At 43.4% G+C, this 72,089-nt stretch overlaps 1 protein-coding gene and 2 long non-coding RNA genes across 5 annotated transcripts; 1 reads left to right on the forward strand and 2 right to left on the reverse strand.

The window, feature by feature from the left end:
• Window positions 1-2,847: 2,847 nt before the first annotated feature.
• HS3ST1 (heparan sulfate-glucosamine 3-sulfotransferase 1) lies at window positions 2,848-31,302 on the reverse strand. 2 transcript variants are annotated; one of them, XM_004770560.3, is made up of 2 exons: window positions 31,090-31,302; window positions 2,848-4,675 (listed from the first exon to the last, which is right to left on the reverse strand). In XM_004770560.3, exon 2 carries the CDS (start codon window positions 4,576-4,578, stop codon window positions 3,631-3,633), a length of 948 nt encoding a protein of 315 aa, XP_004770617.2. In that variant the 5' UTR covers window positions 4,579-4,675; window positions 31,090-31,302; the 3' UTR covers window positions 2,848-3,630. The 2 variants fall into 2 exon arrangements, with proteins under 2 accessions (XP_004770617.2, XP_004770618.2); XM_004770561.3 differs by having other exon boundaries at window positions 30,975-31,103.
• A 4,131-nt stretch (window positions 31,303-35,433) lies between these two features.
• LOC123390811 lies at window positions 35,434-39,145 on the forward strand. The gene is made up of 3 exons (XR_006605424.1): window positions 35,434-35,877; window positions 36,315-36,364; window positions 37,765-39,145. It is a non-coding gene; the product is annotated as an uncharacterized LOC123390811 (long non-coding RNA).
• A 16,762-nt stretch (window positions 39,146-55,907) lies between these two features.
• On the reverse strand, window positions 55,908-67,669 carry LOC101671012. 2 transcript variants are annotated; one of them, XR_001176166.2, is made up of 7 exons: window positions 67,312-67,669; window positions 66,853-67,213; window positions 65,989-66,024; window positions 65,211-65,513; window positions 64,044-64,151; window positions 61,014-61,131; window positions 55,908-57,019 (listed from the first exon to the last, which is right to left on the reverse strand). It is a non-coding gene; the product is annotated as an uncharacterized LOC101671012 (long non-coding RNA). The 2 variants fall into 2 exon arrangements; XR_001176164.2 differs by lacking the exon at window positions 66,853-67,213 and having other exon boundaries at window positions 67,312-67,662.
• Window positions 67,670-72,089: the final 4,420 nt, after the last annotated feature.

Consider the following 72,089-nt stretch of genomic DNA (forward strand, 5'->3'; position numbering starts at 1 on the left):
TAAGTGATCATGCCCTTTGGGAAGATCCTTCTTCTCTTCCTACTTCTGAGTAGTGGCATTTTGAGAGACACCTCTTACCATCTCTCACCTTCTGTTTATGACCTTCAGTACCGCACTCCCCACTTCAGGGACAACTATCACTCTGGGCTGAGTGATATTCCTCTTTCTTCTTGAACAATGAGGGCAGGTCCATTTCTTCCATCTCCATTTCTTTCTCTCCATAGTGGGGCTAGCGGACTCCTCCCAAGGATGTTCCGAAATGACATGAGAAAGTACAGAACATATTGCTGGCCAGTCCAAACACAGTTAAGCACCATCCCCTTGCCTTCCTGGCCCCTCCATGCTTTTTGTTTAAACTCAGAAGAGTTAGTGACTATTAACTCCTATTATATTTTCTTTTATACTCCTGAGGGCTTAACACCATGCTAAACACATAGTAGGGCTCAAAGGAAGAATAGAATTACAGTGAACACCTGAACTCTAGGTGGGTGGTGATCTCAGATTCCACCTCTTTAAGTAGCAGTCACCCTGCGCATTGGGACTCTTCTGCCCTACATATCCCTTTAGCTAAATAGCAGTCTCCCAGGATTGAAAGAGCAAGCCACCCTTTCTTCAGAGATGCATCATCATTGGTGCTAAACTAGCACATTTTAGACTATGAGCTGGTAAGTAAATATTGTCTGTTGGATTGTTGGATTTCAGCACTACCTGATTCCTGGAGGAAGGGAGGGGGCAGGGGCTGTCCAGATGCAGAAGCATCAAGTGCAGGGAATATTCTGAACACAATGGCTGAGGCTCCGCTCTCAACTGCTCCTAGCTGCCTCTCTGGGCCACCCCACCTGGAGGCTCCCAGGCAGCTGCTGGCCCTGGGCTGGTCAGAGAGGAACTTTACTCCCTCTAGTTGGCATCTCTCTCTAATAGAACTGATATGGTGTTTGGAGAAGGATCAGGTGCCCATCTGGCTCCAAGTCCCTGCATTTGTGCCCCTGGGAAGGCAGGTCCGGGTCCCCTGCAGGGCCTTCTCTGAATCTGGGAGTGCTCAGATGAGATTGAAATGCCTGGGCTACTGGAGTACAAGTACTCCTTGTATTTCCTAAGGCCTGGCTGGACTTTCGCCATAAATGGAATAATAGAGAACCACTAGGACCCCGACCCCTTTGCCCATGTAGACTTCCATGAACACATCCTCAGTCAAGGCCCCGTACTCCAAATCAACAATTACTGAATTTACACCAACTTGTCATTTTACTCTGGACCACTCCTATGGGGAACCGTGTTAGCTCCAGGCACCAGGTCATGTCCCCAATGCTCAGTCCTTCCTTCCTCCATTCCTGCCCACCACCTCTGATGCCAACACTGCATGCTTCAAGTGTGGCATCCCCGTTAGGGCACAGGAATCTGTGGGTATTTTACAAAAAAAAAAAAAAAAAAAAAAAAAAAAAAAAAAAGAAAAAGAAAAAGAAAAAGAAAAATCCTTTGGCAAAGTCAGAAGACTCAGTTTTGAGTCTCCACACCAAACTCCTGGGCAATCCTGGCAATTGATTGGACTCTCTTCAGGCCTCTCCTCTCTTCAGCTCTTAATGAGTGTGATGAAGCAAGATCTAACCTCCAACCCTGTGCTGTGGAGGGACGCTCTCTCCAGACTGCAAAGTGCCATGTCCACGGGGGAAGCTTGCTATAAATATTTTGGCCACACCCTCTAGGGAGTTGGTTATGTAATGACAACCTTAACATGTTCAGAGGTGAGAGGCGTTCTTCCTGCTGCCTTTGCAAGGCCAGGGGTGGGGCCTGGGCCATGCCAAGGTCAGGCCAGGCTGCAGCTGTGGCCTCTAACCAAGGTGACTCACTTCCCTGATAGCACCGCTGAGAGAAGCGCAGGTTCTTTCTTGCCCTTCTCCTTTGGCTCGAGCACACCTCTTGAGGTGGAAGACATTTGGCACCAGGGAAGGAATCTGTCAGGTTAAGTCAGAAGAACGGTCTCTGAGTATGGGCCTTTCCTTTTGAGTTCAGAAGGTGTAGGGCAGGATAAAACCAAAACACTGCAAATCTATGCTTTGGCTCTAAGTGAACTCCTAGCCTTGGCTTGGAGTCAGTGTGACCTTGGCAAGTTCCTTATCTCCTCCTTGCCTATTTCTTCCTCCTTGAACTCGCCATAATAATTCCTACTTCCTGAGGTTGTTTGGGGTCATTTTCAATGAGTTCTTATATATAATGTCCATTTCACTTAAATATAAACTGTCAGGAAATGGGTTTATTTTGCTTCTTTGTATTTCTTTTCTTTTTTCTTTTTTTTTTTTGTTTTACATAATGATTATGTTTTGCTTTCATAAAAAGAAAACCCATCCAGTGAATATAATTCTGTAAAAGGCTGACTGAATGGGAATGCCTGAGAAAATCAAGACTCAAGGGGCTTGCATGACCACCTCCAAGAAGCCAGCTGTTAGAGTAGAAATGAAACTGCAGTCAGGCCTCTGCCTCCAGGTGCAGGTGAAAGGGCTGCCTTAGGCTCTACCTCCACTTTGTGTTTTTCTCTTTGTAGTTTTGACCCGTGGGAGCTTAAATTTCCTTTCCATTTCAGGACTACACATTCAGAGTTGATTTTAAAACACACACATATTTATGTCTCAATGCATACAGAATATGTGTCTATAAATGCATATCGATCTTTCAGGAAATAGATAAACAGACTCCCAACCTAAGCAAAAGTCTGTCTACACCATGAGTCAGCTTTCCACAAAATGTACAAGATGGGAACACATACAATTCGCAACTTCTCTTTTCTAAGAGAAACGAGTTTCCAGAGACCCACTGCCACCTTGGGCAAAGCACACAGCCCCAAGACCATTCTGAAGGCCAATGGTTTCATCCCCTTTATTGTAGGTTTTACCCATTGCTGAGATCAGAAATGTATGCAAGCACTCTTCAAGGCAAAGACGTGCGACAAGGGAGCTTCTTGCTAGTATTCACTATTTCTCCAGTCTTAATATTGCTTTTTCCACTCAGGGTTAATAACAGGGGTTTAAAATCCACACTCAGGGACCAGCTGAAGTCAGGAGTAGGTGAACCTGCCACCTCCAGAATAATGGGGGATCTGAGTGAAGACAAATCTCACAATGCAAGTAAAAAATAAATCTGATGACCACAGAGAGACATTAAAAATTAAAATGAACAGTGAAGAAAGGAGAGGGCGAGAGAGAAGCATAATAGCCATGAAAAACATTTCTTTTTAAAGCAACAAAGGAATATAGATTCTGCAATGAGTACAACAAAGACAGCTATTCTGAGTTGGGGGCAAGTTAATTATATTCAAAAAAGACAGGGTCTCCAGGACTTCTTCTTTTTTTTTTTTTTTTTTTTTGGAAGTGAAATATTTTAGTTCCTTCATATAGAGACATATTACACAATGTTAACAACCATGAAAAACAATACAAAATGCCCTCAATTTACCAAGTAGAAAAATATAACTAGTATATATGGCAATTGTGAATCTAATACTGTACAGAAGTAATTTATGGATTTTACAAATAAATTATAGCTTAAATGCCCTTTTAAAATTCTTTTTTTTTTTCTTCCCCCAGATGTACACCAGAACTTACAATAGGAAAGGTTCTGAGCCTAGCTTATTGCAAATCAGTGCCAGTCAAATGTCCTGCCCACAAGCTCGAAGAATTTCTTATTTGGCTCGTGAAAATATTCGTGCAGTTTATTGAGGAGTCTAGGGTCGACTTGGGGGTGTGCCCGGCCTTTGGACTCGTGCAAGCAGCGGTCCCGGCCCCCGTCCCGCAGGCAGTAGAAACCCTTGGTTTTGTTAAAGTAAAAATTCGAGGCGTTGATCTGCGGTGACAGCTTCAGGAACCGCTCAACCTTCTGGATCTCCGGGAAAGGGTCCCTGATGAGGCGGTCGCCATCCACGATGTGAATGCGGCGCAGCGGGAAGAAGCGCAGCCAGTTCTGCAAGTGCACGTGGTAGAGGCTGCGGTTGAGCGCCTTGTAGCCCACGTTGAGCCGGCCATCACGCACCAGGAACTCTTCGATGGACGGGTAGGGCTTGTGCTTCTGCACGTGGTTGTAGAACACTTGGGTGTAGTCCGACAACACGCGCTCGGACGGGTCTCGCAGGATGAGCAGCAGCCGGATGCCCGGGTTCATGCTGTGGACGCGCTCAGGCACTTTGGGCGACGTGAAGTACGCGGGAGTCTTCTCCACTGTGAGCTGGTGCGGGGACGAGAAGGGCATCTGGCCCAGGTACCAGCCTAGGCCTTGGCTGTAGTGCTCCTCCCAGTCGAAGAAGTGGACTTCGTTCTCGGCAGCTGCCACGTCGGGGTGCAAGCTGAGCATCTCCAACAGTGCGCGCGTGCCGCCCTTGCGCACACCGATGATGATGGTCTGAGGCAGCTGCTGGGCCGAGCCGTTGGGGGCCGCACCTTCCTGGCCCTCGCCCTGGAGGGTGGCCCCTCTGCGTGCAAGCTCCAGCTGACCCGGCTCGGCCCCAGGCGTGGCGGGGCGGGAAGGCACTAGCTGGAGCTGGGCCACCAGCAGCACCGCGCCCAGGAGCAGTGCGGCCGTGCTGGTCACCATGGTGGCTTCACGGGACCCGGTGCCGCTGGGTCATGAAGCACTGCCGCGGGGAATGCCTTCTGATCAGTGACACATGGGTGTCGCAGGCTGCCAATTACTAGGAAACAAAGGGGAGGAGGGAGATAGATATTAACTCCAAATGCATACAGGGCTTACTGGAAGCTTGCAACTCTAGTCTTGGGTACCGCAGTCACCTCCCTGGGGCTCTCTCCATTTCTTTATCCTGTGGCGCAGGGGGTGGCAAACATTTCCCTTACGAGGCCAGATAGGAAAAGTTCTCAGCTTTGTGAGACACAGTCCCTATGGCAACTCCCAAGTGTGCTGTTTGCTCAAGTAGCCACAGACAGTGCACAGAGGAATGGGTGCAACTGCATTCCAATAAAAATTTACTTACTGGATACTGAAATTTGAATGTCATAAAATTTTCATGCATCATTAAATATGATTTCCTTTAGTTTTTTGTCAACAATTTATATGTTCAGCTCTCTATGCACAAAAACAGGGACAGATTTGGCCCTGTGGTCAGTTTGCCAACCTCAGCTGTTGGGAAGGGTGGGAAAGGTCTTCTGGACCTCAGCAAACATCACTGAAATATCTACCTGCCAGCCCCAGGCAGAGGGGCTGGGGATATAGAAGCAGACTTTTTTCATGTCCCTCACCACCCACCAGGGGCTCCTGATCTAAAAGGATGGGTGAACCCTTATGAAACACTGAATGCTTAGTGTTTTTACTTTACTCCTCCCTGCATCCAATTCTTATTGTGGCCTCACGGTGGAGTTAGTGTGCTTCCCAGCCATTTTATTCCAGTTTAGCCAATGGCCTGCGAGTGGAAATGACAAGATGGCAGTCCCTAGCCTCGGCGTTGAGCCTTGTGGGTTTGCACTTGCCCTCTTGTGCTTCTGCCGTGACCGTGAGCAGAATGGGCCCTGCCCAGCCCTGGGCTCCGGAGGGAGGTGAAAAATATGTACAGCAGAGCACCATGCAAGTCTACTGTGTCCAACACAGCCATACTGGCTCGTGAGGGAGAATGCACCATTGTGGCTTTGAATTTTGGGATAGTTGGTATTGCAGAATAAATGTGGCCAAGGTCAATTGATATCACCGGACTGTAGTCATCAGCGCTATATATGTTCTGATTATAGTTTAGACAGGGTAATATGAGGGGACACGTTCACTCATTTCACCTGGAACAAATTGGGATGGTAGAGAAAGTGTCTGAAGTTAGCCTAGAGGGAAAAACAGGGGAGGTGGCTAGAACGAGCAAAACTCCTTCCCGTGTGCAAAGCCATATAGCTCATGAAGTGGTTTTGCAGTCTGCTCAGTCCATTGGCACCGTGACCAAATAGAGCAAGGTAACAAGCGGGACAGTATAGATAGGAGTCTTGCCCAAGGACACGAGAATTTAATCCACTTCAAAATTTAGAGCCCAAATTCAGAACTCTGGATGCAGGGCTGTTTCCCTAAACTGCCTCCTTTATACCTACTCGTCTTTATAAAGTTCAGCTCTATATCTGAACTTCATATCACTTAGGAATTGGAGTCCCACAAGGACACAGTCACTGCTGGGCCAGATGGCAGTGGGGTTCCCAAGGACAGAGGAGCCACGTCCATGTTTCAGGGAACTGATAAACTACCATCATCAGGACATGTTTGACTGTCTCCCAGGAAGAGAGCATTGAAAGTTCTTGTAAGTCATCTCTGTCCCAACACAGGAAAGGGTGAGTGACAGGCCTTCCTTGGGGATTATGGGCTTTAGAGAGCCAGTAAAAATGTTCTCCATCAAGAGAACCTATCGTCTTCTATATGCCAGGTTTAAAATTCACTTTATTAGTTTAAAAGTTCTCTAGAATGTATAAATGAGGAATTTTATGGTCTTCCATTTTTTATAATCAAACCAATTGCACTACCTACCTCAGATAGCAACTGTATTAGCAGCTTTGAAAAATGCATAATAAAATGTCTTAACTGAGAAAAGCAATTAAAAACTGGACTTTTTTAGAGAATCACAGAACTAGAGAAGGGACCTGCAAGATAAGCTGACATAACTATTTAGGGAAAAAAAAAGAAAAAGGGAAGAAAACGTTTAAGGAGGTATGACTGATCAAGATATGGTCTTAAGTTTTCTACTGATTGAATGTGCTCAATTTAACGGAACTTTTCCTTACTTGATTGAATGCTTTGACATGTTTCAATCAAATTTCATTTCCTTCTCAGTGACGGTCTGCCCCGTATGTATTGACAAAATGGATCCACTGTGCTTGCCTTTTACGTGTTTGGGGTACACATGCATGTGCTTATGCATGCCTGTGTATGTCTGCGCCTGTGTGTACACTCTTGTATGTGTGTGCGCATTGTGGGGGTGGGCCGTGTGACGTGCAGGACAGAAAAACAACTCGACACTAGACTGCTCTATTCTTTTTTTTTTTTTTTTTTTTTTAACGTGGGGAGAGAGAGACTGAGGTGAGGGGGGCAGAGGGAGAGGGAGAGAGAGAAAGTTAAGCAGGCTCCACACTAGATGTGGGGCTTGATCTCATGACCCTGAGATCATGACTTGAGCTGAATTAAGAGTCAGGTGCTTAACTGACTGAGTCCCCCATGCATCCCTAGATCACTCTACTCTCAGTGATGAGTGTGGCTGATCCCATCTCTCAGCTCCATATTCAGACTCAGAAAGCAGCCACGGATCTCAATCCTTCAACACCTTAGGGAGAACCGGAGGCCAGATATGAAATTCATCTGGTCTAGCTATTCACACTTCTTCTACTCTATTATGAGGCATCCTGAATAATATAGTGCACATCCAATTTTCTTTTTTTTTCTTTTTCTTTCTTTCTTTCTTTTTTTTTTTTTATAAAGGGGAATTACCAACAGGCAGCAGAGAAGAAACTATATATATATATATATATATATATATATATATATATACACATATATGTATACACACACACACACTTTTTACTGAAACAAACAAAAAAGGGGCCATTAGTAATTTAAAGTCTCCTCATTTCTACTTTAATATTTCCTAAAAATGTATTAAATGTCTAAGGCCTTCTACATTTCAAAAATACTTGAAGTATATAGAAAAAAAAAAAAACAACTAAACTAAAGTCTCATACACACATACTACACATAGAGAAAGAAGTAGGGATATGTATGATATATATATATATATATATATACATATATATATATAAAATATATATATAAAATACATATCACACACAGAGTGGCCACTGTGGCCAACTTCCTCCTGTGGTAGTTGGCTAATTTGACCTCAGTGACATAGCCAGAATTTTGGGGCCTTTTAGTAAGACTCTCAGAAAAGAGATGACCCTCAAGCTCAGGTGAACCTGTGAGCCCAGGACCCCAACTGGAACTGGAACCTTCTGGAAGCTTAGAGACCTGAGCTGGCATGGGTTGGGCAAGAAGGCTCAACAGCACCTGGAACCCCGGCCACCTGCCCCACCAGAAGCAGTGGTGGCAGCTCCCATCCACACCATGGATAACAGAGCAGGCGCCGGGCTGGCAACCTTGCATATGGGGCCCCTGGGATGCTCACTGCAAGCCCTTAAGAGAACTGATCTTACTACAGGAAAGTGAAGCTCAGGGAAATTCAACAGTTTGTCCAAAAAGGTGGAGGTTGAACTAGTATCCAAAACTCAGTCTGAGCAGGCAAAGCCAGGGATGTCACGGCCACTTTGCCCCTTGACAATGCCTGGACTTAGGGTACAAGTAGTTCCTGGGACTGACGGGAGCTTCTCTGGTCCTGTTGGACATTCATATCTGGTAACCATCCTTCAAAGAGGGACAGGATTTCTTGGAAGGATAAGCAAAACAAACCCTCCCCTTTCCTTTGTAGATGGGTTAAGAGTTCCCAAAGAGAGATCTAGCTCCCTCTCAGTTCACTTCCCTTTATCAAAGATGCTGTTTTCTTGATCCTGCAGTGCTAAACCAAGCCCTGAGTTGCAAAAACTCAAAAGGCAAGAGACTTCCCCATCAGCGACACCAGGCTTCCTAGGGCCCCGCTGAAGGTGCTGACTGCATGCCAGACCTGGGTGACCCAGAGACATGCACAGCATTTTTTAGATGGAGGTTCCCTTGCACCTGAAATTAAATCCAAATTCCTTTCCAGACCCAGGGATCCCCCAGGATGAGAACTGCTTGTCCCTCTGGCGTCAATCTGCTCCTTCAAGCCAAGCTCCCACCTCGTTGACCTTTCTGTTTCTTTAAATGCCCTGAGCTCATGCCAGCTCTGGGCCCTGGCCTTTCCTGCTCTCTCTTTCCAGGATGCTGGGTCTGAGGCTTTTGGAGGCTGGCTCTTTCCTGTCATTCAGATTTTATTTCAAACACTGGCTTTCCCTACAACATGGGCCGACGCACTCTCTTTTAACCACATGCTTTCCCATCATCCCATTATACATTCCTCATGTACTATCCAAAACTATATACGCTTGTTTGTGGTCTGCCCCTCCACCCGACGTCAATTTCAGAGCCTCCCGACAGTGTCCTGACTCTCTCTCTGCTGCATCCCCCAGGGCCTGGCATGATTTCTGTGCACAGTAGGGACTAGAGATCCTACTTGCTGAATGAACATGTCGAATGTAGCGGAAGGTTAAGCAAATGGCCCAAGGTACCAAGGAAGGCTTTTAATTCAATAGAAAGACATCCTCAACACTTTGTCTATGAAAAAGACTGTATCAAACGGTAGTGAGTTCTTCATCCCAAGAGAATTGGGCAGAAACCAGATGTCAAGATTTCTAGTGGTGACTGGACAAGATCACCTGAGAGTCTAGAATATATTTTAGTTTAAAAAGGAGGGGAAAACATGAAATAAGCCCTCAAAATATTTTAATTTTCTCCTTAAATCTTCTTATTACATAATTCACATCATGACCTAGATTCAAATGTAATTAACTACAATATATTCCCTCAGTCCCACCACTGCAACATACTTGTGCATGAAGTGAAATAACTAGAACATTCCACGAGCGGTAAATTTAATGCATTGGAAATAGCACTGCCTATAATCCCTCTGTCTGCAGGACACCCTTCCAGCCCCTCAACAAAAACTAGTGGCACAGCTGGCACAGGTAGGAAGATCCTCTAGGATAACAGGGATGCTCAGAACACTCAGCCACAAGTCATTTAAGGGATTTAAAAAAAGGGGTGGAAAGGAGATTACCAACTGGGCACCCAATGCACCCAGGTGGTGAGCACGAATGCGTAAATTATCTCTTCTAATACCCACAACAAAACTAAGTGGTGGTTATTCTCATTTTATCTTCCTTTTTTGTAGCAATGAAAAGGAAACCTGTAGTAGTGGAAAAGCTAAGGCGCTTTTGCAACTGGGCAGATGCAGGCTAGTATCTCCTAGCTCTCTGAACTCAGATAAGTATCTTCCTTGTCTGGGACTCAACATATCATTCTTCAAAATGGGCAAAACCTACTTTCACATGGATGCCATCAACATTAAGTAATACTACCCTTGCCAAATATATAGCATAGGACTTGCCAAAAGCAGACAATCAACAAATGGGAATGGTGTGCCTTTCTTCCCATGACAGATATGCAAACATGGTATCATGTCCAATGACCTTCTCAAGGTCACAGACCTAAGAAATGAGAGAAGGAGCATCCCATGGGCCATCTCTAAAGCCCTGTGCTTCTTTTCCTTTGAATGGCGATGCCTTCCTGAGGGCAGTGGGGAGTGTACTCCAGGCAGAGGACAGAGCCTACCCAGAAAGATGAGAAGAGAAGAAAGAGGAGAGCTATTATAGTGCCAGACAAAAACAAGCATCCAAGGATGCTGAGTGATTTAATTTTCTGGAATGTACTGAAACCTCAGTAAGCACAACAGAACTATCATTTCCATATCCAACCAAATTTCTGAGTAACCAACAGTGTATAGCTTTTTCTGTTGTTGTTTTTGTTCATCTCCAGGAGTCAAAAACATCTTCACTTTCACCTTTAAGCAACTACTTAAGGGCACATTGCAGTGGTGTCAAATTTCCATCCTTGGCAAGTCATCTTGGAAACCAAGAAAGAGGAAACAGATTCAGCTTGTGCCTGTCAGTCTATGAAAGGACAGTGATATCTCAAGACTTCCATAAATATTTATTTTCTTGAAATTGCCTGCACATGACACTTTTCAACAAATGTTGACACACGCTTTTGTTTGGATTGACTTATGGTAATTGCTGTGAGGCCTACCTCACATGGCGTGGAAAGGGAACAGGGCAGAAAAGACCCAAGGTCAGCCCACATCATGTAAATAAGTTTCCCTGGGTCACATTTACTGTCTGGGGAAAGGAAGCGTAATTGGCCCCGTTTTCCCCTTGAGAAAGAAGAGGACTTTTAGAACACTGACTCCTCTAGCCTTTCTGCACTGCCTAGCATTCCACACCAGTGTGGGGCGTTTCCATATTTACAAAAGTCTACCTGGGTAATGGAGAGAACACCGCACACCAAAGGACTGAAGGAAGGAGGTACCTGGGCACGCCAGAGAAGGCAGCGTACCGTGGCAGGGGCTTCGGGCCAGAAGATTTATGAGCCTCTGAGAACTCCATGATCCCATGAGGATTATAAACGTAACCTGTCCCATAGGACGTCTGAAGCCAACCCACACAACATTCTCCAGATGAAATGAGAGGTTAGGGCCAAAGGATCTGGATGAGGAGCTGCAGGTGGCGGATGAGGTCAGCGCCCTTCCTAGGAGATCTGGATGCCACATTGCCATCGCCTAGCATGGTGCTTTCCAAACCACTCCCTGGGAAATCTAGTTCAAAACACAGATTCTAATCCAGGAGGTCTGGAGAGAGGTCCACATGTCTGCGTTTCTAACAAGCTCCCTGGGGAACTGGCCTGCCCACCCTCAGCCCTTAGAAGGGCAAGGGTTCCAAATCCCTGGCCCCATTCGGGTACAGACTCTGATCCCTTTGGCCTGCGGCCAAGGAAAGCCAGTGTCTTTGGTTTTTGTTCCTTCCTATTGTTGGGGCAGTTTGTTTTTAGTTCCAGGATTGGTAACCATTGTGGTAGACAAAGTAGAGAGGAATCGGCCCAGCCACAGAGGTGGAATTAGCTGCAGAGGGGGGTGGAGGGGATGTCCTGGAATGAACAGAGGATTTAGAGCCAAAAACGCCAGCTCAAATCTCAGCTCTATAATTTCACATCCACACAACGGCATTGAAACTTGGAGCCTGAGACAGAGCACACTGGCTCTATATACTAATTGCAAGGATTAGCTAAAACGATCTGTGTGGAAGCTGAGGACATTGCCATATTGCCTGGCCCATGGTAAGCCCTCAAATCCTGGTAGCTATTTTTGTCCCTAGAAGAAAAAAAAAAAAGAAAGGAAAAAAAAAAAAAAAAGCAGGCTGTGTGGTATATAAATGGGATCTGGGGATGATAATTAGTCAAACACATTTGTTCATGATCCAGAGTACTGCAGTGACTCAACCAGACAGGCTCGAGGAAGAAAGCACAGTGACTTGGAGAAAGGACTCAGGCTCTCTGTGGAGGGCCACACGGTGTGTCCCCCACAAGTGCCCTCTGCACGAATGAGCAGTGGCCAGGTGTGCAGCCCGGGCAAGGCCCCAGTGAGGGAGGAAGAGGAGGAGGAGGAGCTCCTTGACATGTTTAATCTGCATGGTGTGCACAGAAGGCAGCGGTGACCTAAATAAATCCTTCATTAGAAGCAGACACACTGGGCACAGCGGAGCTCTGTGACAGGAGGGCGGACGGGCCTCTCTTATTACTCGGTGCAGCTGGCTGGAAAGCGGACTGCGCTAGCCGAAAGAAGACCAGAGACCCATAGCCTTGGGGTACCTGGGGGTGTACAGCTTCGGTCCCTGCTTTGGGTGTGACCCAACCTCCCCTCGGGGGCTGCGTGACTGTGGGCACTTCCACAGCTGGGCAGACAGTCATCGTTATCCCGCAGGTGGCCAACAGCCATGAATCCCTAGCATTTCCCCAGAAGTAGCCAACCAAAAACACAGGCTATCAGAAGCTCAAGGGCCACGTGCCATAATCTTGTCCGGTCCTTATCCCTGCAGGAGGAGGGTGTGAGATAGCAGGAGCATGGGAAGCCCAAGGTGAAGCACACAGGGGCTAAAGTGAATTGGAAATCCAGGTCACCTGATTCCCACCCCCACTGGACGCAAGACAGATGGAAATCTGTGTTTCTCTCGTGTGAGGGTAGAGAACATTAGGATAATTTGTGGCTGGAAGTAAATATGAGCAAACCAAAGGAAATTCTTCCCCTAGACGAGCAAAGTGGAGGGAAGGTTTATCTCATTTCTTGAGCCTGCTTCTATGCACTGAGTATCAGTGTTCCTTCAAAATTCGTATGATAAAGCCTTAATCCACAATGGGGTGATATTTGGAGGTAGGGATACTGGGAGATAATTGGGGTTAGATGAGGTCATAAGGGAAGGACCCAGGACAGGATTAGTGATAAGAAGAGACCAGGGCTCTCTCTGCCATGTGAGGACACAGCCTGCAAGCCAGGAATAGAGCTCTTGGCAGGAGTTGAACCTGGGGGCTCCTTGATCTTTGACTTCCCAGACACCACCACTACTGTAGGAAAAAATGTGCTATTGATTCAGCCACATGGTCTGTGCTATTCATTACAGTTGCCCAGGCTAACGAATACACAGCCCTCACAGGTAAAAGCAAAGACAAAGGGTTTTCTTGGGGCTACTGTGTATTTCCTAGGGTAACAGGTGACATCTAGGGACAGAGCTGGCTGTTTGGGGTGGGGGGGGGGTGGGGACCACACCAAGCAGCCATGTATGGATTTGTCTTAAGGATGCAGCTGCTGTCACTCCCCAGATGTGGAGATGGGTGGTCCGATCTTTGAAGTTGTTAAGGTTCACCACTGGATATTTACATGAGAAATCCTGATTTTTACGAAGGTCTCAGGTATTAGTTGCCAAGTAAGGTGAAGGTGGGGGGTGGGGAAGACTGATGTGTAAGCCTGCAGACACTGGTGATGCCTGAGGTCTAGACTCTGCCCAGAGGTGATCGCTTCTGCAAGGCACCCACAGTGTGTCTATAATTGTTCTGAGTTACGGGGGATAGAAAAAGAATCCAGCGGCTGTCCTCAAAGCACCCTGTAAAGTAGAAGACACATTTGGAAGGAGAGTGGTCACCATGTTCAGTGTGAGCATAGATCTGGGCACAGCTCTGGATGACACTGAGCTGGAGGAAGAGAGGGGACTCCCCGTATGGTCCCCCTAGAAAAGGCCCCCAATGTCTGGGCACCCATCTGGAAGGAGACTTGGGGTCTGCTCCTGTGCTGGGTCTGGTGTGGAGGTGCCCTCTGCGGGACACGGTGGTAGAGGCAGGACTACACCAGCCAGCAGGTGTGGTGTCTGAGAGGCTTCGGGCTCAGGGATTTAGAAAGACAGGGAGGGGAAAGAGCAGCGGGGATGGAAGGAGGCATCAAGACCTAAGCCTGAATCCCAGCAACATCACTTACATGCTCCAAGCTGGGGCGAGTTAATGGAAAATCGTGGAAAGTACTATTCATGTTTGGCCCAGGATTTTGTCTTTCCTTTTGAATATGCCTGTTCTTGGTTTAACGGGATCATTTAAAAACAGACATTTAAGTGAGCACTTAGCGTCGACAGGGACCGGGAAATGCACCAGCTGATCAGTGAGCAAGCTGGCCTTGTCTGGGAGTTGCTGAGGGGGAAATGGGCCATGGGGACAATTAGAGCAGGCTGCCTTGGCTGGTTTTGATTTTATTTCTCCCATGTTTCATCCCGTCCTGAATTAAATCATTGCTCTTCATGTGATGGCATGGGATAAAGTGAGAACACATGTTTTTTTTTCTTTTCCCTCTACTGAACACACATACACACACATGACTATGATTTCTTTCTATCCCGCACTTAATAAACTTTAAATTAAAGTTTAAATTAAACACCAATCAAGCTGAATATTCCTTTATTCTGAAGCTCTGGGCTCTACGAAATGAGTCCATATCTCCTCTGACTCTGTTGCTTTACTTTCTCTATAAGGAGTTTACTTAAACAAGTAGGACCAGTCTAATTATCTCGCTCCTAAGGGGCCATGCAATCTACCCAGAAGAGCACCAATACCTCACACTGGACACAACCTTCTCTGTGATCTCTTGTTATCTTGTTCTAGTATCTTCAGATTCAATATCATACTAGGGTTAAGTCATCACCAGCCTGATCATTTATTCTTTCTGAATGTTGATGCAAAATGATTTATAGCTTATGCTTTTAAAATATTATTCATTTCTTATGACTAAAAGCATATAAAACAACCTGGCATTAGGTGAAGACGTTCAGGAATCATCATGATAAATTACAAGCGCTCAGATGGGGGAGGTTGGTGATTAAGAAGGTGGGTTTGAATTCTAGCTCATCCCTTATTCCCCCTGGGTGACCGAGAGAAAGTTATGTGATCCTGTGAGCCTCGTTTGGTCCCCTGAAATATAAGGTTGGGAACAGCAACAACTTTGTAGATTGTCATGGGGATTCAAGAAAATTTAGTACATGATGTGCTAAGAAGAACACCCCTACCAAATGCCAGTATTGTCACTGATCTCTAGCCTCCGTTGTTCTAGCTGAGAAGGGTCCTACTCAGGTAGTCAATACTGCTAACAGAAACTGTTCCTGGAACATAAAATGCATCTCCATAAAGTCTTCTTTGCTCAAAAGGGCCAATGATACACACATGTGAACAGGATGCTGAGCTGGGGCTTTGGAAGCTGAGGTCTAGCCCCACGTTCTACCCTGACTTCTGTGTGACCTTGGTGAGGATGCAGAAATACTTACATCGGGGAATAACAGGGTCATAAATCCAACGATCCTCTGCCCTATTGTATCTATCTGACCTGGGGAGGCTTTAGAGAAATCGAGAAACACAATTGTTTGTCATGGCAAGATACTATTATACAAAATTCCAAACAAAACGATTACTATGGAAAGTAAACCATATAATTTTGTGACTTGTGCCATCTTTGTGCCATGCGTCACTTCATGTTAGAAATGTTAGTTAAGCTAAAGGTGGTAACATATATTAAGTTTCTACACTGCTGAGGTCTTTTGGATAATGGAAAATAAGAGAGCTTCCAGTAGGAAGAGAATGTTTCCGTGGGTCAGATCTCCCTAACGGCACCTGCTGCCGTTGCTCCTGCTCAGATCATGTTCAGTGTCCCTTCAGTGAATATTAATTGAACTTAAGGTCTGACTAAAAGGTGGATCAGCTAGATTTGGGGATAATCTATAAGGAATGCTGAGCCATCACTGGAACAAAACACGATGAGGAAACGAGTATTATATGAAAAGTTTCTTAGGGACGATAAAATATACAATCAGAAGAAGCTCTTCATCCTGGGGTGGGCACAGAGGGGTTGCATGTAGTGAGCTAAGGTTTCCCTTTACCCGCCCCCAAAGGTCAGCTTAATGACCTTCCAGGTTGGATGGAGGCAGTTTACTCTAGGGCTTTTGCTTACTTAAGCGAGGTATGGAAGTTTGGGGGTAAACACAATTGCTTATGACAGCAGAGGATGGGCGAGACCTGCCACAGGGATCTGATTGCTGTTACCAACCTTCTATTTCAGGGGATCAAACAAGGCCCACGGGGTCACATAACTTGCTCTCTTACCACATATAACAAACAGCCTCTCTCTAAATAAATGAAGAAGTAACCTTCAAAGAATAGTGGTATGTAAGAAAACCAAAGCATCAGTCTGCCCAGAAAAGCCACAATTCAGACTTGCTATGTACCAGACACTGGAACGGCAGACAAAGCTGACATCCTGTCCCTTCCTTCAGACACCTCAGGTACATGTCAGAGTGCAGGGTTAGGACAGAAATCAAGGGGCAGGAGGCACCAAGAGTGTGGAGGAGGCACTGGGCTTAGGACTGGAAGGGAGCTTCCAGGCTGCTTGTTAGCAGGGCCGAATGAAGCACGGGCAACAGAATAATGTACATACATGCATCATACATGAAATCATGTGTCCACATTCATGTGTCATGAGATAAGAAATGTAACAGAATTACATTTAGAAATAGTTCATGTTTGTGCTTCAAGATTAATGAAAAATGATGTGGGAATGCACGACCATGTCCCACTGACTGTATTTTTCCCTCTAACTCTTGGTGAACGAAAAGGAAAAAGCAAAGGCGTTGGTGGGGGAGGAGTGCATGGAGCTATGTCATCTGGATTTGCAGGGACCCAAATAGGGTTCACTCATGTGGTACCCCAGGCAATTCCTCCCAAAAGGAATCCATTGCCCCAAATCTGTATGAGTGTCTGCAAGTGCCTGTGTGTTCATGTTTGCACACATGTGTGTAGGCACCTGTGTGAGGGCTCTGATGATGAACGTTTTTGAGGCTCCCTGCTACTCTAACACCCCTTCAAGGCCATTAACTGCATTAATGAAGCCAAAACACTCCTTGAGGCCCTGCAATCTGTCAACCCATGGGACGCTTCTATGGTCATGAGTTTCCAGAGGTGTCAAAAGAACAAAACTGACTGAAGCCACACTGTCCTTTTTGACTTTGACAACCACCATCACCTCCCACACCCACTGGTCTGAACACGCAGTGGGTCTTTTTGCTCCACGCTGGTACCAAACCTAAACCAGCAGGCTTACTAGTGCCTGACATGCCATGGAAAAGGAGTACGCTTGACAAGGGACAATGGTTCCAGTTAAATAAGGCTCTGAAGATCATGCTGAGATTTCTGGTTTTGGCTTTCTGTAATTTGTCTTCAAATGCTTAGAGTCCTAGAGACAAAGACATTGAATTATGTGAGTCATCAAACTGGATTCCAAGAGGGTTTCCTTTTACAGCTGCTAACCTCCTTCTTCCCTCAGATGCTACCCAGGATTGTAGGTCACCCGCTCAGGACACAGATACCAGGCCTCCTGTGTGCTAGCCCTCTCCCTGGCATTGTCCAGGGACAAAGGAAGAAGACAGCTCCCTTCTAACCCCCCAAGGGTACCCACTGTGTCGGGGGAAATGCAAGGAGACCAAGACTTCCAACCCCCTGAGACATGGACAGCTATGGGACAGACACTATTTTAACAACTTAAAAATCAGCCAACATGGGGCGCCTGGGTGGCTCAGTGGGTTAAGCCGCTGCCTTTGGCTCAGGTCATGATCTCAGGGTCCTGGGATTGAGTCCTGCATCGGGCTCTCTGCTCAGCAGGGAGCCTGCTTCCCTCTCTCTCTCTCTCTGCCTGCCTCTCCATCTACTTGTGATTTCTCTCTGTCAAATAAATAAATAAAATCTTAAAAAAAAAAAAATCAGCCAACAAGACGGTAGTTTGGGACATGCTTCATGGAAGAGACCCCTGAGAAGCATTCTGAGGTGAGGCAAAAACTAAGTTCAGTGCTTTTAACCAAAGTCTAGTTAAAGCATAGGAACAGGGACAGAAGGAAATGAATGAATCGTGAGGGAAGATCAAGGTAAAGGAGTTCAGATCTACTGGGATTTAGCCCCTGCCTTAGTCCTTTGCCCATGGAACAATTACTTTCCTCTCTGGGCCTCAGTTTTCCAAACAAAAGAAAGGGAATGGTTTTCCTACCATCTTGAGTGGCTATCAGAATTAAAAATCACAGAAAAAACAAGCAAGCAAACAAAAAATCTAGCCCACCCGACCCAGGACAGGTTGATCCTTAATGCATAGGCCTCAATAGTATTTGCTCAACCAACAGTAGTCAGCTGACGTTAGCTTGGAGAGAAGAACAGAAGGGCACTAACAGCAGCGATTTAGGTCTTAGAACAACTAGGCTGCTTAAATAGTTGTCCTAAGAAAGAACTGCAGCATTCCCCCAACTGGCAAATCAGAAAAAGAGTTCTTTGGTGAAAGCAGAAAATTCTGCCGTGCGGATAGCTATACAGAGAGATGCAGATGATAAGAAAAAGCCAGGATTCAAAGCACAAAGTGGCTCTTCGTGTAATGTTTTTAAAGGACAACTATTATGAGATAATTAGCCTTTGTGCCATCTTTAGCAGAGGGCCATAAAGCACGATTCAAGTGAGAAAAGGCAGCAGGTGAAGGCACTTGTGAACACACGGGCTAGCTGAAATCAGCAGGGCCTGCGGCCTGTGTAACCAGGATCCTAACAGGAGGATCCATGCCAACCCACAGCCCTTCTGCTGCTTCTGCTGGAATCTGGGCAAGAGAAGGAAAGATAGACGGGGATCACAAGCCAGCAATGTAGGCCCGACCTTCACGACTGAAGGTGTAAAGATGTCCCTGGGATGAGGGGTTCGGGGAGGCTAGGGGAGGCTATGGGGCCCACAGCCGTGGGGAGCATTCTACAGAGGATGGTGGATATTTTCTCTGCTCCAGAAACCATCCTCTGTCCTGCTCTCCGGGGAAGCCATTTCCTGACCTGGCACGTCATTGCACCAATGTCACCTGTGTGGGTGGCACACTCTGGGACAAATGAAAAGGCGGGGCCTTACTTGGGCCATGTAAGGCTAAGGGAGATAAATACCCCCTCCCCAAGCAGTGCCTCCTCCCCTGGCTGCCTTTCCCACGGGGGCTGGTGGCAGGACTCTGCTCACTGAAGTCTCTCTGAGACCTAGAAAGATAGAACACCTGCTGTCTCAAATAGTGCCCATCACCAAGCCAGAGGGAAGAGGAAATGGAGCCAGATGAGACACTCATCACTTGCCCTCACTTTCCCTGTGCACAGTAAGTCACACGGCCACGCTGACCTCCAGACGGAAAAAGTGCAACCCTCCCATCTGTCCACAGGGCAACCACAAACACAAGCTATTCATCAGGCAGTGGGGTGGGGGCCCTGGGTCGGGAGAGCATCCAAGACAAGCCTGAAAGAATGAGAGTCTGAATCTAGGGAGGAAGGCAGAAGGGAACAACGTCTCCTGCTCAGGGCGGAAAAGTCCACATTCCTGGCTTATCTGGGGGAACACTGGCTGGTAGTGCTGTGGTCTGAATGTGAGGTGTTGCATCAAACAGATAGCAGCAGGGGTGAGGCTTAGAAGATGGGAACCTGAATGACGTGCTGCGGCATGTGAATTTTCATTACTTTTATTTAAAAAAAAAATAATGGCAAAAGGAAAGCTCACCCTTAGTCATCCACTATGTACATTAAACACTCTGTACGAATCACCACATTTCATCCCCACCACTCTGAAACAGAGGGTATCAGGGGCCTTAATTACTTCTTGGAGGCCAGGCATTGATTTGGGGTTGATGCCGGTTTGGGGGCTCTAAACAACATCTCCAGCCTCCTACAATGTAATTTACTGAAACAGATTAAGCATTAAAAAGATAAGTGTATAAAATGCATAATTAAAAGTCACGAAGAATACGTGAAGTTTAGAGAGATTATGACCTTGCCCAAGGGGATGTTGCCATGAAGCCACATGGCTGGCCCCACATCTCTCCTTGTGTTTAAGGGTCCTGCACTGAAATACTAGAGTCTAGTGTGGGCAGAGGGCTGGATAGGGACCTGATTAGGTTTTGCAAAATTTGCTTGGGTCACAGGGAAGGATTAACACAGAGAAATACTACAGATTGCAAAGGATGGTAAAAGTTACGGTGCTGGGAAGGAAAATAAAAGTGAAAGCAGAAAAACACAAGATCTGTATTTCAGCTGAAGACAGCAATAAAAGAGACATTATGAAACGGAGCAGGATCAATTGCCGACTGCAATGTACAAACATGAGTATAATAGTTGCTCAAAGGCAAGAGAGACCATCCGGGGTTACCATATTCGATTAACTGCTATCTTCCACTGTGTCAGGTGTCTGTATGCCTCTGTTTCCTCTTCTGTAATTCTAACCTATAGGCAGGCGACCCTAGTTTTTAGCTAACGGGACCTACAAGGGATTTTTTTTTTTTTTTAAGATTTTATTTATTTATTTGAGAGAGACAGAGAGTGAGCAAGCAGGGGGAGAGTCTGAGGGAGAGGGAGACACAGATTCACCATTCAGGGGGGAGCCCAACGCAGGCCTTGATCCCAGGACCCTGAGATTGTGACCTGAGCTAAAGGCAGATGATTAACCGACTGAGCTAACTGGGTGTCCCCTTACAGAAGAATCTTGCACAGGCTTTTTGAGAATTATTTCCTTCCCTGATTTAAAGAAGAAATTCCCCCCCTCCCCCCGTTCTGTACCTAAATTAGAGCAGGATGATGAGACAGGGGACCCGGGGACAGCATGACCCCTTTACAGTCACGACAGAGTCAGCCAGAAGGAAGAGGCAGACTGGAAGGTGATACCTGGCTAGATCCTTAAGGACATTCCTGCTTTTCAAAATGTAATCAGCCTGACCAGCACAAACAGCTAAGGGGTGCTACCAAGAACTGTGCTATGGAGGCTTAGTCCATATCAGGCTCTCAAACAGGTGTTTTATAGGTATTATGCAATGTGATTCTCACCACAAAGGTCTGTGAGGGCATACATCCAGTGAACATGTAAGGCAAATAAGTTTAGAAAAACAAAGTCATTTCCCCGAAGTCAAATGATATACTCCCTTCTGGAGCAGGGGTGTCCTCCTGTACCCAGAGTCACCGTGAACTCCAGAGGATGCTCTCCTCTGGAGAAAGACTGAAGAGGATGTGCCCAACCTACAGAAAGGATGGGTTCCTAAGCTGTGTATAGACAGGGCTTGGAGACGCGAAGTGCATAATGACTACACAGGGAGAAACAGGACAAAATAGATGCCCCCGATACCCTCTTTAATAACAGCTGATGCTCAGTGAATGGAATTTAAAACTAAACTAGAGGAACTAAGCCCCTTGCAGTCAGAGGAGGACCATGAGAGGCACCGTGGCCAGTCCCTCCACAAGATGGCACTGGGTCCCCTTATCTTCAGTCTTTATCTGTGAGTTTTTGCTGTCACAGACTGGAGAGAAACTAGAGCTTCACTTTTTATATCCTGCTCCCTGTTCTTCCCAGCATCCCCATGAAGACTTTGTGTCCTTCCCTCAAGGCCACTTGGGTCCTGAGAAACTCTGGGGAACGGAGGGGGTATGGCATTTACTTAAATGACAGCATGGGGATTTAGGCAGAGACTAAGAAGACTTCCCCTTTACAACACGTTGTGACACTCCACGTTCTTCGAATTCCCGTCTGTTTTTAAGAGGTTCCCTGACCTGGCTTCTCCTCCAATTCCTTATCTTCTCTTCCCTCTCACTGGGGATCCCCTCCTCTGTCTACTGGATGCCTGTCCTAACAGATCCTTCCATACCTTCTCTACATTGCTGCTTCTCATCTCTTGGCCCAGAAAATGAAATAACTTGTGCTTAGATTATATACATTAAGACAACAGAAACAAAGAGCAAAAGACTCAGATGCTCTCCCATGAATATGTGTGAGATATTTCCTGGTCTTTACAGATGATATTGGGTGTGCAATCTAGAGCTTATGGCTTTCTCCTGTTATCTTAATAACAGCGTATTTTTTTGTGTGTGATGTTAACTAAGATTCAGATGCCATGGCAATGTTTGTCATACTCATTTGATTTAATGAGCAGTAAAGGATCCTCTGTGATCATTTAAGTTGTGCCCATTCTGCAGATGTGGAGATGGAGGCTTGGTGATGAGAAGTAACTCAGCCCCTGCAGGGTAGCTGAGGAGCAGGGAAGTGGATTCTGACCTGATCTCTTGCTGGGTAAGCCTATGTGCGAGGGGCTGTGGTGTTCTGCCTACTTTCTGGTCCCAGCTGTCCATAAACACACAGCGAGTGAGCAGCTTGGGTTAAATGAAGAGTTAGTAACGTGCTCTGCAACAGAAACTAATGATCTGGACTTGAGTAATATCTTGGTCCTGAAGAGAACATAAAACTGCTTTGGAACGTCCACATGCAACAGAAGCCTTGTTAATTTAGTTCCCCACCAGGTTATTTATTACCTAAAATGGAAACACAACATTTTCACTGCCATCCTCAGAACAACCTACTCCAGGGGTCTTAGGGGAGCTCTCTGACTCAATTTATCACCTGAGGTCATCTACTTGGAAGAGCCAGTCTGGAAGGCCCCGGAACAGTTTTATTAGCTCTGGATTCTGCGGATGAGGGAGCATTTACAGGTGTGGGTTTTCAAAGCACAGAGTTCCCTTCAGTGGCCCAGTGGAGATCTTGTGTGGGCCTCATCTTTGCAATCCCAGCCCTACAGGAACCTGCTCCGAGCAGTATTTGTGTGGATTAAGGAACTGCGCTGCTGGACTCCCTGCCACCCTGGTGACCTTACCAGGGAGAAACACCTTCTTGCAGAGGGTGTTGGGAATAATCGGGCGCACGCCCTCACCACTTGGGAGGGAATCTGTCTCATTTACTAAATGCACTGAGAGATCTGGTTTGGCCCATAATTCTTTCACTTCCTTGAGCAAACAAATAATTATGGTTGCCTTGGTTTGATTGGTGGCTTAGCTCACCAGAGAAAACAACCCTTCCTTTTCTCCTTGGACCACACCCAGGTCCAAGGTCAAGATTACATCACCATCAGGATCAAGGTGCTCCCTGCTCTCTAACTTCCTAAAGTTAACAGGACTTTCGACAAAGTAATCGCTCAGAACTGTCACCACAAGCACAGGAATGTTTGATAAAATACAGGACTTCCAGTTAAATTTAAATTTCATAAAACAATGAATTTTTTTTTTAACATTCGTATCTGGGATACACCTGTACTAAAATATTACATGCTGTTTATCCGAAATTAAAATTTAACGGGATGTCTTGTAGTTTCACTTGTAAAATTTGGCAACGCTACCCAAGAAGAATATACATTTTCTTGAGCACTACGCTAAGCATTTTATATTGGCAATCCCCTCTAATTCTCATTAGAATGCTGACAAGAGATTCGTCTATTTCTCAGGATGACACAGTAAGGGCGAGATCAGAAATTCAGACAGATGTGACTTCAAAAGCCATGCTCTCTCCGTCACAAGAATAACTCCAAATCTAATCCCAGAAATCTGTCACCGTCACCTTCTCCCTCCTTCCTCTCCAAGACTCAGGAAAATCTGGTATAAGACATAATTTAAATAAAGTGCCAGTGGAAGTTTCCGGAGCAGGCGCCCAGACCAGGCTCGCTCCCACCCAGCCTGCACTTGCTCCTCCTCACCCGGAGTATTTATTTTTCTGAGCAGTGCGAGGCGAGCGTGCTTTTCCTTTCAGCTGCATCTGCAATCACCTTTCTCCCGCTGTATTTAACTGCTGATACAGGACTCTGATTTACTCTCCTCAACTAAGGAGTGGAGACATTTACATAAAACAGCTTACTGCAGGGTGTACCTAATCTGCAGGAATTCTAGGGGAAATTCAACAAGACACAAAAATGCATCCTGGAAAGTGCTGAAATGGAGGTTCTTGACGAATGAAAGGAGATGCGAATATTTTAAATCTAAATATATTCCTTCGTTTATGGAAAATATGGGCTCCTCGGTCCTCCAGGGACTTAAGGAGTCTCCACCTTGAGCCATCTGCTCACTGCAGGTGGAGAATTGCGGCTGTGGATCTGGGGTCTGCCGCCCTCATTCTGAGGATCTAAGAAAAGTTGCCCAGACCTCAATTTCTTTAAATATAAGAATGAAGATGCTAGAAGCTTCCTGTCTCCCTCAAAGCACCAGGTACAAAAAGGAGAACATGGGTATTAGCCCAGTAAACAGAAATAAGGAATTATCAGTTTCATTCTTTTCTCTCTCTCTTTTTTTTTCATCTTTTAAAAATTCTTTTGAAATCTTTTTTTCATTCTTTGCATACCAGAGTGCTTTTGCACACCCCGAATCTGTTCAGTGAAGGGTGCGTGTGTAAACATGCCAGTTACTCACCTGCTGACCACATGAGGAATCCCTAATTGGGACAAATGAGCCTCAGCAAGGGCTTGGTGGGGGGTGGTCTACACACATGCTGACTATGTTTTATCATCTTTCTTTGGCTTTTCCCTCCATGCCTCTCTCTTTCCTTACATATTTCTTCCCCCACGATGCCTTCCCTAGTTCCCCCAGACAGAAACGTTGCCTCTTGTTTCTTTTCTGAGCAACCACTTGGAAGGAGGCACACTGTTCTAGGAGCTGGTGGGAGAAACACTGGTGTGGGTCCAGATGTCTGCTTGCCTAGGGCACGGATTCTGACGGGGAGTCAGAGACAGAAAGTAACAAGAGGACTCCAGATAATCATTATTGCCACAAATCCTGCTGTGAGAGAAAGGACAGCAATGACAGAAATAAACAGTGATTTCAAGGAGGTGTTCTCCCGGAAAGGGCTACCACTGACCCAGGCAGAGGCCCAGGCACTATGCCTTCACCACCACCACCACCTCATGCACAAATGTTCTAATTTATCTGACAGCAAGACTATTTCTAAGTTCGTTAAGAACAAGATCTGTTTTTGTTGTTGTTGTTGTTGTTGTTTTGTTTGTTTGTTTGTTTGTTTTCTTCTGCACACTGCTCCAGGTGACAAGAGTCAACATAAAAAGTTGGGGCAATTTGGGGGAGGGTGTATCAGAGTTCCCAGGGGCACAAGTATGTTTCACACATAGAATCAGTTTTTAAAATATTTCATTTTTGTGATGCAGAATGAGCTTTGGTAATAATACAAAATGTCATTGTCAGGTAAAAAAATGAAAGCTAAATATCTTCATTGATGATGGAGTCCCTGTTTCAACTAGGTAGAGCAACAGAGAGGGAAACTCTTTGTAGCACATTTCAGATGCTCGTAAAAAGGTGCTGAATGTCAGAGTTCTGAGTGCCCAGACTCAATGGTGAAGACAGCCTTCCCCTGTTGCCGGCTCACCTTAGTTACCTACTCTATCGGGATCATTTATTGATGTCTTCTGTGCTGGTCTACAATTTCCTTGAGGAGTTGTCCTTGGTGGGTTTTGTGTGTTAATGCATACCAGCACTGCATCCAGTGTCTGGTACATGGTGGGCACTCAGTAAATGGGCTCAGTAGTCAATTTCATTAAAATTAGAAAAGAAGCCCCTTATCAGGGGTTTATCCACAATAACAACTCCGAGAATATAATCAAGGGTCCAAACGCTCACACTCAGAAATCTTTTATGTCAGATGGTGACATTTCACTTTGAATATGTTGTGCCAGAGACTGAACTCTGAGATCCCTGGCTACCTGCCTGAGGTTTTACCTCCAGCACCCTGGACTTTCAGATGGCCTTCCCCTGATTTATCCTTAGCACACCGCTCTCTAACATAGGACAGATTGTACTTGTTTATCTTGCTTTCCTCTGTCCCATCCACTAGAAGCTAAGGACAATGACAAGGATTCCCATCTGTGTTACTCCCTATGGTGTCCCACAATCCTGGGTCCATGGTCAGAACTCAGTAAAAATGTATTAAAGGTCTAAATGTAGTGTTACAACTGCTTCCTAAAGGAACAGGAAGAGCAGGAGCAAACACTCCAAATACTGGATTATTGTCTACACAGCACGCCCAACACACCCTTGTCCCAACATGCCAGGTAGCTGATTTCACGGAGTCTCATATTCTCAGCATTTCTTTTCTATCCCCAGAAGCCACAGACCCTATATTGGAGGCCCATGGGACGGATATAAGGGCTGTCTACAGAAGTGTTCTGCATGGCCCACATGGGATTATTTCAAAATATTCCCTTAGCTCCTGGCACTTAAAACTCAGTAGATTCTACATAAAACTGTGAACTTACAGCCCATCTTGAAAAAGAAAAAAACAAAAACAAAAAGAAAATCAGATGTGGCCAGACTGGGCTGGAGGTCCCACTAGCAACCGATGTTGGGTCTGAGCTCCAGTGTTCCCCCCAACACACTTCTTACCCAGGCACAGGCAGTAAGGCCTGTTTGCTGAGGCCATGACTTGCCTGGTTACTGAAGGCATTTCGGTGTGCGACCCCTGCTGGAAAGCTCCCAGAAAGCAGGCAGCATGGGGGGAAAAAAAAAAAAAAGTAAAGATGCCAACTGGGATCTATTTCCCTTATGTTACAGCATTTCCTCGGAAGAATAATGTATTCATTTTTCTAGAAGTCTGGTGGTACCACATAACTATTGAAAAACTATGGCCCAGTAAATATTATTCTAACGAACTGAAAAAGCTATGAGCTTAATTCCCTGTGGGTGGAGGAAGCTGAGAAAGCATCATGCCAGAGGCAGGCCTGTAGATGGATCAGGAGAGGCTGCACATCAGCTCGTTACAATTCTGGCTAACTCAAAGAGAAAAAGGAATGGACTTGAAGACTAAGGGCTACCGCTAGGAATTGAGGAGAAGCTGAGAAGCCAGGCTTGTTTAAAGGGAAGGAATGGAGGGAACTTTAGTGTCAGGGAATATGGCAGGATCATGCCATGGGAACAGAACTCTGGGGAAATCCTGACATGTTCACGCTGTGGCTGACGCCACCTGATTCATGACTCAGGGTGGTAAACGAACACTTAGCTCTCCTTGCATCCTTTAGCTAGTCCCACAAGATGCCACGTCCCAAGTGAGTTCATCCTACTGAGCCTTCGTGCAGGGCCCAGATGAACAAGCAGAGAGAGAGAGAGAGAGCACCTTACCTCCCACTGAGAAGTCCCTCTGTGAGCACCTTTCCAAAATGCAAATGTCCACTGTGGGTGAGGAGGGTTTTAATTGTGAAGGGAGGGGTAGGACAATGCAAATAATACAGCGGAGCAGAATGAGAACAGACAGACCAGAACTCCAATCTGGAATCCTCCGTACCTTCAGAAAATCAGTTAACTTTTCTTCTGATCTGCAGATTCCAAATCTTTAAAATAGAAATCGTGCCATCTGCCTGTGCACAACACAAGGTTGCTGTGAAGATGCTGTTCAATCATTCATTCACTTATTTCAAAAATACGGAGACTTTACTAAGTGACCAGGCACTAAGCTAGGTCCTAAGGGCAAATCTGGAAAGCTGAAAATGCAACAGAGAGCCAGTCCTTTACACTGGCGACAGATTTAGACAAGGGAGACCTAACTTATCTCCTGAAACTGAGCATGTATCACTTTTCCCTAACTGATACACTCATTTGCAACTTTCTTCCTTTTCTGATTAATCAGTATCAGGGCCCTTCCTCCAAACAGACAGATAGGTAGAAAGATAGATAGAAAGAATTGAGGGGCCTCTGGATGGCTCAGTGGGTTAAAGCCTCTGCCTTCAGCTCAGGTCATGATCTCAGGGTCTCTGATCGAGCCCCACATCTGGCTCTCTGCTCAGCGGGGAGACTGCTTCCCTTCCTCTTTCTCTGCCAGGCTCTCTGCCTACTTGTGATCTCTGTCTATCAAATAAATAAATAACATCTTAAAAAAAAAAAAGAAAGAAAGATATGAGGACATATAAAATCCATGAAGTTAAAAACAAAAACTCTAAAAAATTAACTCTGACCCCGAAAACAAGAAATTAATTGTTCTGAGAAGCATTGAGGCCTGGTACTGATGGATTTCAGGTGATCACAAGGAGATACTGATTCATTACATGAAAGCCTCTCCTCCTTTTAATGTTTAGCATATGTAATTCACACAAACATACACAAATTGTAATTAAAATAGGCCAAATGAACTTTGCAAGGAAAAGCATGTTCAGTAGCCCTTAACATTTTCCACCAGGGTTTTAGAATTGCCAACATGCTCTTCACATACATTTTCTCACTTTCTCATAATAACCTTTCAGTCTCTATTTATCAGAGGCAGAATCTGAGAGATTCTTTTCCTCAGTGAGGGAAGGAGTCTTTGCTTCGGGTCTGGGGCAAGAAGCTGGCTCCAAAAGCAGCTAGCAGATTCCCCAGCCTCCCCACTTAGAAAGGGCAGTTTTACAGGAAGCACTAGGTCATCATTAGTGCTGAAGGAGGACACATCAAAGTGATGGGGAACAACCCCCTTCTTTTCCAATGCCCCCTGAAAAGTTGCATTTTTTTGCATAGCTGCTAGAACATTACTACTCTCCAGCTGTGCTTTCATCCCCTCTAAGACTGCAAGGACTCTGGCTTAAAGACAAGCCCTGCAACCTGATGTCTGAGCCTTGACCCTGGGTACAGGTTCATGGCCATCAGGGCATGAATCCAGTTTAGAGTTGCTCTCCCCAAACTCTAGCCTCAACAGACAGAACAGGACTCAGTACTCACAGCAGGCATGTACTACCCTGGGTAGATGCCCTGGCAGAGGGGAAAGGCAGTCCATATTTCCAGCCCCTTCCAAGCACCATCAAATGGAGATTCAAAGTAAGAAAAGCTCCTACATGGCTTTCCCTTCAAAGGGCTCTTTCAGGGCTTTTCCAGGAAGGGGGTTTCCTCTTTTGACAATAAAAGCACAAGCTTCAGCTATATTTTAAAGTCCAAGCAAAGGGTTTCTGAACATCTACACTGCGCAAAGCATGGCTTCAAGCTGAAGGACTACTGGGTTCATAGTAGGCGAACCAATTACAGAGCTAAGAGGCCTGGGCTTTTCCTGATCCCATTTGCACATTCAAGGTACCTCTTTATCACCAGTTTCCTAAGCAAAGGGAAAACAAAAACCCCAAAACTCCCATCTTAAACATCTTAAAACTACAGTGCATCCTACACCGGTCAGCTTCACCAATCCTCACTCAATGCTCCTGTCCTAATTAACTGCTAGGACTTAGGAGTGCTTAGTCACTAAGTTGTTGATCCACCTGGCAGAGCTCTGGCCAGCCAAGAGTTAGAGGGGCCCGTGGAAGCCCCTGAAGACTCCTTAAGAAGCTGATCTTTTTTTCTTTCTAGCGCTGGAGAAAAACTTATGTAACACAAGGGTCCATTTGAACGTGTTAGTTCTGAAGTCCTATGGGAGTAGAAGAATATAAGCCCTGGAAATACAAAGAGTAAAGCGGGAATTTGGCCCTGAGGCGTCCATCTCCTGGAATTTCATGAGGTTAGGCTTATTCCAATTGCACCCAATTTTTACTGAAAACGCTGAAAGTAAGAATAATTCCAAATGCCAAAGGATGGGTTTTAGAAATACAGGCCGGCAGAAGTTCGGTTATGTCCCTCCTCCCCTTTTAAAGACGGAATTCCAGTAATTAACCCTTGAGTGGAAGTTGGTAATTCCATTTCAATACAATAAAGTGAGATTTGGCTGCAAAGCGCAATCGCAAAAAGAGTTAGGACCTAAAGGATCAAACGTGCGCTCGGGCTGCAGCCACAAAAGCCTGCCAAGGAAGGCGCCTGGACGCTAGGGGCTCCTCCCCGGACCGGCTCCCCGGGCGAGCAGCGCAGCGGAGCCTGTGGTGCCGGGTTCCGAGAGCTCTGACTGCGGGAGGAGGAGCGCGTACACTCCATTCCCAATTCCTTGGCCATTCCTCACGGCCGCTCCCTCTTAGCAGGGTACCGCTTCAGGGAGCGCAGTGCGAAGAGAGCGGCTTTGGAGTCTCCTCCCCAGAATCCCCCCAAAAGCATCTTCCTGCAAGTAGTGGATAAAAATAGCCGACAGATAATGCTGGGGGAGGAGTGAGACTCGCGCTAGGCAAGGCAAGGCAACGTCTGGTCCTGCACAGTGAAGGGCGGAGGAGGGATGCAACCCCACTCCCAAGAGAGGGGCCTGGGTGTGCGAGGAAACGGGGACGCCCTCCAGCCGAGGAAGTGAAAAGGAGGGCGCACAGCGCCGGCACACAACCTCGGAGCGAAGCACACCCCACACTCGCGTCCTGGATCCCTGCTTCTGCTTTCGCCGGCTTCCCCATCCTATTGCCGGCTCTGGAAGCCGGCTTTCGGGCTCCCGGGACAGGCTGGGGCCAGAAGGGGGAGTAGCGCGCAGTCCGCGGTCTGATTCCGAGAGCGCACCTGGAGACGTCAGGCTCGCGGAGTCTGCCCCTGGATCTAAGAGAGGGGTACTCGCTCCCTCCGCGGGTGGGCGCCCCGCCTCCCTGCACCCTCATTTGCCGCCACCACCCAAGGTGCTCGAAATAGAAACAGAGGCAGGAAAAAAAATAGGAAAGAGTAAAATGAAATAGCAGGACGGTATAGAATTGGCATTCGTAAAAAAGGCTACCTATAATATCTCTCCTCCCAAGCATCCCCGCCCCCCGGGAGATGCCCCAGGTCTCCTCCACTCCGACCAAATGCAAGGGCAAACAGACCTAGGTTTCCCCACCCGTAATGCTCACTCGACCCACTGACTTCTGCTGACTGTATCCCTGACCGAGCTCCCAGACGGAGTGGTACCCTGGCTTTGGAGCGCGCTGCGCTCGGGCTGCCCCGCACAGTCCTAGGGAGATGCGGTGGGCAGGAGCGAGCCTCTTGACTCTGCTGGGGGAGGATCCAATCCACAAAGTCAGAAACCCGAATACCTGCCTATTAAAACAAAACAACGACAACAAAAACAGTCTCTCTGGATTTGCAGACCTGAGAGAGCAAGACAGGAGGTGAGAAGGATGGAAAACCCCGTGTCTCTCTTTCCTTGTATCCCCCACATCCACTCCACTTGCTCCAGCCTCGACTCACCTTGGGCTTTGCACTCGCCCTAAATCCGCGGCGCCAGCTGAGGGCACCCCGACGGTTCCCCGTCCTGCTACTCCTTCTTGCTGGGCGGCCCCCGCCCCTAGCGCGCGGCACTCACCTGAGCAGCGCCGCGGTGGAGCCGGTCCGGCGCCCGAAGTCGGCTCTCGGGCTGAGCCATGGGCAGCTCCGCGGAGAACCGGCGGCTGGTGGAGCGAGCTTCGGGGCGCCTCGGGGCAGGCGGGCGAGGCAGGGTATGCGGGCACGCACGGAGACTAGGCAGTGGCGGCGGCTGGTGACTGCCCTCGCGCCGGGGACTTTACAGGCGGGAGGCTCAGCGAACAGTCCCGCGGAGGGGAGGAGCAGGAGGAGGAGCCGGAGCAGGAGGAGGGGACCGAGGAGGCCGTGTCCTGAGGGAAAGAGCGCAGGGCAGAGGAGGATCGCGAGCGCCCACTGCTGCCCGGCCCGCTCTGGTGCTGCACTGAGCCCGGAGGGCTCCGTGTCTCTGACGAGTCCATCTGGCCACACGGCTCCGCGGCTCCTTGTTTCAGTCCAGGAGGAGGGGGACCAGACGGGCAGGAGGGTGGGGCCGGTTGTGGGTTGCATGATTCTGCGTTCGCGGCGAACCTGGGAAGTCCTGTTTACTTCCTACCCCTTGCTGGGGAAGGGTAGGCGCAAACTCCAGCCCACCTCCTTGCGCACTCTCAGCCCCAGTGTTCCCGGAGCTGTGCTCCTGCGAGGTGGTCTGCACAGTTTCCTTCGCCGGTAACCAACCTTTGCTGCGGGTGCTCCCTGCGCCGCCCTGGAGGCCAAAGGCGCCATTCCCTGGAACTTACACCGCCTCCGGACCGGTACGCCAGCGGCCAGGCAGCTGGAGCCCGAATCGGCACAGGGAACAGGCCTTGGAACACCCCGGGTCGCCATTGAACACGCTCTTCTACTTCGGTTTCGCGCCGGGGAGTGTATGCAGGTTTACCTGGAGAGCCTGGAGAATTCACCTCTTTTACTAGTACCCCAGAGTGGTAAACGCCAGTCCTGAAATGAAGCAGGGTTTCTCTGTCCCTTCCCCGATCCTGTAGATCCTGTAGCTGGAGGTTTTGGGGGAGAACTCGACTAGCGTCCAAGTAGCTCAACTTCAGATTTAAGATTTCCAGACTCCTTACAGAGGCTGCACTGCCTGCTTACCAGCTTTCCTGAGCCAAAGGAAGCTGCCCTCAAAGGCGGTCAGCAAACACGTTAGAAAGAAGAAGGAGGGAGGAAAGAAACATGCAAAGAGAAAAGAAAACTGCCAAATGAACATCAAAGTAATTTGACGTTTCACTAGATCTTCCAATATCTTAAATTTTGGAAGAAAGGTATTTGGAAGAATTTGTCATTCAATCTGTCATTAATTTTTAAAAATTCTGTCATTAATTTTGCTTGGTTTAAAAATACTTTCCCATTTATGGAATGGTTGCCATAGGAAGTTGACCCCTCTACTCATGAGTTGTTACCTACTGCCCTTTAAGAAAGCGGAGCAAAGACCAGCATCTCTGGCTATCTGATGAAGTCAATAGCATCTGGGAGGCCAAGAACAAGACTTATTTTGGAAAATAAGCTTTTAGAGGTTTTTGTGACCCTGGCTACTTCTCTGAGCAGACTAATGTTAATATGTGATATATATAGTCACTTTAAAGCCCCACCTTGAATAGCCTCAGCATTTAAATTTATGTTAGCTTTAAGAGGGGTATCCCCCCCCCCACCCTCCATCCTATGAAGCTGTATGAAATCATGCAGGAGGTTGCACAGGTCAAATGGTAGTCTGAGATAAACCTTTGCCAATTACTGGTATCCTTAAGCTTCTACCAGCAGCTAAGCCCAGTGCAGATCATGGGTTCTTCAGAACAGGGAGCGGCTTTGATGTTCTAAGTTGGTATGGTTACTTTTCCTTGAGAGTTCAAAGTGTTTCTGTTACCTAGTCTGAGTCTCACTACTCATTTGCCAGATGCAAAGGGATGCTGGCAGTGATTCCATTAGCACACTGGGAGCCAAGAGCAGGTTAACATATCTGCTACTACAAGTCCTGAAAAAGAAGGAGAACCTTAGGCCCCAGCCCTGAGTCACTGCTAGAAACTTTACTTGCAAGAAGCAACCCCAAGTAGATCTGGCAAGTGATTAAGAATTTGAGGACTGGATTTTAACATCTCTCATTTTTTAAGTGTCTGCCAGTGTTCATTGATCAATGATCAGCATTCTTTTGTTCAGACAAGTAAGAAAGTATTATTTGGCTCTTTTGTTCTTAGTTAGCTTTATGTCTCTGGCAAGGAATTTGTCATTTCTCTTAAACAGGCTTCTCTGACCTCTTCTGGGCATAAGTTAGGTTTACTAACCTAGCATTTACATACTGCCAGAACTCAGCTCTGGTGTAACAGCACAAATATTGTATTGAAAATATCAGCTTAGAGATTTGGGTTCCCCACTAGATCATGGGGACCATGATGGGAACCAAAGAGAACTCTGTGTTGTCTCTCCAGAACCTTGCACAGTATCTAAAACAGTGTATCCCCTCAAGGACTGCTGGATTGGGTCAGATGTGTTTCCCTATCAGGGCGTCGGTGTCAGAATGGAGGCTCACAGGAGACACAGTGGTGGTTGCTCTTGATGACTGGCTGCCATTGATACATGTCTGGCCTAAAACCCTCTTACTCAGTGTCATCAACTAGAAAATGAGATGGTTTAAATAGATGATCTGTTACCTGTTATCATAAGATACCAGAGTCTTTGCTGAGCACCTAGTATGTGTTTAACTCTATGCCAGGTACTGAGCAAGAAGTGGACAGTGAAGACACCATCTGTGCCCTAGGGAAGCAGAAAGTCTTATCTCAAGACGAAACCAGACTGATCCCCACAACTCAACTGTACCAAAACTCACTGGCATCAGTTAAGTGGCAAACTGTGTTCTACAGAAGACAAAGCCTGAGAGAATAAAATGGAAACAAAACCAAATGAGCTCTGCGTTCAACCAACAATCAGTAGTAATACCAGCTGGGATTCGTTCAAAGCTTTGAGGCCCGGCACGTGGGCAAGATGAATTACAGTATGTATACTTTTTGTCCTTATGTTTTATTTGAGAGAGGAAGCACAGGTAAGGGGAGAGAGAGAAGGAGAAGCAGACTCCTCATTTGACAGGGAGCCTTATGTGGTGCTCAATCCCAGGACCCCAGAATCATGACCTGAGCCAAAGTCAGACACCTAACTGGCTGAGCCACACAGGCATCCCTATGATTTCCTCACGTTACAAAAACAAAGGCACAGAAGTTTAAAGTCATAATGTGAGTGAGTGGGAGTAATTAGGGCACCAGAAGTGGAGATGAGTTATCAAGGCAGCAACCCTTCCATTAAAAACTAGACTCTTGGTCTAGTGCTCTCTGTAATTAAATGGTTTGCTTATGTTTGCTTTTGTTATTTCTGTTTGCTTTCTTTCCCCAAATATGTCATGGACTAGGGAGTTTAGAAGAAGGGGAGAGAGAAAAAGAGAGAGCTTGCTTCTCCTAAAGATGGAGGATCCACAGTCCTTTTACCTGCCTGGGTTCATTGTGACTTTATCTGCAACTCCTGCCTGTGGGGCTACCTATCCTGTATCGTCTTTCCTCCCATAATGACAGTTTGAATCTTTCAGGTTAATAGCATGAATATTAAGGAGTCCAATGGGATTCTTTAGAAGCAGAGGAAATTGGGATCAGGTTAAAAATCCAATTTTAATAAACTTTCCAAGTCCTGATTTAGATGGTGCACTAATGGCTCTCACTGCTGAATCACCTGAAAAGTCAGATGCATTTTTAAAAGGTCCTTGTTGTAGGGGAAGCTTGATGTGTATTGCCTAATTGTACATTGTGCATCCCTGTCTTTATAGAAAAGACTGTGTAAAACTGAGAAGAGATATGAGAAGAGATATGTAATGCCACCATCCAGAGAGCTGGCTGGGCAGGAGTGGGGGGCGGGCATTGGGTTTCAATGATGATTTTCGCTCATTTGACCAAAACAAAGAGAGCATGATTACACTGTGTGAAAATGGTATCCTCAAATAACTCCTGCTAATTTGATTGTGCTCAGGTCTAGAATTTTTTCCATTTCTTTTGATTTGCTAATTAGCTAGAGCAGCCTGCTTGGGAGAGAGAGAATGAGGGTCATATCCAGAAAACATGTAGGATCAAGGTTTCTTCTGACTCAGCTCACCCATCGCATGCCTCCCCCACCAGCTTGTCTAACTTCCAACTTTACTATCATCCTTAAAAACAATCCACCCAGGACACCTGGGTGGCTCAGTTATTTAGGCAGCTGCCTTTGGCTCAGGTCATGCTTTTGGGGTCCTGGATTGAACCCCATATAGGGCTCCCTGCTTAGCAGAGAGCCTGCTTCTCTTTCTCCCTCTGCGTGCCACTCTGCTTACTTGTGCTCTATTTCTCTGTCAAATAAATAAATAAAATCTTAAAAACAAAACACAAAACAAAACAAACAAACCAACCAACCAAAAAAACAAACAAACAAAAAAATCCACCCATCCAGATTGAGAGATTATTTGATGCCTTTTTCTGAAAACAGGATGTTTATCCCTTTCGTGACCCCAGATTTGTTCTCTACCTGTGTGGTTGCAGGGTTGAGTTATAACTTTGGCCTTTGTGGGACCTAGCCTTCAAAATTAACTAATAAATTAAAAATTAAGTTCCATGACCACATTTGTGTAAAGATGAATATATTATTCTTATCTATTTCCATATTTGTTGAGGCCTGGAAGATCTAAAAGAAATAAAAACATTTTTGGAGACTCTGAAAGTACCCTGGTATCCTGTGACTTCTAAGGAAGAAATCATTGGCTCTGTGCAGATGGTGACATTGTACTAATGTATGAGTGAATGCCTAATTGATTCAGGTAAAGTAAGCATGATAAACGCAATTTCCCACACATTCCTTACAGTCCATTTGTTGTGTTCGATAAACAACCCTAGGCAACATATTGCTTTTACTTCTGGTCCCGTGTCAAATTTTGCCCCAAATCACACATATCAGTGCAAAGATTACAATATTGCAGGCCTGAAGTGGCCCCCTTGTTCAAATTATTAGGCCCTGCTGAGTGCCGGGATGCCTTCAGGGAGGTGGGAAATTGTGGCATGCCTTTTGATTTTAGGTTTGCTGAGACCAAAACTGACCGAAGTTTTGATGAGCAGGTCTTGCTGAGTTTCTTTTTTAGGCCTTATTTAAGGATGCTGGAAAGTTCAACTCTCCAAAAAAAGAAAAGATGATAATGATAATAATAATAATAATAATAGTAATAGTAATAGTAATAAAGATATTTTCCTTTCTCTCCAGCCCCATCAGATGAGCGGAGACCTTTACTGGTTGCTGACAATGTCCATCAGGTATCACAGCCCTGTAGTAGGTATATTTATGGATAGGAATAAAATTTAATACCTTACATAAAGGTGCTCACAGATACGCATGAACAAAAAAATTACAGTTCAGTCAACAATCCTCATGAGCTCCCGGTTCTCTGAACACTAGGAAGATCCAAGGAGCATTTGGACTGTGACTATCAAACTCCAACATCCTCTCTGCTCTCAACTTCAAGCAGCACACCCTTCTAGTAGCTCTGGGAGTACCTCCTGAAGTTCTCCAGGGTGGCCCTATTGTCCCTGAAAACTGACAGCATTGCATTCTCTTTTCTAAGCTTTGTTTTGATTGCAGATTGAAAACAAAGCCAAAGCAAGCATCTCTTGAAAGATACTAGAGTTCTCTTTCCTCAGGTTTTTGGAATACTGTTCCTATGAAAAGGTTTACAGTGATACTCAAAAGAACTAGCCATATATATATAAAAAATTAATTTAAGAGTTAGATTGCCTGACCTTTGAAGCATGCTAAGAAATACGAACACCATAATGGGGGGATCCCCCCCCCATTATGGTGTTCGTATTTCTTAGCATGCTTCAAAGGTCAGGCAATCTAACTCTTAAATTAATTTTTTTTTTCTTTTTTCTTTTTTTTGCTTTTTTAAATGACCAAGTGAGCATATCTCAATCTATTTGTAGCAATATTTGTGAACTACTGTAAAATTGGCTAACTTGTATACTTAGGAAAATTCATCAAACAGTATGGGAAATAAGAAAGAGGTATGTATAGGTAAATAAAAATCACGTCATTTATTGATTAGCTTTATGCTGGGTGATTTGAATGCATTCTCTCTTACCTCCATTCTTCACATGAATGCAGAGAAGTTAAATAATTTTCTGAGGGTCACCAAGTTAGCAGTGCTATATTTAGAACCAGGTCAAAATCAAGTCCTTCTATGCTTTTTTTCTGTCTCATGATATAATTTTCTCTTTCCTCTTTTAACTGCATGTGTTCACTTTATACAACTGGAAAGAAGTCTCCAGTGTATTTTATATTTTATCTCCCAATGAGGGAGCAGAGGTCTGGGTTCCTCTTTGTGCCTTCAAAATGTACTCAAATTCTAGAAATTTAACTCTCCATAATGTGTTTAAATCCAATATTCATAATATTGTTATAATTGCATTTTGTAAACTAATTGACAAAATGAAAAGCCAAGCTTACAAAGCTCAATCAATTCTCGGTATAATCGTTTTTTCTCTCCCCGCCTACTATCAGCCCTTAAAAATAAAAGCTGCTAGGAAGATGCAGCTCCTGGCAAACTTTATCTCACCTTGGGGCCCTTGATTTCACGCAGTGCCTCCGATCTCAGCGCTGATGTCCCTGCTCACTCATCCCTGTGTCACCAAGTTCTTTAGCTCTTATTCTCTTCCAGCCCTGGAGATCAGAAGTGAGCTGGACACAGTCGTCACGTGGTTGGAAATCAGAAAGGTGTCAGCGTATCCTGCGGTGGCCGCAATGCCCTTCTGAGCTCTCGTTCCTTATGTACCCTTGGCCTGCCTTTATGGATTCACCTCTTTCTGGAAGTTGCTGCGTTTGGCAGGAATATTCTGCCTGCCTAGGGAGACAGATGGACTAAGTTACTGGCAAACTTGGGGAGAGAAACTGTAGATGCTTCATCAGCTCTGCCCTTTCTCTTGGGAGCAGGGTGCTTGCAGGGAGCTCCAACCTGTGAGGCTTCCCTGCTCCTTCGGGGTCCTCACTGTGAGCGGGAGGTCTGGACTGGGGTGGGGGTGTCTCTTTCTCCCTGGGGAAGTGCACCCCATTCTGGGGTTGAGCCAGCAGAGCTTCATGGCTCTCACACCATTACGTTGTCCAACCTAGTTTCTATCCGTGAGACCGGACTTTACTCATCTCTCATCTGTCTTAGTCTTTGTAACAGGGGCAGGGGAGAGGGAAGGCATTTTTAAGGCCAATTTAAAACCCCAAAACTGATTAACTCTCTTGATCCTTTTCTTTCTTGGCTGTCAATTCATGGACCCCTTGCCAACAATCAGAGCTCATTATGTCCTGTCCTATTCTCTAATGGTTACCATGGCCATGGTCTTTTCCTGGGGTGGTTGTAAATCTATTGTGTTCATAGTCTGTCTTTCTGCCCTATTCAGGCTTAGAGAAAGAACCCGACATGAACTCCCCCAGAATTCAGTAGATAACACAAACCCCAGGAGGGCAGGTAATGGAATCAGATTGCTGGGGTGCTGCAGTATTAGCTCTGCAGAAATTGCGGATTTCACCCGAGTTTCTTAGCCTCCGTTTCTTTCTGTGTAAAAGGGGGGAGGGGAATAATGACACCCTTCTCTTGTTACCTGCAAAGCACCAGGCACATATTGGACACTGAAGGTACATATGCTGTTATTATAAAAGGGAATTAAATCAGGGGCACCTGAATGGCTCAGTCAGTTATACCCAGGGTCCTGGGATCCAGCTGTGCATTAGGCTTCCTGCACAGTGGGGAGCCTCCTTTTCCCTCTCCCTTTGCCTGCCCCTCGGCCTACTTGTGCTAGTTCTCTCTATCTCTCTCTCTGTCAAATAAATTTTTAGAAAAAAATCTTATAAAAGATGAATTAAATCAGATGGTCCTTGTTTTCTTAGCAAGAAATAATACAACAAAACCCATCTACTTTACTAATAAGAACCTGAATGACCTCTGGATTACAGGCCCTTTAAGAAAACAGTTCTTGTGAACAGACAACATCAGCCTAGAAGTCACTGTTGCTTGAAAAAAAATCACAGATGAGAAAAGAAAGCAAGTTCTGAAGAGCAAAGCTTTGGGTTCAGACAAAGCTGAGTATGATTATTTGGGATTCCAATCCATTTGCATATCTGCTCTGAACTCATTTCTTCCTTTAGAAAACAAGCAAATGTGTGGCCTGGGTGGCTCAGTCAGTTAAGTGTCTGACTCTTGGTTTCAACTCAGGTCATGATCTCAAGGTTCAGGGATCCAGCCAGACCTGGGCTCTGCACTCAGTTGGGAAATCTGCTTAAGGATACTCTCTCTTCCTCTACAACCCCCACCTCCACTCGTGCTCATTCAAACTCTCTCTCTCTCTTAAATAAATAAATCTTTAAAAAAAAATAAAACAAACAAATACAATGGTAATTCTGCAGAATGCAGTACTTTGAGATTTAGGTAAGATGACTTAGCTACTATGTGGCACATAGCAAATATATATTGAGTGGCTGAATACAGAAAATATTAATTCTGTGCCTGATTTTATTTATTTTTAAGAAGATTTTATTTATTTTGAGAGGGAGAGAGAGAGTACGAGCAAGCATGAACAGGGGTGAGGAAGGACATAGAGAGAGGCAGATATCCCGCCAAGCAGGGAGCCTGACACAGGGCTCAATCCCTGGGCCCTGGGATCATGACCTGAGCCTACAGCAGACCCTTAGCCAACTGAACCACCCAGGCACCCTCCATGCCTGATTTTAAATAGTGCCATTAACCAGAGTGTTGATATTGCCTGAGCTGACTTACATTCACCTGAAAAGCGATTGACACTGAATGGGCACAATAGAGCAAGAGGAAGAGGGCCGGATGGAAAACCAAGCAACTAGCTTCTTTCCTTTGAAATAATGCAGAACAGGAGCTGTTTCTTGTGCAGAACACAGTAGTCTACCTCTTATTTGGCTAGCACTAGTCCCCTCACAGGTGGGACATGCCATTCATGCTGGGACATGTAGGAAATTTTCCATGCTTTTTCTTCCATTATGTACCCACATGAAGGCAGAATAATGACCTCCAAAGACGTCTGTATCCAATACCTAGAAGGTGACTACATTAGTTACCTTGTGTAATGTTATAAGTTGACTGGTGCCCATACCAAAACTCCCAGGACCTCAGAATATGACTGTATTTCGAGTTAGAGACTTTCCGGAGGTAATTAAGTGAAAATAAGGTGATTAGTGTGGGCCCTAATCCAAGGACTGGTGTCTTTATAAGAGAGGAGATTAGGGTGCAGACATGCACAAAGGAATAGCCATATGAAGTCATGTGGAGAAGGAGGGCATCTACAATCTAAGGAGGAATGAACACCCTTAGAGGAATCCCACCTACCATCACCTTGATCTCAGACTTCTGAGTTCCAGAATAATGAGGAAATACATTTCTGCCATTGAAGCTACCCAGTCTGTGGTACCTTGTTAAAGTAGGCCTAGATTAACAGTCTCATAAAGCACTCAGCTTTTCCTTTGTAAAAGAATGTAGAACTCTGGGTCACACTCCTACAAATAAGGACAGTGCCTTCCTAAAGTCCTATTACCTCAAAGCTCTGTTTCTGTTTCTTTTGCATATATGTTACTCTTTATTCCAAAGCTAATTCTTGGTACATTTTTTCAAGACAGTTAAAAAAATTATATTTACCACATGTACTTCAAATAATGCTAATATCTCAATGGAAGTGATAGTAAGTTGTATATTAACTAAATACTACTGTTGGGGTGCCTGGGTGGCTCAGTGGGTTAAAGCCTCTGCCTTTAGCTCAGGTCATGATCCCAGGATCCTGGGATCAAGCCCCACATTGGGCTCTCTGCTCAGCAGGAAGCCTGCTTCCTCCTCTCTCTCTGCCTGCCTCTCTGCCTACTTCTGATCTCTGTCTGTCAAATAAATAAATAAATATATTTAAAAAAATAACTAGATACTGCTGCATAATAAGTTACCCCCAAATTTCCTGTCTTAACACAACACATTTATTATCTCTTAGCGCCTGTGAGTCAGGAATCTAGTCACAGCTGACCTGGGTCCTCTGGCTCAGAGTAGCTCAGATTCTAGGCAAGGGTGTGTGTGTGTGTGTGTATGTGTGTGTGTGTGTGTGTGTGGGCTGTTGTTACCTGAAGGCTCAGTGAGAGAGGATCACTCACTACTTAGCGGTTGGCATGATCTGGCTCTTGCAGGCTGTTGGACTGAGGGCCAGTCCTCCCTGGCCCTCAGGGAGGGACCTCCCTCAATGCCTTGGGTAGATGGCATCTCTGTAGGGATGTTTAAAACATGGCAGTCGGCTTCCTCCTAGTGAACAAGTGAGACAACAAAAGAAGGCACTCAAAATGGAAGGAATTATCTTTCTATAGCCTAACATCAGAAGTGACATCCTGCCACATTTGTCATATTCTATTTGCTGGAAGCAAGTCAGCCCACACTGAAGGGGTTGAAGTCACCAAAAAGCATGAACTCCAGGAAGCAGAGATCATGGAGGCTAGTTTGGAAGCATGGAATTCAGTTCATCCATGAGCAGGAAATGATGTTAGGGTCATGATAGATACATGACTGACAATAATAGTCAGATTCTGTCCATAATAAAATAATCCAATTCTATAAATGTAAAATGTGAAAAGAAAAAAAATATTTAGGTCAATGAAAAACAATGTGTTATTTTTCAAGATCCTGAGAATATCACCTTTAAGTCGTGTTTGATGACATTTTTCCCCTAACTTCCACATGATCGTCCCCTAACTTCCACATGACCTTTCTAATAAAGAAAATAAAAAACACAGAATCAAATTGTGAAGCACTTATCAATCAGTAATCCCTCCCATCATTCAAGAGATGGATACTGCTATGTCCTATGAATGTGTACCAATCTTCAAAATGTTTGATGTGTTCAGAGAAAGAAAATCATTTTTACTTGACCATTAGGGACTTTCCAGCTTCCAGCTAGCTGGTCAGGGAAGGAAAACCTCACAAAGAGGTGGAACTTGGGCTAGAGTCCTAGAATCATGGCTTGGTTTAATCAGAGGAGTTTGAAATGGCAGAATTCTGAGTTTACTGTGAAAGTGAGGAGAGAAGAAGCTTTTGCAGACACAGAGTGAGACATGAGAGAGGACCATGCTACTTTTATATTTCCACCTCTCCCTATCCGGGGGTTAAGCTACATTTTAAAGTATACTTTTTACTTGTTTTATCAAAAGTAATATTTTCTCATTATAGCTAATTTGGAAAATCACAGAAAATGAGAAAGGAGGAAAAAACAAAACAAGACAATAATTCCACTAGCCACCCAAAGGCAATTCCTGGATTAAGACTTGGTAAATGATAAGGAAAATAAAAAATGAAATTGAAACTGCCAATTTATTGTACTTAGAGTCTCTAAGTTTAACTTTATTAAGCATAACATTTCTTGAACATTTGGATTCCCAGTTTCTTGGAAATAGGTGCAAACAAGGACAAGATGTTTGATTAAAAAAATTAATTATTGTATAATACTTCAGTATTTTTTGGTGAAGGAAAAAAGAATTCTTATTTGATTGTGTGTGGAATTCTGAAAAAGGTCAAGTGACCAGTAACCCAGTTATTATCTGGTTTTGGAGGGGGTGAGGGGCAGAGGAAGAGGGAGAGAAAGAATCTTAAGCAGGCTCCATGCCCAAGTGCAGAACCTGACGCAGGGCCCCATCTCACAACCCTGAGATCATGACCTGAGCTGAAATCAGAAGTCAGGTGTTTAACTGACTGAGCCACGCAGGGACTCCTAACCTAATTCTTGAACCGGAAGTAAAGAAGTGGTTCAAGACACATGGAGAGGTTTTCCTTTACCACTCAGGTCAAGGTAAAGAACACTCAGGTCATTCCTCAAGACACTGGTGCCTGTCCTCATCATTACTCCTTCTGTCCTCCCCCAACATCATGCCTCTCCTGACTTTTAAAACTGGAAACTAATTTTGCAAACTTTGGAACTTTGAATAAAGGCAACCATAAAGTTTTCTTCTGTGTTCCACATTTTTGTTCAATGATGTTTATGAGATTCATCCATGCCATTTCCTGGAGCTGAAGTTCGTTGTTACTGCTGGAAAGTACTATATTGTATGTGTATACTGAATGTTCTTAGTCATCCTATACTGCTGATGGTATTCAGATTGTTTCTAATTTAGGACTTTCCTGACCATGCTTCTATGAATGCCTTTGTGCATGTTTTTGGTTCTGTTTTTGTTGTTGTTGTTGTTGTTTTGTTTTGTTTTTGGGCGCACAGATGCAAATATTTAAATTTGCTCTACACTTGGGAGTGGAATTTCTGTAACAGGACTTGCAAATGTCCCACTTGAGTGGTTAATACCAAACTGTTATCCGGAGAGGTTTGGCCAATTCTTTCCCCACTAGGGGTGTGTGAGTATCCATTGCTCTGCTTTTTCTCCAGCACTTGGTGCCATCAGGGTGCTTAATTGTAAGCACTCAGTGGAATATGCAGTGGTGTGTCATTCTGATTTTAATTTGGATTTTTGCTGTGACCAATGAGGTCAATCACATTTTCCTGCATTTAATGACTATTTGGATTTTCCCTTTTATGAAGTGCTAATTCATTCATGTCTTTTGCCCATTTCCCACCCCCCCCATTGGATTGTTTCTCTTTTTGTTATCAACTTATAAAAGATCTTTACATATTTAGGGTAAGTTATTGGGCCTCAGTTTTCTCATCTAGGAAGTAGGAGGAAGAATAATACCTACCTCACATGATACCATCTCCAGGATTATATGAGTGAATCCATGTAAAAGTTTAGAATCATATGTGGCATATGGCATGTGTAAAAAATGTTTATTATTCTTATCAGCCAAGACCACTGCTAGCAGGTTGTGGACACAGAGCTCCGGAGAGGCCTTCTTCCTTCTGTGAGAGTTGAAATAAAATAGAGTTACTTGTTCAAGGGGGTACAGTGGAGCCGGGGAATCATTAAGGAAGTGGGCCTTATACATGTTCTCACTGGATAGAACCATGAACTTTTTTTTTTTTTTTTTTTTAATTTTTTATTTTTTATAAACATATATTTTTATCCCCAGGGGTACAGGTCTGTGAATCACCAGGTTTACACACTTCACAGCACTCACCAAAGCACATACCCTCCCCAATGTCCATAATCCCACCCCCTTCTCCCAAACCCCCTCCCCCCGGCAACCCTCAGTTTGTTTTGTGAGATTAAGAGTCACTTATGGTTTGTCTCCCTCCCAATCCCATCTTGTTTCATTTATTCTTCTTCTACCCACTTAAGCCTCCATGTTGCATCACCACTTCCTCATATCAGGGAGATCATATGATAGTTGTCTTTCTCTGCTTGACTTATTTCGCTAAGCATGATACGCTCTAGTTCCATCCATGTTGTTGCAAATGGCAAGATTTCATTTCTTTTGATGGCTGCATAGTATTCCATTGTGTATATATACCACATCTTCTTGATCCATTCATCTGTTGATGGACATCTAGGTTCTTTCCATAGTTTGGCTATTGTGGACATTGCTGCTATAAACATTCGGGTGCATGTGTCCCTTTGGATCACTACATTTGTATCTTTAGGGTAAATACCCAATAGTGCAATTGCTGGGTCATAGGGCAGTTCTATTTTCAACATTTTGAGGAACCTCCATGCTGTTTTCCAGAGTGGCTGCACCAGCTTGCATTCCCACCATGAACTTTTGAACTGGGCCAAACTGCAAGTAATCTAAGGACTCTGCACAAAAACCTGCAAGTTGTCCAGTAATAGCATTTTATTTAGTGAATGAAAGCCTTAATAACCAATTACAGGTGGCCAGGATTAGTTTTCTACCACTGACATCAATTCAAATTATTAGTAAATAATTTATACAACCATTCCTTTTTGCCTTTAAAAGCCCTTGACTTTTGCTTCCTACTCGGCATGACTTGGATTTCTACCCTAATCTCTAATCCCCAAATCAACAGATTTTGAGACACCCAAATAAATGATTTTGTCTTACTTCAGATCTGCCACTTTTCTAGTAGTCACCTTTATCTAAATGACTTTGTTTTGCATGGCCAGAAGGACAGGTACTCACCACCTTCACTGCTCACTGTGCCCACCCAAGACCCCAAGGATAGCTTTGGAGGGAAACGCTGCTGTTATTTTATTACCATCACCACACTATTTTAAAAATACTAAAATTGTGCTTTTCCTCTGAGGACAACAAGGTAGTTTTTAAATTAAAAATTACTGAAGAAACATCTCACAGCCCTTACACATTGTAGTTAGTGTTTGGCATGTTAATTCCAAAAGTTTTAAAGGAATGGTTTTGCATCAGGAGGTTAAAATAACAAAGCCTCCCTGAACACAGAAATAAAATGTATTAAAAATTAAAGGACGTGCAATGTGAGCAATGAAGTATTTTGGGCTACATGCCCATTCCTTCCTCATCCAACTTCCCTTGGTTCACCAGCCACACTTAGGAAAAAGGGACCATTTTTCTCTTCTCCCGTACTGGGAATTGCTTTGCTCCCGGTGGCCAAGGCAATAAGAATTTCTTAAAAACAAACAAATAAACACACTGTAATCAGCCTGCATTGCTCCCTCCATCTGTGAAATTTTCACAGATATATTAAGTAAATTCTTTTTTCAGGAGGGGAGCGTGAGGAGGACCATAATTTAGGCCTTTACAACCCAATATGACACACAATCCTTCATTTATTATTCCTCATGGAGAATGGCTACTAATATCTTCCTTCTAGGTCCCTTAATTAAATTCAACTTCTTATATGTTTCTCTTGATTCACTCCCTTTTGTCCCTGGATTAACCTACTTCTTCACAGTTGTAATTTCTCAACTGTTAAATTTCATTTACCTCATTTAAATTTCTGTGAGTTCGCTTCCTGAGTGGAAAGTTTGTTTACTTTTTCTCTTCTCTCTCCAGGCAAGGAAACCATCCTGCTCAGGCCAGAAATTACTAATTTATGAACATTCACACTGAAATGGATTATATCGCATAAAAGTCTGAGCATAGAGAGTTTAGAAAGAAAGAGGGATTGGCCTAACACAGCCAAGAGTGACCCCCTCTTCCTTGAAGCCTCTCCTAAGTAGTTGTGACTTCCACAAAATCATGTCCCCTCAACACCCACAGAATGACTTGAGGGCCCTGTAGGAAACTGTGCTATTTTTGCTGAACATTTGCTTCCTTTACCCTATACAGCCTGGGTGCCTATTGCTGTGTAGCAAGACTTGGCAGTGACACGCTGTGGCCTTTGTAATGCGAGCAAATTAGCCTCCCTGGAGCGGACATTTTCAAAGACATCACAAGATTCCTACTAGCACTTTTGTTTTTCTGTCCCAAGTCCCAGAATGAGAAGGCACATGGAGCCACAGGAAGTGAGTTGTGCCCCCTGGATTTGACATGACCAAGAAATGCACGTCTGAGTCTTGGGGGTTGTTGGTTACTTTCAATCTTTCATTGATATTGTTTGTTTTCTTGTCTTCAAGGTACAGTCGTCAAAGACAGGGATAAATTTTCTTTGTTGGGCATCTGCATAGTTTGGTCCTTGGTCATCAGTTGGACCTAAGAAGTGTTTGTTGAGTAACTGAATGACACAATGAAGACCTCTGGTGAGAAACATCTGTCCTCTGCTATGACTGCTGGACCCCCTGGGGAATGTTTCTCACTCTGAGCAGACAAATGATCCTCCAAGATTTCTACTAAGAGCATTGGCTCTAACCTTTAGGCTCCTATAAAGAACTTCTTCCCCAATATCTTGTCCATAAGACAGTCTTCTAGTGTTTCAAAACAATACTCCTTTCTAGTTCAGGAGCTTATCTTTACAGTCCTCATTTTTTTTAGCTATCTTCTATGGTTTCAACCTCCTTAACCTCCTGGGGACTCTCCTTTACAGGTACACTATTTTGACCATGTCCCTCCTAGAATGTGGGATCTGACATTAGCACTAGCCTTCATGTGTGGCTGCAGCAGCACAAAGTGAGAAAGGGTCATCTCCTCCGGACTAATCCTCCATCTGGACTAATTACACTGAGTCTAACATAGCCTTTGCTATTCTTGGCAGCCACATCACACCACTGACTCATAGTGAGTCAACCAAATCCCTTAAGCTTTCTTCACAAGCCTTTATAACCAAAATTTGCCTCAACTCGTACAGTAGGTTTAGAGGACCCCGATATAACTCCTAATAATTTTCCTTGTTAAGTTCTCTGCCTCATTTGGCTATTTGGGAAAAGGAAGCTTTTATTCCTGGTGATGGAAATTCAACTATTAGCCATCAAGAAGGAGAAATAACCTTGTCCCACCAACTCTGAACACCTAGTGAATTATGCTGTTTGGTTTAGGAGTCTGTAACTATATCACATACTATGGTGTCTTTGTTTAATTCCTCAAGGAGAATAGTAGAGTAGCATTGAGATCCAACCCCAACTAGCAGGTCTATTTATGTGTGACAGATGCTAAGATGGTTCCCATTTAAGCCTTTGCATAATTCTTTCTGCTAGAGTGCGATGTGTCCTCTGACTTGCTTCGGACAACTAGAATATGGTAAAGGTGATGGAATATAGGTGATTTCATGCACACAATTATGTTATATGAGATTATAATTGCCTTGCTAGGAGACACTCTTGCTGTCTACAAAGAAGCCATGCATGTTTTGAGCTGCCCTTCAGGGAAAGCCACATGTCAAGGAAATGAGAGTAACCTCTAACTGATAGTCAGCAGAACACTCAGATTCTCTCTCCTATGGCCTGCAAGAAACAGAATGTCTCCAACAATCACATGGGCTCAGAAGAGGATTTTTTCCCCTGGTCAAACCTTGAAGGGATGCTGCAGCCCTTGCCAACACCTTGACTATAGCATTCAGAGGAGACTCTGAAGCAGAGAACAAGCTGGGTCTGGACTCTGGATCCCCAGAAACTGATAAAATAAACGCGTGCTGTTTTTAGCTGTTAGATTTGTTGTAAATTGTTATTCAAGTGATATGTAGGTAATATACCCTGAAACTATGTGGTAGAAACCAAATCCAAGGGTGCCTGGGTGTCTCAGGTGGTTAAGCATCTGCCTTCAGCTCAGGTCATGATCCCAGGGCCCTGGGGTCGAACCCCCACATTGTGCTCCTTGCTTAGTGGGAGCCTGTTTCCCCCTCTCTCACTGTCCCTCTCCCAGCTTGTTCTCTCTTTCTCTTTCTCAAATAAGTAAATAAGAATCTAAAAAAAAAAAAAAAAAAGGAAGGAAGGAAGAAAGAAACCAAATTCAGTGGGAAGCCAATGCACCATGGAACCCAGAAAACATAAGTCCATTATTTCTTTTTGATGAGTTGGATTGATTTAGAGAGACTTTCATGATTCCCATGTAGTATTCCACCAGGATGTAAAAAGCCACCTTAATATCCAACCTCAGAAATAGAGTATATTGTTGTTGTTGTTTGTTTGTTTGTTTCCATTTTTGTCCAGAATGTAGTTCTGTCTCATTCAATGGTCCTGGCTCTCCTCTTCTTCTACCTTCCAAATTCTTTGGTTCTGCATCCAGGTCTCAATATTTGTTTCCTACCGTCCTGGTCTCCTAACTTTGATTCTCCATTGGAGCAGAGTTTCTGATTTTGATCCCAATTTTACTGTCATTGAGAGGCATTTCCACCTTGGTTCTGTTGTATTTTCCAGGTCTGACTTTCCCAAATCTGCCAAAGTGGAAGCATGCAGTGTTCTAGGTGCCTTACTGGTGAAAAGCCTTCTGCCAATGGTGTGGCCTTCAACACACAGTTGATATGATGATGGTGATGTCAATAAGGTCACCTCGGGCCACTCTGTATTTCCACTAGGGCATTAGTGCTTGAGCCTTATCATCATCTTCATCCTCATATCCAAGTTCTGTTGCCTCCATATATATGCTAATCATCCTGTGGTGAATGACCAGGGCGTTGGCTTGTAGATCATAGGAAAGCACTAGCTTGAATCCTGCATGCCATTTCTGATGGCTTACAGACTGGATGCAGGGGCCTGAGGGGAGGCTGATGACTCAGCTTTTGTGTTTATACTGGCCACACTATTTTTACATGAGGCTGAGCTTGCCAGAGATGGAAAGGGCCCCAGGATTCCTTTAGTCCTACTGCACTTTCAATACTATGAATGTAGATATAGAGAATCCAGGAGCCCGGGTCCTACTCACCCAGTCTAATTCTTTGAAAGCAATGGATCTTTGAGCTTAGGCACATGGGCCCTCCTCATAGACTTGACCTTTCAGGTTCAGGCAATTTTCCTTAATGTATTACTGATGAGGCAAAATATATGTGATGAACAACTTGAGTCATGCCCACAAATGGGCCTAGAATTATAGAAAGGTCAGAACTGGGACTGAGTTAAACACTAATTCACACCCCTAAGTTCACCAACAGAAACTCAGGAAGATGAGGTGCCTGGATCAAACTTAGGCAGTTAATTAACAAGTGTCCAGACTTGATTTCAGATAAGGTAGCCATGGTGTTCTTTGAAAGGCCATAAAGAAAAGCCAGGAGGAGAAAGTCAGTTACTTCCAACTACTTGGAGCAGAGGTGAGTTAGAACATGGGAGGCTGGACCTGAGAGGTCAGGCACCAGATCCAGGGAAGACCTCTCTCCATCTCCTTGTCTAGACATCAAGGAGTCCAGATTACAGATAGAGATGAGAATAGCATTTGTAAACTCGAGGATTCCCCGGTCTGAGAAGAGCAGGCATCATCACAGGTGTCCTGTCCTTCTTCCAGGTGGTTCTGTGTGGACAGAGCAGTCCTATTAGACAGAGTTGTGATATTATAGGACTGTTTATTTTCTTGTTTCTATGCCTGAGCATTTAGTGAAGGACTTATTGATTTTCATTTTTGTTAATTCCAGCCTGGCCTCAGCTGTACAGTGGGGAGTTAATAGAAAGGTCTTTTATGTCTGGGCCAGAGTGTTTGAAAAAGATTACTACCCTCAGAAGCCAGTAGGATGGTGATAGCAGGAACCAGAGAGGGGTGCAAAGCTAAGGGAATCTGAAAAATGAGGTCAGAGCCTCAGAATCAGCTGCCTCTTCCTCCAAGATATCCTCTTTCAAGCATCAACACTAGAGGGACTGGTTTTTATTTTTATTTATTTATTTATTTTTGCTTACAATCCACTTAGGGCCACGATTAAAGGATTCCCAGGGTCTCCACAACTTGCCATCCACCCATCCCCATTTCTCTCTCTGTATCCCCAAATCCCTGTAGCTTTTAACCAGACATAGAAGCTTATACTTGCAATCTGCCTAGTTTCAGAGTTCTGTAAGTGGGTCTGTCCATCCTAACAGATTTTACTCTTTTCAAGGCAAGGAAAGTATCTATTTTATTTTCCCCTCCTCTAGTCCCCACCCCAGTAGCTAAAATAATGACTTGGAGGTAGCAGATGATCAAGAAATATGCATTCTGTTAAGAAGCCACAGCAGTATATTGAGTTAGGCCTGTAGTCTCTGAAGTCAAACGACCTGGATTTGAAATGTGGCTCCACTGAGGGCTCACCGTATGACATCTACCACGGCACATGGCTTTTCTGTGAACCTGTTTCTTAGTCCAAAAAAGGTGATGATTATTCTATCTACTTGTGGGGTTAGTGTGAGTATTAAGAGAGTTATTTCATGGAAAGTGCTTAAGACATTGCATTGTCTAGGACTTACTCAAAGCCCTCCCAAGGTAGATCCTTCAGGTCCTGTGGTCCTAACTCTGTACCTGATGTTCTATGTTCCACCATAGCTTGGCACATGGTGGGGGAGAGTGAGAAGTTCCAGCTTGACTTTGTCAACACTCCCCAACCCCCACCTTGGCACCACATTCAGCACAAGCTTCCCTGTATCTCAGCTGGCCTCTTCCCAACATGAGCGGATGTTTCCCAAGGCCCTGGTGGTTTTGCCTCAGTTTCCTTGCTTTAACTTTGCTATGGGTCTCCCAAAGCTGTACTATAGAAACATCATCTTTATGCAGATATTCATCTCCCTTTGATCTCTTACTTGTTTTAATTTATTCCAACAAGGGTTAGGATTGAGACTGAATCTCTGAGTCTCCGTGTTGACCACATGGAGAATTCCAGGTTTTATTTTCTGATATATTGTAAAAGAGGAGGTCTAGGTCTCAGGTGCCTTAGAGTGTGTAACTCTATATAGAAGATCCCCTGTCCTGTTCTGAGGGGTTGTTGATTGGAGGGGGTTTCCTCAGGAGGAATCACTGAGTGATAATTATATCTTGAGTGTCTGGGGATATTGTGTTCCTTCTATGTCAGCAGTTCTCAAAATGTGGTCCAGGACCAACAGCTTCAGCTGCACCTGAGATTTTTTTAGAACTACCAATGCTCAGATGTCTACCGAGACCTTCTGAATCAGAAACTCTGGGGGTGGGACCAGCAATGTGCATTTTTACAAGCCCTCCTGGAAATGCTGGTGGATGAACAATCAAGAATATTACTTGCGGTCTTCAAACCATCCCTTGGTGGGATGACACTACAGAGGACCTAGCAGGAAAAATCTCTGCTAAGTGTCTATTCCATACCTTCACCAGGTAAGAGACCTCAAAGGATGTTTCTCAAACTTCCATGATGACGAAGATTACATGACAGAACTTGTTAAAATTCCTTCTCATGTTCTACCCCCTTTTAAGGATGGGACTGGGAAACTAAGTTTTTTAGCCAGAATTGCAGATGAATCTTATCAGTGAAGCTTAGGAAATTCTTCTAGACGTTAGGAGAGGTGGCATTATGCTGGTGTAGCCTATTTCTATCTAGCATGTCAGAGATGAGTATTGAGGGGTTGAGAGCTGTCAGAAGAAGAGATTATTATAAAACTATTCATTATATTTTGCTCCATGAAGTGGATGAAACACAGTTCTGAGAGTCTACACAGGAGCTGCATAAAAGGCCTTTTCAGGCATTCTCATTTGTCCTTGTAACTGCTTCCAGACACATTTATCCCCCTGATGTTCCTTTCCTGGTGTCCAGAGTCTCTGAATGAAGAAGGGAGAGTGCCCTTGTTCCTATAAGCAGCCTGTTTTCTGCTCCTTGTGGACCTGAAGCCTTCACCTACATATGCTTTTTTTGTTTCTGCTGTCACTCTTTCTTCTTAACTCTCATTCATTCCCTAGGCCTCCATCCTCGTTCCCTCTCCACAGATTACCAGTCCTGTGCTGAAAGAATTCCTACCCATTAGTGGCTTTCTATTGCTCTAAAGAAAAAAAATCCAAAATGCTACATGTGACCTGACCCTGCTTATTGGGCCTAAGCAGAGACCTCCTTACAAGCAACAAAGACTGGTGCGTGCTAACATATTCGAGGGATTATTGAAAGATAATCAGGGCTCGTTGAACAACAAGGAGGACCAGATATGGAGATGGGTGATCACCATAAAGAGCTGACCATCAAGGACTATAGGAGAGCTCAAACATGGGCATGGGCTGGCCTACTCAGACCACCATGGCAATGACAATTGACCTCTAACATTGCTCTCTTAAAGGCCAACCCCAGCATTAATTGTCCACTTGCTGAGCCCAATTCATGTGTTGACCTCCTGATGACTCAAGTCAAGACTAGAAGAACTGTGACTGCTTTTCATTTTCTAGGGAGGGACAGTGCTTCTCCCCAAAACTCTATGTAATAGAGGTTTCCCAAATGAGAGACTGCAGACAGAGGCAGGGGAGGTCAGCTGTCAGAGAAGCTAAAATAGGTAAGTGTCTAATATGCCAGTGCTCCAGCTTTTGACAATACAAATGTTTGGATAAAAAGAGAAGTTTACATAAGACTCAAAGACTTGCTTAAAATTAATGGCAGCAAATGGACTTCTTTTCTCTTTTCTTGACTTGTCCCTTCCCTTCCCACCTCTCTCTCTCCCCCCTCCCACCCTACTCTCTTTATTGAAAGTGATGTTCCCCTTCTCAGTACTAGGGAAATTTTAGACCTTTGGAGGAAGAGATGAAAAAGTAATATTCTAAATCATCAGAAAAAAGAAATTAGAAGTTGTATTCGTGGAAATTGCTGAATTAAAACTGCCAAGAGTTTATCTTGTTTGGGGAGTAATTTGAGGTCTTTCTTTTCCTCCATAGCCACAAATATTTGTTTAACGTGGGTCCTTCCTTAGAGTTTGAAGGTACTCATAACATAAGACCTAGAAATTACCTGACGGATTTTCCTCTGTTGAGAAAATAGTCCAAAATAATTGGGGTGGGGGAGAGGTTTGTACAGAAAAATGCTCATTCAGCTTTATTTATAATAGTCTTCAGATTGGAAATAATCTAAATGTGATGGATATCTATATGGTATGTTCACTTTATGGTATGCTATGCTTACAAAGCATTTAAAATGTGTTTGTTAAAACATGAAGTGAAAAATCAGTGCATAAAATATAATCACAATTATGTGGAAGAGATTTTAAAAAACCAAAAGCCTACCAAGTAAGAAGACATAGGAGTTAGACACACAACATTATGACAAAGAGTGCCTTTAGAAGATAGGATTATGGGTAATCAATTTAAGGTATATTTCTGTTAGTCACTTTTTGAAATTCTTTAATTTCCTCAAATTTTATTGGAGCATGCATATATTTATTTACACCCAAAGAAAACAACTGTCAACAACAATAAATGTGCTTCCAGTTTGCACGTGGGATCTTTAGAGATAACTACCCTCTTGCTGAGGTCACCAGTGACATTGGTCCCAGTAATCAAATCCAATAGACATGTTCTACTTCTTTTTACTAAGCCCTCCAGCGATATTTCACAGGATTTATCAATCTTTCCTGACACGCTGTCTACCATTTTCTTTTAATTTTTTAAGATTTTATTTCTTTATTTTATTCTACATTTTTAAAGATATTATGTCCAATTGCTTAAAATTTTTTTAAATAAAGATTTTATTTATTTGACAAATAGAGAGAGAGATCATGATCACAAGTAGGCAGAGAGGCAGGCAGAGAGAGAGAGAGGGAAGCAGGCTCCCCGTCGAGCAGAAAGCCCAATGTGGGGCTCCATCTCAAGACCCTGAGATCATGACCTGGGCTAAAGGCAGAGACTTAACCCACGGAGCCATCCAGGTGCCCCTATTTCTTTATTTTAAAGAGAAATAGAGAGAGCACTCAAATGAGGAAAAGGACAGGAGGAAAGAATCCCAAGTTGACTCCACGCTGAGTGCAGAGCCTAGTAGTGGGGGCTCAACCCCACAACCCTGAGATCATGACTTGAGCTGAAATCAAGAGTTGGATGCATTTTTTAACTGACTGAGCCACCCAGGCACCCCATCTGTCTAATATTTTCTGAAATACCATTCTCCTGGGAGACTGCTTGCATCCCCGTGCCATTCTTGACTTCTTTACCACTTCCTCAGTTTTCCTTGATTCTTCTTCTTCTTCTACTGAAATTTTAAGTGTTATAATTCCCTCCCATGAATGCCTTTTTTGTTACTGAACCAATCCTCTCCACTCTGTCTCCATTATGGCACCTCGTTGGTTTATGGGTCCAGCTCTCTTTCTCTTATGACTGCCAGTCTGCTTACTCGACATCTCCATTGAAATACTCTCAGATACTTAAAACTTATGTCCAAAATGGAATTCTTTATCTCTGCTTTATGGCATAGAGACGGAATGAAGGCCCATGTGTCCATTGATCTACTCAATAACAGTGAAGTGTAAGTTTCCTATTTTTTAAAATTTTAAAATCATTGAAAATAGAAGTTTCAATATCTTCTTCCTGAATCTCAATGACTTATCTTGTTTACCCACTAAGGTGTATATATATATATATATATATATATATATATATACCCCTTTCACAACAACTGTTTGCATTTCCCAAAATCATAAATAATTTTCTTCTCTGGATAATAGTGTTCCAATTTTTTTTTTTTAATTAACAATGAGACACAAATTCCAGACCTCAAAGAAACTGGGACAATAAAATAAGGTCCTAGGTGAACAGCCCACCCACTTCCACGTAATGGGGAGAAAATACAAAAAGTTTTACTTCAACCAATGACTACAATGAAGGATTCTAAGGGTAAAAAAATAATCAATATTAATGAAGCACATAGATAACTATTTCTTTACTGGCATAATTTCAATGAGGAAATTCCTCTATTCTTTATTAACAAAATCAACCAATGTGACAGCATAATTTTGGACAGATATTTTGCACAGAAACTCTGTGGCATACCTATTCAAGTTTTAACAGTACATCTAGAGATCTGAATGTCTTTATTAATTTCATATTCCTTTTTCTTCCAAAAGTAAAAGCAGGTTTAATTACATGATGAGTGTTGGTCAGTTTGGGGGTTATAAAAGGGGATTTGGACCAAGATCTTTTAGACACTTGTGAGTTAAAATGTGATGTAAGCATCCTTGACATCAGTGTCACTTGAAAACTTATTAGAAATACAGACTTTTAGGCTCAAGCTCTGACCCACTGAATCAGAATCTACATTTTTAACAAGATCCCTTCATGATTCATTTGCACACTAAACTTTCAGAAGCATTGTTCTAGAACTATAAATATTTGGGTTTCTTAAAATCTAGCTTTCTGTTGCTATCAGTGATTTAAATTCTGTTTATAATAATTAGGCTAGTCAACTTGTACTTAGTAAAATTAGTTAATAAAAATTATAAACTTAGAGGGGACCCCTGGGTGGCTCAGTGGGTTAAGCCTATGCTTTTGGCTCAGGTCATGATCTCGGGGTCCTGGGATGGAGTCCTGCATCAGGCTCTCTGCTTGGCAGGGAGCCTGCTTCCTCCTCTCTCTCTCTGCCTGCCTCTCTGCTTACTCATGATCTCTCTCTGTCAAATAAATAAATAAAATCTTAAATATATATATAAACTTAGAAACTGTTTATTGAATTGGGAATAAGGAAATAACTCATCTAACATGGGACAAAATGTTTGAACATACATTTCACTGAAGAAAATATATGATGGCAGATATGAATAAATGCTTAACATCATCAGTAATAAGGAGAATGCAGATTAAATTCAGAATAAAATGCCACCCCACACTTTCTAGAATTGCTACAACCACAACAACAATAATAGTACCTGACAATACTAAGTGTTGGCAAGATGGTAGACTAGTATTGTGATACGTTGCAGGTGGGGATGCAAAATGATACAATCACTTTACAAACAGTTTGGCAATTTCTTACAAAGTTAAACTTGTACTCATCCCAGATTCAGCTCTTCTACTTCTAGGTATTTACCCAAGGACACAAAAACTTAGGTCACACAGAAACATGGATGTAAATATTTATAGTAGTTTCCTTGGTAATCACCATAACCTGGGAACAACCCAAATGTCCTTCAACTGATGCATGGATGAACAAGCCCTGGGGTATTCATACAATAGAATGCCTCAGGGCCACAAACAAGAATAGATTACTGATAGACACAACAACAGGGAGGGATCTCAAATACATTACACATTATGCAAATGAACAAATCCAGATTTCCATTTATATGACATTGTGTAAAAGGCAAAGCTAGAGGGATGAAGAACTGATGGTGGTCTGCAGGGTTACTGGGTAGGTGGAGTATTTGAATATGAAGGGTTTGAACAGAAGGCAGTTGCTGTGTGTTAATGGAGCTCTCCTATATCCTCATTGTGTTGATAGTTACACTGGCCTCTGTCAGGTCTCATAAAACTGTATGTAAAAGAGGATACTGTAATGTATGCTTATTAAAAATAAATTTACAAAAGTCAGATATTGTTTGCAGGGCATGCTTTTCACTTTCCAGCCACACCAAAGAAACACCTCACAAGTTCAACATGGGACCGATGTCACATGACAGCACGCATGGCAGCGAGTCTGTGGCCTTTCACCCTTCACCACTTTTCTGCCACACCATGGTGAAGGCCTACAGATGGCTCGCTTTATTTGTTTCCAGCCTTCCCTTTTCTGAGCTGCATTCTCCTCTTGTCAAGAAGACAGGACCTGGAACACACAAGAGGGAAATGGGAGCATAGTCATTTGCATACTCTAATTAAACTGCCGTATCATGAGCTTTCTTTCTTTGGTTATGTTGGAATGGAAACAAAGGTGTGCCTTGGATGAAATAGTCCAGGAATATTTGCATGCATTACAACCTTAATGCAGCTCTCTGTTGCACAACTTAAGGGCAGAGCCCCTGGCGTCACAATTCTTTGTGGACTGACCTTTATCTCAGGTAAGTGGGGCCTTTCTGGTTGGGTCTCTTCCTGTCAGGTGTGCAGGGAAAGATGAGAGCCTGGCCCATGGATGAATGATTGCTTCTCATCCATGGAATTCATTTTCGTATTTGAGGTGCTGCGTAATCTGGGGTAGATAGAGCACTGAGTTGGAAATCCAGGATACACAGACTTCATGAGGACCTTGCTGCTGATACTTAGGTGAGCACCGTAATACCTTAATGCCTGAAATAACTCACGAGGGGTAATTTGTCATAAAAATGCAGACAATTTACACATGATTTAAGTTTATAAAGTGCTTTTACATGGTTTAATCTTTTTAATCTTCAGGTTCAGATGGTGAAAGAATGGATGAGAGCCATTCAGTGTTTGGTTTTATAGGATGGGGATGTCTCAGCTCTGTATTCGCTCTGTCCAGATCTTTTAGTTAGTGAAGCAGATTTGATCCCAGACTTAACTCATTCCCAAATCACAGAGATTTGGCTTTTTCTTTTTCTTTGTATTTTCTTTTCTTTTCTTTCTTTCTTGTGTGTGTGTGTGTGTGTGTATGAGTTGAGGTCCAGAGATAAGAGTGGGTGAAGGTAATTGAACTTGTAAATTGCATCCTTAGAAAATTAGGCCACAGGATTGGGAAATACAATGCTATGGGGACCCAGTACAGTATGGATAGTGTTTATAACATCTGTAGAAGAAGCTGAATTACTTTTTATCTATACTAACATTTGAGAAAGGATAAATAGAGGCAATTTATAAAGTGATTTGAATTCTTTAGGTTCAATAAAATAATTAGAAATAGTGGCCAATGGGACATAAAGAGAAAATAAAAATAAAAGGAGACATGATTTCAATAAGGGTGTGGGCTAAAATTCAAGTTGAGTATACTAAAATGGAAATAAATTGAAATAACTTATTAATCCTAAGGTTAAATTAAAGGTCCAGTTCTGAACTGCATGACCTTGACTAGAAATAAGTTTTTTCCCTTCTCTCCCTTTAGCAATCTAGCATTGGTGTCTTCCTATGCCCCCGCACTCATGTGGAGAGCACTGGCAAGGACACTAAGCACCTACATCTCATTCTCCAATCCTAGGTAGTTCTTAAACTAAAGAGAACCAAGACTCCTTGGAGACCATCAAGGAGAGGAAAATTTTTTCCTACCCCTTCTGGTTCTTTTGGCTGGTCTAATAATTAAATTGGCATGAGACAGAACAGGAGAAAAGCAAATTTAATTCATACTTATGGGAGGTCATAGAAAGAAGTGAGACCCAAAGAAGTGACCAAAGCAGACAGTTTTTATTTATACCTTTTAGACAAATAAACAATAAATTTGTAGAACTGGCAAGAAAAAGACACTTAGGCTTGGGTACTAATTAGTACTAATTAGTAAACAAACTAAGCCGAGTTTATTTATGCAGTATCTAGTGCCTGAATTCCCCATTTCTGGTGATAAGGATATCTCTCTACCTCCTGGTGCAGGGAGGGGTCCCTTAACATGGAAGATTTATTCCTCCTTTCCAGAGTACAGAGAGGAGAGTCAGAATGTCCTTCTTACACTGGTTGTTTCTCAAGTAACGTTGATTTGAAGTAATCAATATGCCACTTTGGTATATTTTGGGAAAGCTTACCCTGAGCCCCATAAAGATCAATTTCCTGCTCTAATAAGAACACCAGTCATTTGGATTAGGGTCCACCTTAATGACCTCATTTTAATTTAGTTAACTCTTTAAAGAACATATCTCCAAAGACAGCTATATTAGTAGGTATTGGGAGGGGTTGGGACTTCCATTTGAGAATTTAGGGAAGGATACAATTCAGCCTATAACATATTCTATATCACAGATGTAAAGAGGGAAGAGTGCAAAGACATCAGATTGCAGGAAAAGGCATGTCTGGGGACATTCTTACTGGCATAATATGTCAATCAGGATTCTAAGAGAAACCCAGGTAAGAAATAGTTGCTAGGGTTTGAGTCGCTTTGGAAGTCCTAACTGTGTCGCTTGTTCTGGTAAATAATCAATTCATGGATAACTCAAGAAGCTCAGCTGGTCTACTATAATCTTTTTGTTTGGTAGGGGACTGTAAATCAGAAAGATGCATTAAGATATATTAAGTTACATAAACAAACAAGAAATTAGCCAAATCTATAGAATCACTAATTTTCTCAGAGGTTGAATAGAAATATAAATGTTTTATAATTATTATGATAATTTGTGAATATCATGCCTATTTTAAGGTGTCTGAAGCACTTAAGGGAACGTGGCACATTAGGCTTATGCTTTTATTGAGACAAGAATTTGACTAAGGTTTGTAATTAACTTCTAAATGTGTAAGAAGATTAGTAAAGTTTATACTTTGATTTGTTAGTTGTGTAATCTTAAACATTTAGAGAAATTTCACTTAATATAATTACATTGAAATATAATTACTAAAGAAAGGGAAGGTAATGTATTTGATTTTCTACATACACATAAACTTCTTTTGAAGTAAACCTCCTGGCAGGACTCCTGAGGTGGTTACGAGCTGGAAATAGGTGTGATGTCAACAGTCCTTGGCAGAGAGGGTGTGTGGTATGAACTAGTAGCCCTCATACTCAGCCATCCCCTTCCACCTCCCAGGACTCCTGGCTATTAATTCCAGTACAAAAAAGGAAGCTGAGTCTCACTTAAATATATATTTCACTAAATTTCCTCCTTTGATTCTGTCTCATTGAGAAATACTGTGGCTATCCCTGTACTTCTTAAAGGGGTGGGGATTGAGGAAGATGATTTGCCACTAAAGTGGTTTGAATCAAAATTGTTCCTACAGTCACTCACTGACCTTCACTAGCCCCATTTGTGCTCCAGGTTTTTCCACATCCTTACCTTTGCTTATGTCACTATCCCCTCTTCTAGTACTATCTCCACTTATGTTTACTCAGAGGTGACCCAAAGCTTGGGTCCTCCCCACAAGAAGACATTAATAGTATACGTAGGAAATTTCTCTTGCCCAGAGTCTGAGGTTGATGAGAAAATGGATTCAATAAATTTAATTCATTAAAATAGTCCATTATTGGGATGCCTGAGTAGCTCAGTGGGTTAAAGCCTCCACCTTCCACTAACAGTCCCGGGGTCCTGAAATCGAGCCTCACATTGGGCTCTTTGCTCCGTGGGGAGCCTGCTTCCCCCTTTCTCTCCCTGCCTGCCTCTCTGCCTACTTGTGATCTCTGTCAAGTAAAGTAAAAAATCTTAAAAAAAAAAAAAAGAGTCCATGATTTAAGATACTACTAGAATACCCCATTACTATTTGCATTTCAAAATAGTGCTATAAAGGAGGCACATGCTTAATCTGAAAGAGTTATCTGAATATCTCAAACCAGCTTTTTAAAAATACTTCCATGTGCCCATGATTATGCTATGGATCAGGTCCCTGGTTTTAGTCATGGCATCACTATTTATGGGAAACTTGACCACAAAGAAATTAATGTCAGTAGCTGTCACGTGAGTATCTCCATAAGTGCTATTTGGTACTTTGTGTACATCAATACATGAAATACTCCCTCTAGTCAGTGTTCCATGTCTTACTTTCCTGTAGATGACGATTGGAGACTTAAAAATGTCAAGGTAGTTTTCATAGTAATATCTGGGTAGAGTTGAAATTCAAATTTTGGTCTTGTAAGCTATAAAACTATTCACTATAAATCTAGTTCACTTTTTACTTTGATTCACTGCTGTTTTACCCCATGAATATAAGTTTCCCTTCAGTGAAACCATCACTAGGATACCTACCAGGAGATCCTTGTGCAACCCAATGTCATTGATGTGAAGAGAAGGCATGCCTCTTTCCATGATGAAATCCAAGGTAGGTGGGCATTTTCAAACCGCTAGGGTACTCTGTCCCAAAAACCTGGTTTTAAATATATATATGTGTTTATAATAATATTTATATTGGTATTTATACATCTATAAATACTAGAGGTAAGTCCTACCTATCTCTCAATTTGAGGCAGAGTATTGATGGACAGTGAGGCAGGGACCCATTTACCCTTCCACTTGGCACAGAATCCGGGTCTAGGTTTGCCATTGCTGAGTAGGGTTGACAGATTAACAAATATAAATATAGAGTTTCTAGTTACATTTAAAAGAGACAAAACATATGTTTTAAGTAAAGTTATGTCTCATATAATATTTGTAGGTAACACTGGAGCACACTTATAAAAAAATGTTTTTACTTGAAATTCAAATGCAAGTGGACAACCTCTATGCTATCTAGCAACCCTGGTCATAAGCCCTGGGTCTCAAATTGGCAGCTCTCACCACAGATAGGCTCTTCCTAGCAGGGGACTGACACATCAGAAATGAATAGGCCTGTAGACAGAGGGCCAGGCTGACCCTCAGTGCTTGTCCCAGAGACAAAGAAAAGGAAAAGACAGGTTACCACTTACAAAAGACAAGATTAAACATCTCCAGCATTCATAGAGGAGTTGGCCCTCTTACAAAAAGGATAGTCTCTTTTCCTATTTGATGTTGACCTGATTTTCTTTTTTTATTTAGCAAAGCAGACAATTGTACTTTTCTGCTCAGCTCAAATTTGGGAAACTTCTAGTTTGCTATTTCATTTTTTTTCCCCCTGTTGTGGGGTCACATGTATTTGTAGTACACTAAAACATGCAAAAACAAAAACAAAAATACCTTTCTATTTCTTATTTAGTCTTTCTACTCCACTGTGTTGTGGAAGAGAATCTAAATTAAGTTCGATCTGGAAAGCTAAGTCCTATCTAATAATTGATCTTTTTGGGATAACACATTTCTTTAGTGTTAAATGTTTAGAACATGAAATAGTCTTTCAGATTATTTTCCCCATACCCCCCCCTTTTTTTTTTCACCAGGATGGCATCAGGGTACATGGGGGAAGAGGGGCTCATAGATCCATGAATACCATCTGAGTCTGCACTGATATCAGCCAATGACCAGTGCGGGGTGTTCCCTGAACTGAAAACTGACCAGGGGTCAGCCTATGAACCTCACAACTGGAGTTCCAGATCCTAACTTTTCTACCAAGAGACAAGCATCCTCTCACACTCCACCCTCTTTCAGGGAATGACTCTCAGCATCTGCTGGACCATCTGTACTCTCAGTAATGTTCCATCCCCATCCCTCATGTCAGTGGGGAACTTCTGGATACTGTCACCAACTCTTCAGAGCCAGCTGTCTAGCCTTCTCCCTCAACTTCTGTTCAGCCTCATCCACCTCTGCTCATGCAGAGTGTGGCCATGGGGAGTGTTTCTCCTGGGGGCTGACCATTTCCCAAAGTTTTCCCTAGAGAACCATGTCATTGGTTCCTCATTATGTTTTGAGTTCCCCCAAACCTTCCTGAATGTGTTTCAAGCCCTCACTCTTGCCCAGGCCAAACTCCACACTGGAGACAAAGGAGGACCACTCCTTCTTAGTTGCTCAGTCTACTCCTGCCATTGATCAATTCCCCCAAATTTTCTGGGGTCCAAAGGGGCATGTTTCAACCTTCACTATATCATGCCCTGAGTTCTGTCTACCTCAGTAATTAAAAAGTAGGTTCCACTTGGCTCTCAATCTCCATGGAACCCACGGGAACTCAGAACATTATGTTTCTTTGTAATAAACCTCATTATAGAGATCCAGCACGAGAATTGAAGTCGATTGATAGTTTCTGTTCAAGGCAGGATTCTGGGGTGATAAACCTCATGGTTTAATTCTTGGAAGTAGAAACCTGCAAAGTGCATTATTTGGGGCCAAGCAACAATTCATTATCCCTCTTTCACTCGTCCCATGGTTCTCTGCAGGGTGAAAGATCTTGCTCTACAGTCTTCCTTTGGCTGCTTCATGCTCCCACATCCTTGGTTTCCTTCTCCAAATGCATTTTACCTGGTCTATTTGTCTTCGTTACTCCTTCTCTCTAGGGTGGTCTTTCTTTCCTTTTTCACTTGTCCCTTCCCACTTTAAGATCTCTACTCCATTTGCCTCCTCCCAGAAGACCACCCTGACCACTGTCTATAATTATCTGAGTTTTCTTTCTTTATCCCTATGTTTTACCCATTTCCTTTCATCTGTAATGTAACTTGCATCATGATAGGAACATTTCCATTTGGTTCATTTTTGCATTTTCAGTGTTTATCTCATGGTAGTTACTCATAAATATTTGTTGACAAAATTGAAATTTATCATATGTATCTATACCCACATCCATGAATGATAGTTCAACTATAAAGGTAATTTTGTCATAGTTACCACAAAGGTACCTGTGCTGTGTACTGGCAACATACTTAGTCATCTATATTTTTCCTAATTTTTAAAACATCCTGATACATTTCACAAGCAGAGACACTGGGACTTGGATGTGTTAATTTTTGCCTGAGGTCACTCAGATTAAATGTTAATAGGTGGCAGAGCTGAGAAGAGACCCAGATATGTCAAACCTTAAAGTTTTCTATTATATTATACTGCCTTTCAAAAAACAAAAATAGTGTTTTAGTTTTACAATGTGCTTTGAGGTACTTTGGGACATGTAAGGTGAATTAAAATAACTCTTGATTTGGTGTCAGAATACATAGATCTGAAACCAGGGTTGCTCAACCTTGGGGCTTATAACAATTTAGTGCAGACAAATCTTTGCGATAGGGGCTATTCTAGGCATTGCAGGATGTTTAGCAGCAAACCTGACCTCTGGATGCCAATACTATCATTCCTTCTTGGTGACAGTCCCAAATTTCTGAACATGGACAAAGGTCCCCTGGAGGCAAGAAGACCCCTGATTGTAAACCATTGCTTTCCACTGATGCTTACCATTTATGTGATCTGGATCAGTTCATTGTCCTTCTCCAAGCTCAGTGGCCTGCGCTGTGGAGTAGGAGTTGCAAATCGCTGCTGGGACTGTAAACCTTATCAGTAACTCTATGAAATTAGAAGATGTTACATTGATTAAGAGCTTATTATATGTAAGTTATCATGCCAAAGTATATATTTTCTTGCTCAGTCTAGCCCACAACCCTCTGAAGTACTAGGATTAGCTCCATTCTCCACGTTCAGAAAGGAATGCCCTGAGGAATAAGACAACATGCTCGCTTCACAGATTTGGCAGGTGTAATATGGGAGAGTCAAACCCAGGCTGATTACAAGACAAGGGATTTGGGGGAAAAAAAAGAAAAAGAAAAGAAAAGAAAAAAAGAAGTAGGTCATTCCATTTGTTTGTTTGGTCAGTATTATCACCTTGCAATATAATAAACGACATCAAAATGTGTTTATCTTCTGCTCAGCTGGGTAGTCAGAGCAAAAAAGTAATAAGGAATATTAGTACAGACCCTGAACTGCAAAGATTGAGTAGATATTCCTAAATTTCTTTTGTGAGTATGAAAATGAACATTGTATCTTTACAAAAAAGAAACAACCAGTAGACATTATCAAAGAGACACTGATATAACCACTTCTTTAAAAATGAAAAGATGATGTTTTATTCACATGACAGAGGGAGGCAATGCCAGCTCTAGAATCTATCAAGTCAGGATAATTCCGGAGAGCATCAACGTTTTCCACTGCTTTTTATGGTTTTCAGTAATTTCACTATTTTCACTATTTTACAAATAAATAAAATTGGTGCTCTTTTCAGGGATCAGACAGGAAAAGTGGTATGTTTTGGTAACAGATAGAGAAAGAAAGACAGAGAGAGGAGAAGAGACATAGTGATGGAGAGAGAGCAGAAGAGAGAGAGAGAGAGAGAGAGAGAGACAGAGACAAGCAGAGAGAGAAGAGGGAAGAAGGGAGAGAGAGAAAGGAAAAGACAGAGATAGAGAGACTGAGAGAGGGAGGGGGTCAAGGAGAGAGAAAAAGAGAGAGATAGAGATCACTGGGAAGGAAGGAAAGAAGAGACAGTATGAAAACCACTCCAAGTTCTAAGTGAGGAGACTATCAGACCATCTCTATGGGAGGGCACGTGTATAAGTCGGTTAGGTTTACCTGATGTCCCTTCCTGGTCTTGGAGCTGTTAGCTCAGTGCAGCAGTCCCTGGCCTCCACCTCCTGTCCCAGGGCCTCTAGATGGCCCAGAATGACATCCTGAGCCTCCGGACAGCCTCTCCCAGCTCACTGTGCCCTCTTGGGAAAGAACTAAAATAGACCTCCATTTGCCTTCTCAAAGGAACTTTGTGCAGCTTGGGACTTGCTTCCTTCTGTGGTTTTTGAAAGTTGCGGGGGAGGCTCGATTCTCTCACCTGGAAGCTGATTGTCTTTCTGTGCCCCCAGCAAGGCAGCTTGGAGCAGCCTGAAAATGATGAACCCTTGTCACTTTATGTTAGAAAGAAAGTGTTCCCATCTGTGGTTTCAGTTACACTTCAGGTTCAATCTTTTCATGAGTGAGGACAGGGCTAAACGTTTGCTAGTCATTAACTACCTGCAAGAACACTCAGTAACCAAGAGAGATGGTGCTGAGCTACTGTGCCCAGAGCAGTTTTTGGAAGGGAAAGTGATATTATCGATATTGCTCCCTCTTTCCTGGAGGGATAGATGCTTGCACTAGGCCATCTACAGCCTCCAGTATCAAGGAACTCAGATCTCAGAAGACACAGAGGGTGTATTTGGGGGAGAACAGTAAGGGGCCTGTCAGAAACAGCAGCTTTTGGGGATTAAGATAATAATAATAATAATAATCTTTATTATTATTATATCATTTTAATAATAAAGTTATTATTATTATTATTATCTCCTCTTGGACCAAATCATTGGGTCTTTCCACTCACCAGGATTGGTTTAGCCAGATCCACCAATTCCATGCCCTAGAAAAGAAAACAGAATGATACCCAGGATGAGGGCTTAGTTCCTGCTTTATGGCTAATTAGCTTTGTGATTTTAAGCAAATGATTCCCTTTCTCAACCTGAATTTGTTTATGAAGGTGTGCAAACTGATCACTAATCTCCAAACTTTTTTTTTTTTTCTACCCCCAGCTGCGAGATATATTTTTCAAGCAGAATGTTTCCTGGAACTTCAGTATACGGAACAAGAATAAGCCAGCAGCTCCAGTTGGCATGGTTGACTGAGCAAAGGGCAGAAAAAAGAGCCAGCTGGGTTTCTGGCCTCGAAGAAGCCTCCTCTCCCCTAGGGGCAGGCCCAAGTCTCCTTCCCACGTTCCTGGGTCATCACCAAAAGGATTGTGAAAATCCCTGAGTATTTTATTCACAAGACTCTCAAACATTTTATACATCTATTCTGTAAATGAAATAAAATCAAATAAGATCACACCAGAAAAAAAACTGAGTAAAACCGAAAGCACATTGTGTCGTTCCTGAGCTGATTCTGACGGAGATCAGATGGAGCTGGAGGGCACTTGTTTCTCATCTACAAAGGTGCATGGGCCGTTGGCTTTGTCCGGCATGGGCAAGAATGAAACCCAAGGTACAGTTTCGGGAAGATGCCTTTGTTCTCTTCTGTGAACATAAGAGCCTTAAAAAAGTGTTGAGCAACTCAGGGGGAAAAGAAAAAAAAAAGGAGAGAGAGAGAACTTTTCTTGATAAAGAAAAGCTTTTCTTGATAAAGCATTTCCTTTCATCTAAAACCCAAACAGAAACCTGGGAGGGCAGGAGCCCCCAGGGCTGTGCTTCCTTACCATGTTGCTTTCACTTCCATGGCCACTCACTGCTGCATCGGGGAGGAGAGGTTTGGTGGCCCTTTGGTGGCAATTACCCATTGGCTCTGGTGGCCTGGAAGGGAAGTTAACCAGGGAGGCTAATCTCCTTGGAAAGTTGATCCCACTGGACTCCTTACAATCGCAGGTGGGGATTCACTCATCCATTCATTCATCCATCCATCCATTCATTCGTTCAGTCAGGACTAGTACAGACTATACACAAAAGAGAACACTTGTATATCCTTTTTCCAGATTCCTCAGTAGTGGATTCTTGATGTTCCAGGTTTTTGCACCATGGGAATGAGCGAGATTTCCCATGTTCTTCCCTGTCTCTGAGAATCTGTTAAGACAGCAGTTAGATATCCTCTGAGAAGCCTGCCTTAACCTCCTGGTCTAGAGTAGGTGCCCCTCCTGTGAGCCCCTGGCACCCATGCTTACCAGTATCAGCCACGCCTGTTCACTGCTACAGAAATTTTGGGATAGTGGAGTCTGGGTCTCTGTTGCTCATGGTTCTGGTCCCAGAGGGCCTAGCAGAACATGTGGCACATAGTAGGTGAGCAATAAATACTGGTTGGAAGAATTTAAAAGTACGTTCCACAACACACTATGGAATCTAGTTACTTTGTTTGCCTTCCTTCCCTACCTTCCCAATGGGCTATGACCTGGAGGCTGGTGCCTCACCTCTTCCTGACTGACATCACCTGAATTTTCCCATTGTGAAGTGACAAGGAGTAAACCTGACGTGATTTCAAATCTAAGACCCTAGCATGTCCTGCAGTGAGTTGCCTGATTCAATTTGCTCATGTCTAAACGTGAAAATGAAGACATAATTTCTACATCCAGAGACACTAAAAAAGTTTAGAAGGGATGCCAGTGGTCTGCCTTAGACCATCCATAGTGTATGATGGGCACATAGCAATAGCTTGCTATTAATAGAAAGTTCAATTTGTTTAAACTTCTAAAGCTCATTGAATTGCTGGAAATACAGTCTCTTCCTCTCAATATACTTTTTCCAGATTCAGCAATTTTTAACATTTTGCTACATTTGTTGTATCAAATTGTGTCTCTCATTCTGTCTCCCTCCCCCCAATATATATATACACACACATCTGCATATAATGCACAACTATGTGTAAATTATAAATTCCAAAATAGTTATTCATTTTTCTGAACCATTTAAAAATAGGTTACATTTATTCTTCTCCTACCCCATTAACCCCCCTGTTGTACTTCCACTTCCTCATATCAGGGAGATCATATGATAGTTGTCTTTCTCCGATTGACTTACTTCGCTAAGCATGATACCCTCTAGTTCCATCCACGTTGTCACAAATGGCAAGATTTCATTCTTTTGGGAAGGAAGACAAACCACATGTGACTCTTAATCTCACAAAACAAACTGACGGTTGCTGGGGGGAGGGGGTTGGGGGAAGGGGGGTGTTGTTATGGACATTGGGGAGGGTACGTGCTATGGTGAGTGCTGTGAAGTGTGTAAACCTGGTGATTCACAGACCTGTACCCTGGGGGGGTAAAAGTATATTATATGTTTATAAAAAATAAAAAAGTAATTTAAAAAATAGGTTACATACATTCCACCCTTTTACTCCAAATACCTCTGTGTACTTCTTAAAAATAACAAAATTTTCTTAATCACAGCATTGCTACATTTAGAAAATATAACACTGTTGCAATATTCAATATCCCATATTTGTCAGTTGTCCCAATAATGTCCTTAAAGCTTACCCTCTTCCAGTACAGGATCTGGTCCATCTAGCAGCCACATCTGCTTTGTCTCCTTCAATCTAAAGTCCACAAATGGACAGTTTTGAAAGAATCCAGGCCAGCTGTAGACTATTGATTTTTTCTTTTTTTTTTTTTCCAGTGTGGGCTTGTCCGCAGCTTCCCTGTGATTAGATGCAGTTCATGCATCCCAACAGCAATACTCATATGTGATGTTTCCTTCTCAACACGTCACACCTAGAGGCATGTGATAGCCATCTGCTCCTCATTGAAAGCATTAATTTTGATCATACAAAATGCCATCTACTTTTTCTACTTCATAGTTACTGTTTTTCCCTTTCAACTAATAAGCAATCTGTGGAGAGAGCGTTTGAGACCAGGTAAGTGTTTTGCTCCTCAGCACATTTTCCCCTGGATTGGGCTTCACAGATAATTCTTGCCCAGGGGATCCTGGCTAGGATGGCTGCCCTTGGCGACTGCACTATCCCCACAGCTCTGTCCACTTGTCTTATTGGTTTCCTCCTATAAAGAGGAGCTCTGAGTAGGCAAGTGAAGGGACCTAAGGAAACCTATTGTCAGAAGGAAATAGAAGCTGGTGAAAAGTCAGGCTGGAGACAGCTTTGTACGTTGACCGCGGAGAAACCCCAAGAAAGGCTGGGAACAAAAAGAGAAATAAGTTCGGGAAAGTGGGACATTCAGCACAGGAAGTGGAAAGAAGATTCAGTTGCAGGAGGCTCAATGGTGCTGGGAGAGCCTATAGGCAAAGGCCGGCTCCTATCCCAGTTGGACCACATTCTAAAAGATTGACTGAGAAAAGTCTCTCTACCTTTGGGTCTGTTGTTCTCTTATAAAACTGTGACCCATTCTACTGATCCCATAGCTTTCCCCCTTGTTTTAGACAGATATTGGATGTAAAATGCCAAGCACACCACTTAACATCATGTAAGTGCTCATTAAATGCTCCCCCTTCTCTTCTTCCTTTCCCTTTGTGTCGTTCAGATATTGCCATGGAAACTTCCCTCTCTGCTTTCACTAAGGTCCCTTTAAAAATTTTGCAATTACTCTAAAAGCTTGATTTTTTCCAACTGAAATGAGAAATTCTAAAGGTAATAATATGCTACCTTTTCTGCTAAAAGTAAATTAAATGTAGGGTCAAAGCTGATTCTGAACTCAACTAGGGAGTCGCAAAAATGCTTCTATTTCAAAATTGTTTTCATTATTTTTGGTAAATTAAATATAACTAATTAATTATTTTGCATAATGATAATATTGCCATTTTGTCATTATCACCAAAATGCAATAGTAATTGCTACTTTTAAAGCTAGATATGGATTTGGCCTCTTCTAGATATTTTACAATCAATACTTCTGCTCCTCCTAATGTACTTCGCTGTGTCAGTATCCTCCTCATTTTACAGATGAAGACTCTGAGGCTCAGAGTGTCTGTGAGAATGGACAAAGCCAGGCAGTATGCGCACTGTCTTCAGAGCACATATAATTTGCACTCCAGATTCCTTCTTGACAGTGATTTCAATGTGCTGAAAATCCCATGGTCCCCATGTGCTTCTTCTGAGCTTGGCTTAGCACAGCATCAAATCAATCGTATAATTAAGGCAGAGACCATTACTGCTCACCAGCTATTTCATGCTTTCCCCTCGTTCCTCACTCTCCTTGCAGTTTAGTGGAAGCCACATGAGTCCTCTTGGCCAAAGAATCAGGCACAGGATGACACATGTTACTTCCAGGCTGGGGCAGTTACAAGCCGGTGCTCTCCCTCTCCATGCTGAAGTGACCTTAGAAATGACATGTGAAGGCACGCTGGAAAACAGGAGGGAGGTTCCTCAAAAAGATAAAAGTAGAACTACCCTAGATTGGGCAATTGCATGGATAAATATTTACCCAATGGATATAAAATACTGATTCAAAGGGACACATGCACCCCAATGTTTATAGTGGCACTATCCATAATAGCCACATTATGGAAAGAGCCCAAAAGTCCATTGACTTTGACTGATGAATGGATAGAGAAGTTGTGGAAAAAAAATATATATGTATATATATATATGAATATTACTCATCCATCAGAAAGAATGACATCATGCCCTTGGCAAGTGTGTGGATGGATCTAGAGGGTATTATGCTAATTGAAATAAGCCAGTCAGAGAAAAGACAATACCATAGGATTTCACTCAGATGTGGAATTTAAGAAGCATAACTGATGAACACAGGGGTGAAAAAGGAGAGAGAGCAAACCATAAAACAAACTCTTAACAACAGAGAACAAACTGAGTGTGGACTGAGGGAGGTGGGCAGTGGGATGAGTTAAATAGGGGTTGGGGATTGAAGAGGGAACTTATGTGATGAACACCAACTATTGTACATAAGTGATGAATCACTGAATTCTACTCCTGAAATTAATCTTTACACTGTATATTAATGAACTGAAATTTAAATAAAAACTTGACATAAAAAATTGAAAACAAATGACATATGAAGGCAACTGTATTATAATATGAAGAGAGCTTGGATCCCTGAGTCACTGGATAGAGAAGCATCCTGGACAAACCACATTGAACTCTTGTGTGTGAAAGAGATTAACTTCTGTTCTGCCAAGCCACCATGGCTGTGACTAGTATCATGGGAGGTATAAGAACCTCATTTTACAGGGTGCCTGGGTGGCTCAGTGGGTTAAAGCCTCTGCCTTCGGCTCAGGTCATAATCCCAGGGTCCTGGGATGGAGCCCCGCATTGGGCTCTCTGCTTAGTGGGGAGCCTGCTTCCTCCTCTTTCTCTCTGCCTGCTTCTCTGCCTACTTGTGATCTCTGTAAAATAAATAAATAAAATCTTAAAAAAAAAAACAAACTCATTTTTTGGGGTAGCAAGGAAGATGGTGATCTACTTACCATTGTCAATATGAAAACCAAATGGCATGGCCTCTGTAAGTGTTGTTAGGCAAATCCAGCTCATCCTGTTGTTTTGAAAAGGGAAGGATGAAAAGAAATATTTCTTCATTGAGATTTAGATTAAGTTGAATAAACAAAATCTTCTCCTTCTACTCAGAAATATTGAGGAAGAATAATCTGCAGGATGAGGCAGATGTTCCACTGGGGAGGACATGTTTTAAATAATACTCCCACAAAAAGCTTCCGCAAACATCAGAATCTAAAAGAAAGGAATCACGACTAATGAGATGAAGCTTGATTAGAGAAAATCATTTTTAAATCACTCTGGGTTTTCACTTTTGCACCAGAAGGCTAAGCTTTGTCTGAATCTTATTAATAAGAGAGCAATGCCGAGATAACTAGGATTGATAAGGAATAAATACGATCTGGCTTGATTCAGCTACAAACATCACATGTTTTCAAAGATGATTATGAGTGACTTTCAAACGTATGGAATTCTTTTACAAAATAAGTTCTTTGGACTGTAAAAATATTTTTCAATTTCCCTAGATTAGAAATGGCAAAAAAAAAAAAAA

The sequence above is a fragment of the Mustela putorius genome, unplaced genomic scaffold (genome assembly GCF_011764305.1).
Source record: "Mustela putorius furo isolate JIRA1106 unplaced genomic scaffold, ASM1176430v1.1 tig00000083_pilon_pilon_pilon, whole genome shotgun sequence".
In the NCBI taxonomy this organism is placed as follows: Eukaryota; Metazoa; Chordata; class Mammalia; order Carnivora; family Mustelidae; genus Mustela; species Mustela putorius.

What these genes read in the sequence shown, in the direction of transcription:
- HS3ST1 (XM_004770560.3), bottom strand. Translation starts at nt 4,578, where the DNA reads ATGGTGACCAGCACGGCCGCACTGCTCCTGGGCGCGGTGCTGCTGGTG.